We start from the raw sequence: 72,089 nt of genomic DNA, 5'->3' as shown, positions 1-72,089 counted from the left end.
CTCTCACTGTTGTGGCCTCTCCCGTTGTGGAGCACAGGCTCTGGACGCGCAGGCTCAACGGCCATGGCTCACGGGCCCAGCTGCTCCATGGCACGTGGGATCTTCCCGGACCGGGGCACGAATCCGTGTCCCCTGCATTGGCAGGCGGACTCTCAACCGCTGCGCCACCAGGGAAGCCCTTATTCTCTATTATTTTATATTGTTCTTGTACTTGACCCATTTGTATTGCTGCAAGCATGTTAATATGTGATCTCTGCTTTAGATAAATACCAAATACATATCATTTGTCAGTTTAGAGTTGGCATAGCCAATTGGGAAGATCTATTTTACGAGGAGGGTTACTTACGTGGTCAACCCAATCTGGATTCCAGAAAAGCGTTTCTAAATGCCTTTTGGGTGGTGATCCAGTTCAGCTAGCTCTCCTGAACACCTGAAAAGGGTTCTTTTAATTTCGGACTTTATAAGGACAACTGTGTATAGGAGTAGAGGATATGAAACACAATACATGGAGTAGAATGGCCACAAGGTTCACCTGAATATTCACCTATGTGTAATTCCTAGCGTTGCTTCATGCCTGGTGTTGCACTAAGCACATCACATCCATCATCTCATTAATTCCTCATAACAGCCCTGTGATAACATTGTGATAACTGATAATATTAATATTAGGTAGGACCCAATATTAGCCAGCATTTTATAGGTGAGGAAACTGAGGAACTGAGAGCACTAGTGGTCACCCACATTACAAGCTGCCGAGTAGCAGAACCAGGGATTCCAAGCCAGCAGCCTGACTCAAGAGCCCACTTCTTCAATCACCACCTCCCCTGCCTTCCTATCTGCTGGGGAGGAGAGATCAGTAGCAGCTCCAAGGCACTTCAGGCAATCTCCTCAGGTGTGGAATTTGTGAGGAGAAAAATGAGGATCAAATGAGTACCTATTTGAGGATCCTATGTTGGAGCGAAAAATAACAGCGCACAGACTCTTCTGGTAAATCAGATTGTGCGTAAGCCCTGCGGACTCTGGCGAAAATAGGTAGCGACATGGGCTGAGTTTCCAGCTGCTTTCAGTCGGACTTGGGAAGACTGAAGCCGTAGATGCAGGGTCCTTGCAGGACACTAATACCGTATTATCTGGTGCTGATGGTGTTTTGTGGAGTGACAGTTTGACCACCTCTGCCGTGAAGTTTGCGGGCAATGCTGGTGCTGGCAGCAGCCCTGTCATCAAGGATTAGAGACCAGCTGTACTGCAGTGGAGGGTTCACACTCCCCCTGTGCTATAAAGCACTTTGTACCCCGTGCTGCTCACGCTAATGGATGGCTTGTTAGAAACGTAACCACTATGGCCCCCATGTCCTGCCATGAGTGTGGAAGGCCTCAAACTCTGTTGCTAGGTCAGGAACTAGTGTCCTATTGTGATTAAAAACATCCTCTCAGGGCTTGGGTGGACCGGCATTTGAATCCTAGCTTTGTCATTTAAGAGCTGTGTGATTTGGGGCTTGTTAATTAACCTCTCTGAATGTCAGTTTCACTCTTCAGAAAATAAGGACTAATGTAAATACCTACTCTGTAGTATTATTTTGATGATAATTAAATAAGATGATAAAAAAAATCACTCAATATAATATCTGGGTTTATAGTAAATGCTTAATTGGTGGTAATTTTATTTTAAATATGATTAGGAGTAAATGGAAAACATTTGTGGGTCCCTTTACTAGCACCATCAGAGGAACCATTAAACCACATTTCTTTGATTCCAAGTCACCCTTGATTGTAACATCATCAGATTCATAACTTTTGGGGAGAAAAAGAAGGACTAACACATTGAACCACTTGCAAGGCACATCTTGATTTCAGGTGCGAAACTATGAAAAAAATTCTATCTTAGAATCACATAAATGTGATTTATTAAGTCTGAGATGTACCTGACCAAAAAGACTTTGCTTTATTATTCTCCCAGAATAATATCCAAAGGAACTGAGCCCAACTGAAAACTTTGTCCTTGTCGTTTCTCTCACAAAGCAATGTCCATTCTGTTTCACACACTATGCTGTAGCAGAAAGAACACCAGGCTCTTCCTATTTATGGACACTTTCTTTTGATGAGCCTCAGTTGTTCCATCCATAAAATGGGTTACGACTCACATCACAGGGCTGTTGTGAGAATTAAATAAGACAACATAGATAAGTCACCCAGCCTAATTCCTTACCCAGAAAAGGAGTCTATATATTCTTGTCTGCTCCTTCCTGCTTTCACACAGCTATGTGCTAACATGGATTAGAACTAAGTGAGTTCTGCATGAAGGAAGTGGCATGAGATGACATGGAACATTTCTGAATTAAAAAAAACAAAATTAGATCACTGAGAATTCTCAGCCTGTGTATTTAGCCAGCAGTCATTGTGTAATAAACACCATTGTGATAAGCTGGCAACAAAGCCCCTAAATTAATTTTACTCCCTGCTGGGAGGTAGCCTAGAGAATATGTTTCTAGCTGGGATCAGCAGAAGAGGAGCTCCTCTGATGAACTGGTGTGCGTAGAGGCTCTGAGAGGCCAAAGCTAGCATGAGAAATGGCACTCTTGCTCTTCCAAAGAGCTGGGCTTTTCATTCGTTTGTTCAACTATTATTTTTTAAAGCGTCACCTTTGCATGAGGTACTGTGCTAGGCTGGGGACAGATTGATGGATAACAGAGCATGTGGCCCTTGCCCTGTGGAGCTTAGAGTCAAAACGGGGAGACGGGCAACGGATAGGAAGACAAATCAACATAGAATTATAAGCTGGGATAGTGTTATGAAGGGAAGGAGCAGGCTGCAGGGAATAATAGGAGAGTGTGTGGGACGATCAAGGAAAGCCTCTCAGTGGGCTGACATCTAAGCTGGAAGAAATGCAATGTGAAGCACAAAGAGAAGAGTGTTCCTGGCTGAGGGAACAGCATATGGGAAGTCTGTGAGTTGAGAAAGAGCTTGGCATGCTTTAGACCTGAAAAAAGTCCATTGGGCAGGAACACAGTGACCAAGGGGCCAATCTGTTCTCAAACAACTGATTTGCTTATTACTCCAGTAATATGTTGAGCTGAACCTAAAAGGATAATCATAATCTGAACAAAATACTTCAACTTCCAGGGAGAACATGCAGGAAATGGGACATGCAAGGAAGATGCAAGGGGGATTGGTCACCTTTTCTTCTCATGGCACGGCATATCAGTTAACATGTCCTAAACGTGTCACCTACACTGTGATTCAAGCACACTTTGCTCTCCAGAAGTGAGGTCCCCAGAGTGGAGCAGAGGTGCACAGGGTTCAGTTTCTCCTGCTGATACTTACTTCATCCCAGCTGCATAGAGTCAATTGGCTGTTGGAACTGGATCAGACCATCCTGGAAGCAATGAGTTAAGAGACGGCAGAGAATAAGTTTTTCTCCCACTAGAGAGTATTTGAAAGTGGTTTCTTTCTCTTTTCCTCTTAGTGCAGTGCATTTCTTAATAGGTGCTGTGTTCTGAATGTTTGTGTCCCTCCAAATTCATATATGAAATCTTAATGCCTCATGTGATGGTATTAGGAAGTGGGGCCTTTAGGAGCTGCTTAGGTCATGAAGGTGGAGCCTTCATAAATGGGATTAGGGCTCTCGTAAAAGAGACCCCCGGAGAGCTTGCTGGCCCCTTCCACCCTGAGAGGACACAGTGAGAAGGTGCTGGCTATGAGCCAGGAAAAGGGCCCTCACTACAATGTCACTATGCTGTCACCTTGATCTTGGACTTTGCAGCCTCCAGAACTGTGAGAAATAAATTTCTGCTTTTCGTAAGCTACCCAGTGTGTGGTATTTTTTTTATAGCATCCTGAATGGACTAAGGCAATAAATATTGGATTAAAAAGAGGTCTATTAAAAAAATAAGTTTGGGAAGTCTTGGAGCATGGGTGGTAAACAATATTGAAAATTACCTTATTTCAAGACTTCCCAGAGCCTTTCATTGTCTTAGATTTCCCCCAATAGTGTATTGAATGTTTATATTTCTGTTGGGGTAAAAATCAAGTAAAAGGAAAGTTTAAAAAATGACATTTAAAATTCCTTTAAAATAAGATATTGAGAAAAGACCCAATTTATTCTAATATATGTCAGATTTGAGATCAATAGCAGTTAGACAATTAGACAATTAGAAGTGCAAAGTAGATATATGTCACAATATAAGGATTAATGGAATGGAATTTAAGCTGGGACATTAAAGACAATAGTATTTATACAAGTTTTGAATTAATTCCTTTTGGAAATAAGCTACATAAACCATGATCAGCAAGATCTATCCCAGAGAGTATGTGGGTGCCAAGGAGCCTCTCATCTACCTAGAATCATGGATACATTTGTGAGAATGGGTCATTTGGAGGAGAGTCTACAAACAAATGCCCTCCGTGAAAATAGTCTGAGCTGGACAGGAAGGGAGACGGAATTATTAAGATAGAGGGTGGAGTTGAGCCTCGCCATATGGTCAGTGCCACAGCCCGGCAAGCCTGTCAGGGTTGGAATGCAGGCCTAAAGGGAGTCCTGAAAGAGCCACATACATTCCGCCACGAGGAAATGAGGACAGAGGGCTGTGGGCAAGAATCTGCTCAGTGACTGACACTTGCACTGATCGGAGCCAACACTGGATGTTGAATCATGTCTACACAAAGTTGATTAGGATGGATGGGAGCCTTCTAATGCCCTAAAAACATTCAGTGAGGGCAAATCATACTCATCCAAAGTGCCATATACAGGATTGGCTTCTGTTTTGCAATACACGTGACTAAATTTACTCAACTGATTAGAGGCATATGAATGGATCTACCAAGAAAGTCCTCTTTCTCTAATCACTCCCTGTCCCTAAAGATCTCCCTATAGCTACCATTTCCCCATTAAAAAATAATATCAATTATACTAAAACTTCAAGCTTTCTGGACTAGATGTAAGACAATATTAACTTCAAATGACTTTGCCTATGCACACCCTGTGCCTTGTTGCTATGAATACATTAGAATTGCTAACAGAATTGGTGAAGAAACATTGTTTGCCATCTGCTTCCATCCCATCAGCAGGGGTTGAGCGTGGGGTTATTACAAGAGACTTGGTAGTTGATCATCCCTCCATTCTCTATCATGCTGATGGAAATGAAGCCAGATATCTGGAAAACATAACTGCATTTTCCAAATGAAGCCTCTTTCTTGGAGTAATGGACGCATATTGGTTTCTATGCCATCCATTCAGACTAACAAAAGAAGCAGGAAAAATATTCCAGCTCTTTCAAGGTTTGCTTTGCCCCCTATTCCCCACTGGCCCACCCACTGTGCTAGACACGCCCTTTCATGACAATCACAAACCCCCAGATTCTCAAGCTAACCTAATGGGCTTAGCCTCATTGGTGCATTAGTTCTTCTCTCTGACACATACTCACACATAATCACACACATACATTATAATCTTTCAATGTTCTGATGGAAGGATTACTTGAAATATTTGCACAAAAGAATAATTATCACAGTTATGGTTATGTTATAGTATATACAAATGACCTTAATGTCACATAAAAATATGTATCCCTAGGAAGACTCTTGTTTCAAGTCCTAATAGCAAAATTGATATTATGAAACAAGGTACTTTATGACATAATAATGGGTTAATTTACTCACAACACCCTATAACAGTTGCTAAAATTAAATCGTCCTTTCACTAGTGACAATGGTTTAAAACATCTTGCCTAAATATATTTTGTTATATTAGAATGTGTGATGTCTGGCATAGTTTTCTAGAGTCTTGAATTGCTCTCTTTCAAATATAGGTAGCTATGAAAATTCTTTTTGTAATAAAATCTAGCTCTTCTCCTTGCACTTAGAATTTTGACATATGTGGTCTTTAGGGGTGGAGCATGTTACTATATTCCAGTTTTCTTCTGTGACGTCGAAAATGTCTTCTTAGAAGGAGACCCAAGGAAGGGAATAGTTTGTTTTGGTATGAAGTAAAGAAAACAAAATGGCCTTGGCTGACGCTGTAAACTCTCTGGTTTTAGAATATAATCTGGGACATTAAATTGTGTTCTGGTGTTTGGATGGGTTGCCAGATCCCACTTGGATGGGGAAAATGTGTCTCCTCTGTATTACTTGTCTATACATTTTCCTTCAGGCCAAGAAGCTGTCTCTCACTTTCTTTTTTTATAAAGTCCTTCTGGATCTTTGTTGCTTTGGCTTTAGTAGGCTTTACCGAATTTGCCCAACACTAATGCTACTATTCAATTCTATACTTGTGTCTGAATAGAAATATTAAAAACTTGGCAGCATAAAACAGGTTCAGGCAAGTGTATCACTTAATCAGTACATAGCCACATGTAAGAATCTGGGATTCCCATTTGAGTCAACACAATTTCCTGACTCTAAAAGAAAAAAAAAACACCCCAACTTATTCTGAGACTGGGACCTGATCTCGTATCACTGAACCCATAATTTTTCTACATGATGGTGGGGCTAGTAATTGCAGACTACAATTATACAGCTGATATACAACTGATATAAAGCACCAGCTGTATATCCAGTCCTTGGTGATGTGAGGAGTTCCTAAAGGCGTTCAAAACTTGGTCTCTGTTTGGGGATTCACAGTAAAGTTAGGAGGCAAGACTCGCTTACATTAAACAACAAAGGGATGGCCATTGAGGTGCGGTGCCAAGCATCTGATGCAGTGACCTTAGTTCTCCAAGTGTGAAATGTGGGCCCGCAGCAGCAGCATCACCTGGGAGTTTGCTACGAATGCAATCTGCATTTTAACAAGTTCTCCATGTTAAAGTTTAAGAAATTCTCGGGTAAACAGTGAGCACCAGGAAAAGCTAGCTCTGAGTGAGGTTGGTGTAGACTGGAGTTGTGGGGAAAGACTTTATGGAGAACAAGAGAGGTTCTTGGACAGGGTTTAGGATCTAGGTAATAGGGACCAGTATTAAGTTGTCACCTGCACAAAAGCCACTCCCTGGGAGGGTTCTTGTTTAAAATGCCAGGTCCTGAAATTCTCTCCCCACCCCTTCCTGAATAAGAGTCTTGAGGGTGGGCCCTAGGGAAATGTAATTTTAACAAGCCCCACAGGAAGCTTTCTAAACTAAGTTCTGGAAATATAGAAACAAGTGAAAGGGAGTGCGTTCAAGGCACGTTGAGGCCGCGCCAGTTTTGTTGTCTGTGTTTCTTCCAAAGACTCTTGCCTGCTTCATGTCTCACCAGTTTCCCTTCTAGTTTATCCTCCTTACTGTTGCTGGAGTGAACTATGTAAAAACAAGTCAGAACACGGTCTTGCCTATTGCAAAGCTCTGCTCTTGCCTAAAGCTTGATTCTTGCTTAGTGCGGCAAGGCAGCCCGGCCAGTGCCTCTCCTTCCCCTTCAGCTCCCAGCTCTTCACCACTGTGTCCAGGCAAACCGCCCTTCTCACCCACCCAGAACGCTGCGCACTTTCATGCCTGAGCAATTCCCTTGTGATGCCCTTCTATTCCTTCTCTGTCTGGGAAACTCCTTGTTTCTCACCCTCTATAGTCCTTCTGGCAGAAATAACAATAAGTTGTCTTTTTGCTGAGCTGTTTGCTGTCCACGTTCTAAAGCTGGCAACTGGATTCAGTTGAAGAAAGTGGTGCTTCTCTTTGGGGGAAGGGGACAATTGAATAGGCTTTCAATTATGCAAAGGCCTGGCATATTTTGAAGGGAGACTTGGGGCCATGAACTTAGCTCTTGTTTATAATAAAGCATGAGTGTCTTCTTAGAGACGCGAGATTGTTGTCATGTTACCTTTTTGTCTGTGCATTTGCTTGTTTTCTCTATGCAGCAGGGAAAGCCAATAAAATGGGCCTGGGTGAGGAGATAGGAGAGGGGGAACATTCTGACCTCCCAGTAACATTGTGGCAGAGCCAGAGATGGAAACAGAAGGGCAGCTGGGATGCCCTGGGAGGGCATGGGCCGGTGTCCCTTGATAATCTGATAGCCACTTTTCACTCGGTCATTTCCAAGTTGTTATCCTCAGGTCTTAGGTGAAGTTGGTCTGCTGTTACTGGCCCCCTTGGTCTTAAGTGAGCACCATGTGGAGATAAAAAGGACCCATATTTTATCTCATTGTAGTTTTTTTTTTTTTCTTTGCGGTATGCGGGCCTCTCACCGTGGTGGCCTCTCCTGCTGTGGAGCACAGGCTCCGGACGCGCAGGCTCAGCAGCCATGGCTCACGGGCCCAGCTACTCCGCGGCATGTGGGATCTTCCCGGACAGGGGCACGAACCCATGTCCTCTGCATCGGCAGGCAGACTCTCAACCACTGCGCCACCAGGGAAGCCCAGGACCCGTATTTTAAAGCTACAGCAATGTGGAGAGAGAGAGAAGTCAGCAGACTTAATTGAGGAAAAACTCTGAGCCTTAGTCTGGAGACAGAAAACTCATGGAGTCACAGAGCAGGTACACATTTGTCATGAGTCTTCAAAATCATTCATTCACTCATTTGTTCGTTCGTTCAGTAAGCATTTGCTGAGCTCCTACTGTGTCCATGGAGAAAAGGACACAATTCTTCCGGTAGTTGTCAAACTTGGGACTTGATGCTTAGCAAATCTTTTACTCATCTCTGAGTGGCTTGAATTTTTAATCCCCTATAATAGTTAAAAAGTATCATTATTCTCATGAAACTGCCTATTCCCTTGATCCTTGCTTTGTCCTTCGCTGAAATATGAAGAAAAAGTTCTTCTGATTTCCGCCCTTCTGTTCCAGGGTTTTTCTATGTTTTTTCCCATCTTTATTTCTTCCTTCTTAAGGCAAAAGTGGCTTCGGCCTTTGGAGTTAATATAGCTACAATCAACAAGAGAGGAAAAAAAGCTCAACCAAGAGAGGGTTAAAGCGTGAGTGAGCATTTCTCATCTGAGGGAACCTCTCTGGCCCCTCCATACATGAGGTGACCACAGCTGGCACGCCCACTTTGCCAGAGTCCAGCTCTCAGCTCTTTGGAGACTTTGCTCGCATCCTCTGTGGCCTCTGCATTTTCAATATCTCCCACTCCATTGGTTCCTCCTCAAATTTGTACCTCCCCCTAATCAGCAGATTTCTATTCTGCTTCCCCAAATGCTATCAAACTTTCGCTTTGTTACTGCTACCACAGTTCTTTTTTTTTTTTTTTAAAGATGTTGGGGGTAGGAGTTTATTAACTAATTTATTTATTTTTGCTGTGTTGGGTCTTCGTTTCTGTGCGAGGGCTTTCTCCAGTTGCGGCGAGCGGGGGCCACTCTTCATCGCGGTGCGCGGGCCTCTCACTATCGCCGCCTCTCTTGCTGCGGAGCACAGGCTCCAGACGCGCAGGCTCAGTTAGTTGTGGCTCACGGGCCCAGTTGCTCCGCGGCATGTGGGATCCTCCCAGGCCAGGGCTCGAACCCGTGTCCCCTGCATTAGCAGGCAGATACCACTGCGCCACCAGGGAAGCCCCGCTACCACAGTTCTTGAAAACCCGAACACATTGCCTATTTCCTCATGGTCTCTACAATCCCCATCCTCCTGCAACCAAGCTTCTATCCCTATCAGTCCCAGAATCTTCTCTGTCTAAGGTCACTAATGACCCTCTCACTTCCAAATCCAAAATCCTTTTAAAATACCCATTCTACTTAATACTTAAAGCTTGATCTCAAAACTTTCATAAATGTAGGTCACTGGGTCAAAACCTTCTTGAATTTTTCTCCTCTTAGTGTACTTCCTGCCTCTCTGTTATTTTTCTCAGTGTCTTTCAGCCCCTCCCTCTGCCCACCTTTCCCACTGCTGTGCCTCAAGATGCAGCCTTGGCCCTCTGCTTTTATCTCTCTTTAGCTCTCTGTTGAATACTTTCTCTGAGCAAGTTTATTCCTCCTCTAGGCTTGGTTTACCACCCATATGCATTTGGTTCTCAAAAGTCCAGCTTTCCAGCTCTTGATACATCTAGGTCATATTTCTAGCTGCAATGAAAATAGTTGTAAATAGCAATAATAAAAATAACTGCAACTTAAAGCTGTTGGGATAAACTGAGATAATGACTGTAGAAAGCTGAGCACAGTGCTGGCATATTGTGAGCCCTCTATAATTGTGAGCTGTTTTATCCTTCACAAAAGCAAGAGGATAACAAAAGTCATCATCACCCATGGTGGCTACCAAAGAAAGGCACAATACATACGGCAATAGCAGGTAAATTAAAACTCTAAGTCAGCTATGGGCTTCAAAGCAAACTGTCATGGTCCACTGAAATGGTCTTTTAGTGATGTGAAAATTAATTCTATTTCCTGGATATATCTAGATTTCTTTCTCTGGGCACCAACAGAATGGTACTTCTCAGCCTGATGGTGTTGGTGGGGCTCTGTGACCAGCTGTGGCCAATGAGTTGTGAGCAGATGTGATGTGTGTCATTTCCAGAGCTAACTTTTAATTGCTGGTGCAAGGCTCTCCAGAGCACTCTTTTCTCTCTGCCAGAAATGTTCCAGATGATGGCTACTCTATCAGCCAGGCTTTTTGGCTCTTATGGACAAAATGGCATGTAGGTTCACGGCCTTTCCTTTATGAGGTGAATTCTGACTGATTACTAGATTTGGTATACATGAAGTAACATGAGTGCCTCCCCAGGGCTTGGAGGGGCAATTCATTGCTGCACTGTGTGGCCTGGCTGCTAGGGACCCTGCAGAGCATCCTCTGTGCAAGTGTACATCCAGCTGGTCAGACTGCCCCAAGTTCAGCAAGCATCCCTTGTTATCGGTGTGACTGAGTTGGCTGTTGCTTTCAGTTTTTATTCTAGCTTTATTCTAGGTGTTAATGATCACTTATTATTAACTTGGTTTCTTCATATCGTTTTAACTGGCTGTGGCTTATTTAACCATATAGGTGTAAGATGCATATTTATTTCAGCAGTATTTTTGGCTTCTAACTTTCTAAAAACTTGACTTTAAGGCATAGTGGTGTTATTATTCAAATGTAAATAACCTGTGTATTTTTCTTAAAGAAGATTTATTCATTCTCCATCAGAAATTTGCTTGCATCATAACACTTTATGGGTGATATGCTCCTGTGATTTCATGATGATTTTGAAAGACAAGTATTCCTATTTTTCAGAAATGTCTACAGAGACAGAGGCAGGATGAACATTTTATGTGTAAGATGTTATTTTTCTCTATGGGATAAAAAATGAGCAATGATGCTGTTAGCAATGTTTCTTAACTTTAAAATTTGGATCCTCTGTAATTGTTCTTTATTACTAAGTTCTGGAACTGTGGGAGGGGTTGGAGGTATGTGTCACAGGATGACTGGCCCTGAGATGGGGGCTGGAATAAAAACATTTGAAAGTCACTGACAGATGCCTCCTTAGTAGCCTGGTGAAGTGCTCAGTGTCTGGTGTAATCTTGTTTAAAACATCTTCAGGTTTTAAGGATATGAATGGGGGGCAAAAGGAGAAGGATTAGATTTATTTTACGTGGCCCCAGAGAAAGTTTTCACACTTAAGTGATAACCACAGCCAGTGGGCAGGTAGTGTACGTGATTGGATCGTGGGCTGGAAGACAAGAGGGGGTCCTGGGGATTGTGTTCAGTGTGAGATCCATTGCAAAGCATTAAAAACCAATAGAACAAACAAATGAACCAAAACACAGCAAAGCAAGCCTGCAGGCTGAATTCAGTTCATGGATGGAGAGTTAGCACTCTGATCCAGAAGTTCCAGACATAAGTCCATAAAGAGAGAGAACGTTGTAGAAATGCTGGCTTTGGTTCAACATTAGACTCAGTTTCTAGTAGTAACTGCATGAAGTTGAAAAGTGGATACATGTAATCTTATTGGAAATAGAGACCAAGATCTACTAATCCTTAATCCTAAGTCTCTAGAAACTACATATTTTATTTTTCCTTGAAAGGATAAATTTTGATAAATTAACTTAGCTTTTTTAAAAATAATTTCTGCTGTCCTTGCTCATTCTCCCTTTTGGTAGCTCGGCCTGCAGCATTTGATGCTTCTGGGGAGGCAGGACATACTTTCATATACTTATTTGGAATTTTCAGAGAACTAATGCTTGACTTTTGTTTTTATCTACTTTTGATTTCTCTTGGGTTATTAGTAGCGATACTGCAATTCCATCAGGAAGTTATTGAGGATGAAATACATCTGGGATAGGAGACTTCAGTTTAAAGCAGCTGTAGATTATATTTACCATAAACACCTTAACACTTGCAGTTTGAAGGGAAAAAATAAGCAAAGTTGGAGATGAATAATTCTGCCTTTTCTTTGTCATCCTCTCAACATTATATCACATATTCCAAGCAATGGGTCTGTCCATTACTTTATATTTTTTGCTCCCATAAAAGTTTAACGATATATTTGTTGTCTTCGGCATGTTCCTCAAGCCTCAGCTAGTTCCGGACCAAACAAACACTAATGGTTCTGATTTGTGCTGCCCCTTCATAATTTGATGACTTACACATTTTAATCAAGGTCTTTTAGAATCCAACTTTGTTGGAGAAATCCCTTTGGGGCCACACCTACTTCTTTGATTGCCTTGTCTCTCCTGTGTCCCTCTTTGACCGTATTATAGTCTACCATTCAAAGCATCGAAGTTCATGGTGACATATCCATCATTCACCCCTCCCAAACACTTTGAAATTTGCTCACCTAAAATCAAGTATACGTTTATGATTATGCATTTAGTTCTTCTTTTATAATTCAGACTTACTGTTAACACAGCACTTTCTTTCACTGTTATCACTTCCATACCACCGACAAGTTCTCTGGAATGAGCTCCATGCTCAGCAGGAAGCAGTGTGGTATGGTGGAAATAGCATGGCTCTGCCTCTCATGAGCTGTATGACCTTAAGCAAGCTGGTTAACCTTTCTAAGCCTCAGTGCTCTTTCTGATCTGTACAATGAGGAAGGTGTCTGCTTTTGGGGGTTATTGTGGCAATTAAATGAGAAATGCTTTTAGCAGAGTGCCTGTTATGATATAGGAGTTCTGTAAAAGGCAGCCAATAACTTCTCTTAAGACATAAAACTTTCAGAAGAGTGAATCAAGAATTTATCAGATGCTTTACTTTTAGCAGAAGGAGGATAAAATTCTACCATCTGATGATGAAGAGAACGATGATGATGATGACTCTGGGTACCATTGACTGGAACACTCACTACATGCCATTATTTACCTCTACTAGCAGCCCTAAAACGTAAGTACTGTTATCATTCTCATCTTACAGTGAAGGAAACTGAGGTCTAAAGACGTTAAGCAACATGTTTAAAGTGGCAGAGTCCAGATCCAGACCAATATGTTCCTGACTTTGAAATGCGTGCTCTAGATGCTTGATAACTCCTACCAATAAATTGTCTATACTAGGTTGCCCATGGCTCTTGGCAAGCCCGTCCACATGCTCCATCTGGAAGGCCTGTGTTACACCCACGGTGACCCTGCTTCCATGTTTCCTTCCATTAGCCCGACCCACTTTTCTCTGCAGTGTCTTCATTCTCTGCTCTTAGCACCTGCACACAACTGGATGCCTCTGAATTCTCAACATGTGCCATTTCTCTAAAACTTTATATTTTCCTGTGTGGTTATCATTCTGTTGTGTTATATTGTGTTGTGTTGTGTTATATTTTCCTATGTGGTTATCATTCTGTTGTGCTGTGTCTCCACTTTCCCACTTTGCACTTATCTCAATGACATCTCAGTCCAATAGCACAACTTTCCAGTCCCCTCCAGGGATTAATGCAGCTTCAGTTTAGTAATTAAGTTTTAGTCATGCTGATTTCTAATCTTCAGGCTTTGATTTGATCCAAAGCTCTCTTCTCTTAGGACAGAGAAGAGTTTCCAGCTTGAATCCAGAGAAGAGTGGGGGTTGTTTTCTCTTTGCTCTTCCTTTGCTCTTTCTGTGCTGTGGCCTTTGGGGTGGGGCTAGGAAGGAAGAAGAGGGGAGCAGCCTACCATTTTTTCTGACTGCCTTTGGGGTTCCTCTTTCCTATCTATGGGTCATCATCAAAGCTTAGGTCATAGTAATAGATTGTGATGGTTAATTTTATGTAACAACTTAGCTAGACGATGGTTAGCAGTCGTTTGATCAAGCAATAGTCTAGATGTTTCTGTAAAGGTATTTTTAAGATGCGATTAACATTTACAATCAGTTGACTTTAAGGAAAACAGATTGCTCTCCATAATGTGGGTGGAGCTCATCCAATCAGTTAAAGGTCTTAAGAGAAAAGATTGAGGTTCCCCAGAGAAGAAATTCTACTTTCAACCTGCATCATAGGAATTCTACCCGAGTTTCCAGCCATCAGGACTGCAACATCAACTCTTACTTGAATCTCTCTCTCTCTCTCTCTCTCTGTCTCTCTCTCTCTGTCTCTCTCTCTCTGTGTGTCTCAAGACTCCACTGGGATGTTTCAAGAAAATATTAGAGCTTCTATTTGTAGATTTTTTTAAATCCAAAGAAATAAAAAAATTTCCACTCATGAATGTTTAATATGCAGATTGACACCAGCACCTTTCCTGGATCCACATATCAGAGGGTCACATTATATACGAGGCCTGAGTTTCATGGGCAAGAAGGGGCATTCCACAAAGCAAAGGACTTGCTGGTGGTGTCTTCCCACTGTCATCGGTTTTTAGGGTATTCAGGCACCTTGCAATTGCCTAAAAATACACTTATGTTTAAATGTGTTTATGGAAAATATTATCTAGGTTTAGCTAAATCAACTCTGATACAATGAATAGTTTCAGATGCTCTTTACAAAGAATCCACGTACGGGTTGAAGTGAATGCTAATAATGCCAGCACACACAGCAAACAGTTTTCATGCCCCCAGTGTAAGTGCTTCTTCATCTCTATTTCAGTGTAAAGACTGAAAATCGGACACATTCCAATCAGATATGACAAAATGGTCACCAAAAGTTTTTCTAATTCTCAAAGAGACTATTAGAAATATGGATTTATAGTCACATCTTAGCTTTAGTTTGCATTATTATGTAGTTGCTTTCTATATATTCTAAGATAAATAGTTGAAACATAAATATGTCCTGATCCAATTCTGTTGCTTACTTCCTTTATTCTCTGATATTACCTAAATATATGGAAGGAGGGAAGGATTCCAAGATAATTTCAGAGTTTTAATCTGGGTGAATGGATAAGGTGTGATGTGGAAAGTTGAGAACTAAAGGGTGGATGATGTGTTTTGAACAAGTTAAATCTGAGGCAAAAACATTTAATAAAAACCTGAATAGTTTATACACACACACACATACACACACACACACACACACAATAGTACACATAGAGAAAGATACGTAAAGAAAGAGTTCCATTTTGAAGAACCTGAAAAAATTTGTAAATTCAAATTTTTATAAATGGCAGTTTATTAACACAGTATGCCAAAGCAGTGTATTATGCTTTTTTAAAAATACAGATATTAACTGAGTACATTTATAGATAATAACACATTTTGAGGAGAAATAGTCAGTTTTAAAGTGGTGGTGCATAAAAAGCTACAGATTCCATGCTGTTTTAATTGTCTATTTTGCAAATAAAACATATCATTCTTTTCAAAATGTTATGTGTTGCTGTTTATGAATTTCACAAATCTGATATGTCTCAAGTGCTTCCTCACTATAGGTATGTAGACTGATTAGAGCATAAGGTGATAACACCGCTGTCAGCTCAGCATGGGTAGAAACCAGAGGACACTCAAGCAAATCAGTGTATCTCAGGTAAACTCCTGCAAAATCTGAGCCCCCTATCAAGCAACCCTCCAAGGCTAAAATTAAGCCTTTTTTTTTCCTTTGGCCTCTCCACGCTCCCACCTCTCCTTTGCCAAGACTCCTCTCCTTACCATGCATACATCTACTGACAAAGTGCTGAACACCATGCAAACAAAAATGAGTTTATTCCATCTGGGTTGAGGGCTTTTGGGCCCATGAGAGTTAACTAGTCTGAGTTCATCTTACTCATCTGCTTGGCCAAAATTCTGCAAATGTCATATAGAAGCAGTGAGAGACCAGTGTCCCATGTAGCTTATGTATATACCCTGAATGAATTAATTGGGCAGATCTACTTCTTAAAAAAGAAAAAAAAGAAAAAAGAAAACATCCTAAGTCACACAGTACCATGAGGCAAAATATCTGATTACAAAGTCTAAAACTGCTTTGTGTATGTAATTTTTGAAAAGAAAAAAAAAATTACAAGCCAGCAGCAATGAAGTGTTTAGTGCAAGATTTCAGTTTTCAACCTTGCAGCTATTACATTTCAATCTCAGCAGCAGGAAGATTCTGCTGATCTTAAACTAACGAATGTCAAGAAGGAAATGGCTTTCTTTCTTCTTTTAGCAGGTGGTTATTGTTTTAAAAGTGAAGAGCCTTAAACCTGGCTGAAATCCAGGGCATGTCACATAATCCTGATCTGGAGATATGCAGTGAGAATCCCCAGCCCCCAAATATTTGATTAGAGCATATGTAAATCGTCTTGTGTTCTTGGCATCGGCTGAATCAGGAATGACAACATGGATTATGATGTTCTTGTACAATCAAAGGTTTTTATTACTATTCTTTTTCCCCAAAGGAAGTAAAACTTGTTTAGTCGGGTGATCTGATGCTTCTTGGTGTGGTAGATAATTTCTGCTGATATTCAATAAGGAAATAAACAACGAATGTAACAGTTCATGACATTCTTTAAATATAACTTAGGTTTCTTGAAAATTAAATAGATTAGCTAACACTGAAATATGTAGTCGCTCAAAGAACTATGGGCAATTTTCTTTATTGACCCCAATTTCTGAGGGCTCCGGTAACTGACCCTGAACCCCAATCAGAAAATTAGATTTCAGAGCCTCGAATATGTATCAAAATCATTAAGAGACGGTGTAGTGGCCGAAATATGAAAAGAGACACATTTTCTTATATAATTAGTGGACAAGGAGTTTCAACATTTTATCTACTATGTGTATAGAGCAGCATGGGGTGAAGTTAAAATTGCTGTAATCTTAAACGCTTAAATGTGAGCGTTTGCAGAAAACAGCTCCGTCCTTTCACTGATGTCCCTGGTTTGATCCCATGGATCGGCTACACAGAGTGCATGCCTTCACCCCAATCCAAATATAGTTAAAGTAATTCGAAGCAATGATTTTCTTATCATAGTGATAATGACACACAGGAGACTGAATTCACCAAGAAGATGACTTTGCTGTGCTTTAACACAATGAAAAAATGGAATTATATGTATTTAATATAACGTGCCACCTACAGAGAATTATTGTTTGTCTAGAGAGCATTTCATGTGGGCATTTCATGTATATCTCATGCATGATTGGGAGAACAACCAGAAACATGTCTATGCACCAAAGTTGCCAGTTTAAAAAAAATGCATGTGAAACCTTTTCGAATTAGCTCCAGAGTAGTTATTATTGGATTAAAAGTGTTTCTTACTCATAAGAATAAGGAGGGAGAAGGGATAGAAATGGAGTGCCAACAGGAACCAGTCTTGCCTGGAGGTAGAGATGGATGCAATGCCTCTGAACAGACAATAGAAAACTAATGAGGTAAAAAGTCTGACATGATTGTGATCTGATTTTCACAGATTAAACTAATGTCAATGAGGAGAAAAGAAGAGTGAATGAGCCTAAATGGCTTCGAGACACCTGCAAATAATTGTATTTCCAGGGATAGATTGTTCGTGCATTGTTTTACATAACATTTTACAATAGAAGGACTGGAATGGGGATTTGGGTAATGGTATTCTTTCCTCTGCACTCCTGCCCACTCCAAATATGCACCCTCCATAATCCCCCACAGCAACGGTGTCCCAGGAAGAAGCTGCCCACTGAGCCCTCTGCCGGTATTTTAAATTATATAATTCGATTGATAAGAAAATCACTGAAGCTGGAAGCTGCACCACAATCTTTAGGAAGAAAAGATTTCTAGTATTAATATTTTACGGCACATCTATACAATATACGGGCTTCAATTCTTGGCAGAATTCTAGGGACTATTTTTGATTCATTCATTTTATTCTCTCTTCTTTGAGCCCTTGATTAGTTTTTTCTGGGTACATAATTTACTCAGAATTCAATTCAAGTGAGCTCCTTTTGTAAGCATCTGAAATTTTTGACTCACAGCCCCATAGGAGGGGACATATTCACATTTCCATAGACAACACTTATAAAGCAAAGTTATAAAGAATTCTCTAAGGGCTAGATGAGGATGGAGGGGAGGTAAAATCAATATAACTATGCTTAAGACTTGAAGTCTTCTACTCCCATCTGGGAAACAATAAAAATGAAACGGTGATCACTGTAAGACAATCACACTATTTGGTAATTAATCACCGATGTGGTAGATATGTAGCGAAAACTTTATTTCAAAGTTTAACCATATTCAACTAAGTGTCTAATTAGGTTAATATGACTTCATCTGAGTAGAAAACAGTTTGAATTGTCATGAAAATATAATATGATTTTAAAGGAAGAATCATAATCCAAGCAGGGTAACAAACTCATGTTGGCTTTTCCATGATTCTTTCATTTTTTAGTGTCAGATTTATTTGACCTATAATTTGCATATATGAAAATTCCCTCTTTTGAATGTGAGCTTTGACAAACATACAATCATGTAAACACTGCCACACCAAAACATAGCACAGTTCTGTTATCACAGAAATTTCCTCCTGTCCCTTTGTGGTCAATTCCCTCCCTTTGACCCCCAGCTTTGGCAATTGCTGATCTGTTTCCCATCCTATAGTTTACATAGTTTCGTCTTTTCTAAAGTGTCATGCAAACACAATCATACAACATATAGCTTTTTGAGTTTAGCTTCTTTCTTTCATTTAGCATAAATGTATCAATATTTGAGATTCATCTATGTCATTGTGTGAATCAGTAGTTCATTTCTTTTTGTCAGTGAATAGTATTCCGTATGGCTGCACTTTTAAAATAGGAATACATCTGGTGACTAATCCTTCCACTTGGTTTATGATGGAGTTAAGGGCAGAGAGAGACTTATCTGGTGCCAGTGGGGACCTCCTGGCAAATTCTCTAGAGAAAACCCACTGGAAAATACTGTTTAGCCTAGGAGAACCTAAACCAACGAAGCATGATGGTTATGCATATGGACTGTGCTCATACAATTTTGGGGACAATTTTGATGATAGAAGAGTGTCTGGAACTGAGGTAGATACCAAACTAAAGTTCCCATGGTACCAGGGATTGATCTGTTAAAAATAAATATCTGCAAATAACTCAACATGTATGGTTTTCTGAAAAAACAACCCTTTATAGAAATTAATTGGAGAAAGTTAAAAGATGACATTTAAGATATTATTTTTCAAAAGACCAGTGCATATATTTGTCTGGCACTTTCTAATATTTAAAGCACTTTTCACATGTGCTATCTCATTTAATTCTCACAGCAACCCCAGGAGGCCAGCAGGGCAGATGTTGTAATTCATAATTTACATATGAAGAAGACAAGTCCAAGGACATTGTGGCATGCTTAAGGTCAAATAGTGGGTAATCGTCAGCACTGGCTCCAAAGCCTGAGATTCCTAGCTCCCAACCTAGTGGAAACTGACAGGACCAATTCTGAATAATAAATTTAAGCAGAGGTAAATGCCATCAGAGTTCAGTATTTAGTGTTGTAGTAGCTAAACTCATAGGAAAATTCAGCCACCAGTCTCTTGTTAATTCATAAAAGATTGAAATAAAAAAAAAATTCAATCTCACCATGTTATTAGGTTAAGCACTTCTAAAACAAACAAGCAAACAATGATGTACTGTAAGTTAGACCATTTTGGAATTTGTACAATTTAAATGGTTGAGTTATTTTATGTTAGGGAAGTGACTGCACAATATTCATTAGCTAATTTTCTTGACGTTTTGGGGTTTTTTTAAAACACATTGGGCCAAATTACACTTTCAGAGATGCCTGCAGAATTTTAATTAATGTAATAGATCTAATTTCAGTTCTTTATATGGTGCCCTCCTTTTGATTCAGGGAGATGTTGAGCATTATAATTCCCCCTTTTGTAAGGGAAGAAAATCAGTTTTTGGAGTCGGAGTTACATACCCACAGAGGACAATGTATCATAGAAGAGTTCATCACTGGCACCTATTTTATGATAGTGAAGTTTCTGCCCTAATAATTTGGCAAAAGATAGTAAAATAGATAACATCCTTTTTTGTCCCATTGAATGGCTATCTTCCCCCTTCCCCTACCCCAGTCCCCTCACCTGTTTTCTTTTTGTTCTGTGGAAGTGTAAGAATCATGGAAAGGACAAAGATCTCAGTGTATTAAATGAACGTGTTAAAATATCCACTAGAAAATATTGTAATAAAAACAAAAATTTTATTGTTTATATCTATATGGTAGCGACTTCCACAAAGCTTTGCAAAGAATTTAGCATAAACTGTCACCTTTCTCCTGGGAGGTAAATAGTAATATCTATAAGCCAATGAGTTTATTTAAATTTAATTTTTCATATGCATATGATTTTGACTCAGAGGAGCTTGATGATGAAAGTAACACCATAAAAAATAACCTATCCTGTGTTGTTTTGATGTCTGAGTGTTTCAGGATTTGAATATAAATGCATAGCATCTCATGAACTGCATACTAGGGTTAGAAACTCCCAGTAAAATGGAGTCACCTTTAGCAGCTTAGAGCTAAGATGGATCTATAGTTTTAAAAAATATATATTAGCAGGAGCTAGGGAGCACTGAATGCTTAACACAAGCAGCTGTTAATTATAAAACTGCAGTCATTTGTATTTTACTAAAAATGTTGATATGGCTCTCAAAGAATTTTTAGGAAGACATTAAAACCCCTTTCATCTCTACATCTGATTTCTACGTTGCTATCTTCCTTCCCCTAAAGAATATCTATTCTCCCTTCAGAGCCCTATCAAGGCTCATAAAACCAATAAAATATCTTTTGGAAGAAGCCAAAATGTATTTGAAGGAATTAGGGTTGATCTGGGAGATGCAGTGCTGGTGTTATAGCAAATTACTTCTGTTAAATATGAGTAGGACGAGTGTTCTGTATATTGTTCTGCAGTAAAATCTACGGTCATGGGTGTGTGTGTATATGAATGTAGTACATGTACAGAGAAAGCTGCTTGCAGGTATCAGTAGGTGTTTAATCACGGTCATGCTGCAAGGAAGTAAAAGATTGACCAAAGATAATAGATTTCTCTGTAGAAGCTATAGACACCAGCACAAGATATATTTCTCATGTTCAAGCCTGTCGTTTATTTTGTTTACACAACAAAGTTATTATGCTAATTACATGGTAATACGCTGCCCCTGAGGACTTTCTATGTTGATAGCATCTACTTGAGGATGCAGATTTGGAGCCAATATGCGATTATTACTATTTCAGAATCATATGATCAGAATGACAGTTTCGCCTTCTAGGGGAGTCCCCACTAGGCTCTTTGTTGCTGATTGTGGGGTGTAACGGTGAACAGGAGGAAAAGTCCAGGAGAGCGTGGGAAATTTTTTTCACTCTGTTTTGAAAGAATGTGGGTCTGGACAACGTTTTGGGTTAGAGTCAAGTGTGTGCATGTACGTGTGTGTGTGTGCGCGTGTACACGTGGGAGACCTCACACAGGAGAGATCTCACACTAATATGTGTGCAACCTCACTAGGGGGAGCTCTTGGCTGGCTGTTCAGAGGCTTGACCATTGTCTGCAGGAGACAATTTTTCTTTGTTTGAAAATTTACAAATCATCAATGAAAATGCCACAGATATGGCAGAAACTTTAGGGCTAAGTCACTGGCTCCCAGTTCTGCCTTCAGGTGGGGATGGAGGTGGTGATGTGTTTGGCCCCTCTGCCCAGCAATTATTTTTGTGTTCCTGTCATTTAAGAGATCTCAGAACTACTGTAAATATTTCTTTTCACCCAGAGATAGAGCTTCTCTGCAGCCTATTCTTTTTGAAAGGCTCTCCACTGAAGCTTGGTGATAACAATGAAAAAGTATACATTTACAAAAGCCTTTTCTTTTCAATCTATACTCAGATCAATTAATTAAATGAGGATAGAAACATGATTGCCATGAATGACATTGTAATGCTCGTTTAAAAATTGGGAACTTTGTGATTACAAATGCACCTGATTAAAAGAGTCATTAGGGGAAAAATGATCAGTTGAAGATACAGAACAGTTATTTGAAAATCTTTATAATGTAATCACTTTGGGAAGGAAAAGAGAATATGCCAGCGCTAAGATAATGGTGACACTGCCTCAGACAATTTGGGGACGATTTTATTGTTCTTATTCTCCAAATGTTCTCTTCTTACCCCTCACCAGTTTTTTTTTTTCTTTTTAAATTGGAGGAAAAAAAATAAAGCAAAGTGCTTCTTTCCCTACCATGTTCCTTCCCTTTTTTCTCCACTGTAATGACATTTGGCAGGCTCGGCTGTGTAATGCTTGACTGGTTTTATTGTTGTCTGTTCCCAGTGGGGAATAGTTGACACTGCTCTCTGTTTCCAATTGATATCCATTTTCAACAATATTGCTTTCTATTAGATTCCTGCACAGTTTGTGCCAAGCAAACTGAATATTTACTGGGTTGACCGCAAAGCCTTCAAATCAACAAACACTAGAATAAGCAAAATATGCATTTTTAAGATCAAATGTTTTCAAATGCTACTTTCAAAATTATTATTTTTAAATGCGCTGTGAACTGCAGATTAAAGGATATTATCTTGCCACTCTGTCAGCCTATTTTTATTTATTTATTTTCACACGTTAAATAATGGGATTAAACATTGAAAGAATAGTTGTATACACTACCTAGGCAAGGTTAAAAGCAATTCAATTTTTCCATATTTAGCAATTCCTCCTTCTAAGCAATAAAGCATGTTTGCTCTTTGCTTTTAAATGTAGGCATTGTTAATAGTATCATAGTGAGCAGAGCAATGGAGACTGATAAACTAGAGGATAGACAACCATTTCGAGTCTTCCTTGGTGGCCAGGGGCTCTATGTTAGAATTGAGGGGTAGAAGATTGAATTTTAGACATAAAGAAAGCCAAATAGCCAGTAAATTACATGAAATTTCCCAACACCTTTCCTTCAATTTGCTACCAAATTTTTCAGAATCTTAATTGTACACCCTACCTACCACATAGTGCATCTAGCATATAGAAAAGAAAGCTGTTTGGTTTTTGGAGATAATCAAGAAAAGGATTAAAAAATGGAAAAGAAATGGTTTATGATGAACACCTCAGAAACTACTGCAATATAGTCAAACCTATTTAGTTACTTTTGAAAATGCTGTAATTCTTTTATAGTAAATTTGAAACAAACCATAATGGATAGAATTTGTTTTTGCATGAAATTTATTGGTTAGGTTGATGTAACTATTGGTAATTCAAGCAAAGAAGCCTGCACAGTGAGGTGGAGTTGACTTATATTAAGGGTAGTCTTAAGAAATATTTCAGCCAAAATATACATTTTCAAATGATGTTTAGACCACCAAACTCCCATATTACAGAAGATAAAACCATTTTACAGACTCTAACAAGACACAGGAAAAGGACTATGAGCTAGATTTTCCATTTAAAAAGTTTTCTTCTACTCTAATTTCTTTCTTTTTTCCTTTCTTCCTTTTACACAGATTTATTGAGTATCAACATCAGCAGCCTTATTTCTTTCCAGGCAGAGACTTATTTCCCTGTTACCATTTCTTGGGACCACACTACCTGCCAAGCGCTTTCCATACATATCCTTTACCCCTCACAACAACCTCATGCTCTGAAACCTTTATTTTACTACATCTCAAACTATGTGTGCATTGCAATTGAAACACACCAGAGCCTTTAATGATCGTTTGCCATTTTAAGCATCTTAGAAAATGTGGTCAAGTAGAGATTGTGCAGGCCTGGCAAACAGCAGCCTGGGTCTGATATGCTGGGTGGTTCTGGGAAAATCCCTTACTCAGCTTCATTTTTCACCATCTGTGTCTCACTTTTTCTATTTGTAAACCAGGCATAATTAAAACTGCCCACTGGTCCTTTCACAGGCATGTTGGGAGGATTAGCAAGCTGCTGCAAACTTTCCTTAGCTCTTTGAAAGAGAGGTGCTACAAGAAATTCAAGGCAGGCACCTTTCATGCAAGACACTGGCTGCATTTATACTTAAACCTCCACTTTTTGAAATTAGATATGGCACTCTTTGGCTAGAACACAGGGCACAATTAATCAGCAGGTCTCAATCAAAAATACAGTTTTCATGGATTCCAGGAATGTCTGGAAGCTCCTGGCCAGTACAGAACTAGCAGGATAGGCAGATGATGCTGGGTGTTCTGGATGGGTGTTCAACAAACTCAGGGTCCAATCCAATACCATCACTAACCAATTGTGTCAACCTTGGCAAAAGACTTTCTTTCTTTCAGCTTCCTCACTTGCAAAAATAACGCACTTTCTGACAGCCTTACAGGAATAAAAGTAAGAAACATATAAAAGTATTTAGAATGATACAAAGCGTTATTTGTGCTAAATGTGTGCTATTGGTGGTTTCTGAAAATGGGATGAGATTGTCCCAAACTTTCCCCTTCGACTAATTGAAATTGCATTAAAATGTTGCAATGCAGATTATTTAAAGAGTAAAAAATGCCATTCTCCCCATCATTCCTTATTCAGCTTTTCTGTCATTAAATTTTGATTGTCTTTCTGGTTGAATATAGAGGCAGCTACAGGACAGCTATTTCTTTCAGTGCTTTGTTCCTGAAAAGTGCCCTCAGATTGAAGATGCATTTCACTCTTGTGGAAAATGTACATGACTTTTGATCCCAGAATGTTTTCCATCATGAACCTTGTACAGGAATCTGCAGATAAAATCTACAGTGTGCTAGCTGCACAAATGATTTTCTTAGTGTCCCTGGCACCATCTTAATATCCTCACACCTATGACCATATTTCCCAGTGGTATCAGAATTCAATTATGCTTTACTTGATTCTTTCCCTTTCCAAATGCAAATGATTGTTTATCAAAACAATGAGCATATACATGACAGGAGAGATCAATTTAATTGAGATCTGTTACTTTGGTGAATATTTCATTTCAATTGGATTGTAAGATGAAACTTCCATTTTCTCTTCATGAGTTGCAAGCCACCCCTGAGAAGGAGACTTGAAGCAAAGTCACCTGGGAAGGTTGATGGCCCAAGGTGTTGGAATCACCTTGGTGGATACTGTAGGTGCATGGATGTTGTTAATTGTACAGAGAGAAGAAAGGTATTAGGCAAAGAAAAAAAGAGTGGAAGAAATCACAGTGTGTTCCCTTAATTCCACTTGGGTAGAATCAGGTTAAAGGAATTCCTATATCCTAGAAGGGGAGAAAAGAGAAAAAAATTTGTGTTTTTTATTTGTTTGTTTGTTTGTTTTAAGGCAAAGGGGTAATTACATGCCGTTTCTCTCCCTTCCTTCTCATATACCATGAGCCTCTATTATTCCAGTTTATTAAAGTGTAGGTATTAATCCAAGGCATTGGGCTTACTTCCATGTCATGCCTGGGTGGGGTTTAGAATCCCCACACACCCCTTGAAAGTATTCAGAACCTGGGATGGAACCATGGCTGGAGGAGACTACTAGGTATTGGGAGCTCTGTAGCCCAGAGAGGAGGGAGCATAGGGGGAGGAGTTGCAAGAGATGAGGCGATAGGTGTGGAGATGGTATTTTGGAGGCCCCAAATGAAGAGCTGAACTGTGGTAGTGGCAGAGGTTAGATGGAGGTCAGGTTGAGGAAACTGACACAGGAGGAAGGAGCCTGAAGCTGGCTGGAACCAGTCACTCAGTTGTCATGCTAACTTAGTAACCTAACTGACAGGAGCTCAGGTAGTAGTGTCCAAAAAGAGTTAAAAGAATGGGGTGATCTTCAGGGAAGTTGGAAGTAACAACTGGAATAGTATGTATAAAAGCACTTTGTCCAAATAATCAAATAATGTGCAAACATAAAGGCCTCTTAGGACTAAACATAAAGTTGGCACAACTACAGAAGCAGGAAGGTAGTCTGAAAAAGTCTTCTTAGGTGTGCAGTCCCAGCGCCCTTCCCTGCCCTGCATCTGTGGGTGTCTGCCCTGCCCAGCCTATCCCAGCATTTCCTCAGCACTGCTGACCCGGCACAGAGCCTCCGTTTAGGGGATAGAGGGACTGAGCAACTAACTCATACAAAAAACTGCTTATGGGTAGAGCTTTCAGGATCTAAGCTCAGAAATGTAGCCTCAGGAAGACATCCAGCAGAGCACTCTACCCATGAAGTGACTTGAGGAGAAAGAGGCCAACTTTAAAACGTCTTCACAAAGGAATAAAATATTATCAGACCAAAAGGAACTTCTCTAGGCAGGAAACACAAGAGAAGTAAAAGACCTACAATAACAAACAATTAAGAAAATGGTAATAGGAACATACATATAAATAACTACCTTAAATGTAAATGGATTAAATGCTCCAAGCAAAAGACACAGACTGGCTGAAAGGATACCAAAACAAGACCTGTATATATACTGTCTGCAAGAGAACCACTTTAGACCTAGGGACACATACAGACTGAAAGTGAGGGAATGGAGAACGATACATTTTCTTTTTCTTTTTCAAAAGAAAGCTGGAGTAACAATTCTCATATCAGAAAAAATAGACTTTAAAATAGAGACTATTACAAGAGACAAAGGACACTACATAACTATCAAGGGATCAATCCAAGAAGAAGACATAACAATTGTCAATATTTATGCACCCAACATAGGAGCACCTAAATACATAAGGCAAATGTTAAGCCATAAAAGGGGAGATCGACAGTAACACAACCATAGTAGGGGACTTTAAAATCCCACTTTCACCAATGGACAGATCATCCAAAATGAAAATAAATAAGGAAACACAAGCTTTAAATGATACATTAAACAAGATGTACTTAACTGATATTTATAGGACATTCCATCCAAAAACAACAGAATACACTTTCTTCTCAAGTGCTCATGGAACATTTTCAAGGATAAAGCATATCTTGGGTCACAAATCAAGCCTTGGTAAATTTAAGAAAACTGAAATCATATCAAGTATTTTTTCAGACCACAACATTATGAGACTAGATATCAATTACAGGAAACAACCTGTAAAAAATACAAACACATGGAGGATAAACAATACACTACTAAATAACCAAGAGATCACTGAAGAAATCAAAGAGGAAATCAAAAAATACCTAGAAAGAAATGATAATGAAAACACGATGACTCAAAACCTATGGGATGCAGCAAAAACAGTTCTAAGAAGGAAGTTTACAGCAATACAATCCTACCTCAAGAAACAATAAACTTCTCAAATAAACAACCTAACCTTACACCTAAAGCAATTAGAGAAAGAGGAACAAAAAAACTCCCAAAATTAGCAGAAGGAAAGAAATCATAAAGAACAGTTCAGAAATAAATGAAAAAGAAATGGAGACAATAGCAAACATCAATTAGCTAAAAGCTGGTTCTTTGAGAAGATAAACAAAATTGATAAACCATTAGCCAGACTCATCAAGAAAAAAAGGGATAAGACTCAAATCAATACAATTAGAAATGAAAAAGGAGAAGTAACAACTGACACTGCAGAAATACAAAGGATCATGAGAGATTAGTGCAAGCAACTCTATGCCAATAAAATGGACAACCTGGAAGAAATGGACACATTCTGAGAAATGCACTACCTTCTGAGACTGAACCAGGAAGAGATAGAAAATATCAACAGACAAATCACAAGCACTGAAATTGAAACTGTGATTAAAAATCTTCCAACAAACAAAAGCCCAGGACCAGATGGCTTCACAGGTGAATTCTATCAAACATTTAGAGAAGAGCTAACACCTATCTTTCTCAAACTCTTCCAAAATATAGCAGAGAGAGGAACACTCCAAAACTCATTCTACAAGGCCACCATCACCCTGATACCAAAACCAGAGAAAGATGTCACAAAGAAAGAAAACTACAGGCCAATATCACTGATGAACATAGATGCAAAAATCCTTAACAAAATACTAGCCAACAGAATCCAACAGCACACTAAAAGGATCATACACCATGATCAAGTTGGGTTTACCCCAGGAATGCCAGGGTTCTTCAATACATGCAAATCAATCAATGTGATAAACTATATAGACAAGTTAAAGGAGAAAAAACATATAATCATCTCAATAGGAGCAGAAAAAGCTTTTGACAAATTCAACACCCATTTACGATAAACCCCCCAGAAAGTAGGCATAGAGAGAACTTACCTCAACATAATAAGGGCCATATATGACAAACCCACAGCCAACATCGTTCTCAATGGTGTAAAACTGAAACCATTTCCACTAAGATCAGGAAAAAGACAAGGATGTCCACACTCACAACTATTATTCAACATAGTTTTGGAAGTTTTAGCTACAGCAATCAGAGAAGAAAAAGAGATAAAAGGAATCCAAATTGGAAAAGAAGATGTAAAGCTGTCACTGTTTGCAGATGACATGGTACTATACATAGAGAATCCTAAATATGCTACCAGAAAACTACTAGAGCTAATCAATGAATTTGGTAAAGGAACAGGATACAAAATTAATGCACAGAAATCTCTTGCATTCCTATACACCAGTGATGAAAAATCTGAAAATGAAATTAAATAAACACTCCCATTTACCACTGCAACAGAAAGAATAAAATATCTGGGAATAAACCTATCTAAGGAGACAAAAGACCTGTATGCAGAGAACTATGAGACACTGATGAAAGAAATTAAAGATGATACAAACAGATGGAGAGAAATACCATGTTCTTGGATTGGAAGACTAAATATTGTGAAAATGATTATACTACCCAAAGTAATCTACAGATTAAATTCAATCCCTATCAAACTACCAGTGGCACTTTTCACAAAACTAGAACAAAAAATTTCACAATTTGTATGGAAACACAAAAGACCCCTATTAGCCAAAACAATCTTGAGAAGGAAAAACAGACCTGGAGGAATCAGGCTCCCTGACTTCAGACTATACTACCAAGCTACAGTAATCAAGACAGTATGGTACTGACACAAAAACAGAAATATAGATCAATGGAACAGGGTAGAAAGCCCAGAGGTAAACTCATGCACATATGGTCACCTTATCTTTGATAAAGGAGGTAAGAATATACAAAGAAGAAAAGACAGCCTCTTCAATAATTGGTACTGGGAAAACTAGACAGCTACATGTAAAGGAATGAAATTAGAACACTCCCTAACACTATACACAAAAATAAACTCAAAATGGATTAAAGACCTAAATGTAAGGGCAGACATTATAAAACTCTTAGAGGAAAACATAGGCAGAACACTCTATGACATAAATCACCACAAGATCCTTTGTGACCCACCTCCCAGAGAAATGGAAATAAAAACAAAATGAAGAAATGGGACCTAATGAAACTTAAAAGCTTCTGCACAGCAAAGGAAACCATAAACAAGACAAAAAGAGAACTCTTAGAATGGGAGAAAATACTTGCAAATGAAACAACTGACAAAGGATTGTTATCCAAAATTTACAAGCAGCCCATGCAGCTCAATGTCAAAAACATAAACAACCCAATCCAAAAACAGGCAGAACACCTAAATAGACTTTTTTCCAAAGAAGATATACAGATTGCCAACAAACACATGAAAGAATGCTCAGTATCACTAATCATTAGAGAAATGCAAATCAAAATTACAATGAGGTGTCACTTCACACCAGTCAGAATGGTCATTATCAAAAAATCTACAAACAACAAATGTTGCAGAGGGTGTGGAGAAAAGGGAACCCTCTTGCACTGTTGGTGGGAATGTAAATTGATACAGCCACTATGGAGAACAGTATGGAGGTTCCATAAAATACTAAAAATAGAACTACCATACGACCCAGCAATCCCACTACTGGGAATATACCTTTAGAAAACCATAATTCCGAAAGAGTCATGTACCAAAATGTTCACTGCAGCTCTATTTACAATAGCCAGGACATGGAAGCAACCTAAGTGTTCATCGACAGATGAATGGATTAAGAAGTTGTGGCACATATATACAATGGAATATTACTCAGGCATGAAAAGAAACGAAACTGAGTTATTTGTAGTGAGGTGGATGGACATAGAGTCCGTCATACAGAGTGAAGTAAGTCAGAAAGAGAAAAACAAATACCGTGTGCTAGCACATATATATGGAATCTAAAAAAAAAAAAAAAAAACGGTTCTGAAGAACCTAGTGGCAGGACAGGAAGAAAGATGCAGATGTAGAGAAAGAATGGACTTGAGGACATGGGAAGGGGGAAGTGTAAGCTGGGAAGAAGTGAGTGAGTAGCATGTATACACTACTAAGTGTAAAATAGATAGCTAGTGAGAAGCAGCCACAGAGTACAGGGAAATCAGCTCGGTGCTTTGTGACCACCTAGAGGGCTTGGATAGGGAGGGTGAGAGACAGACACAAGAGGGAGGAGATATGGGTATATATGTGTATGTATAGCTGATTCACTTTGTTATAAAGCAGAAACTAACACACCATTGTAAAGCAATTATACTCCGATAAAGATGTTAAAAATATATATATTATCAGCCCAGAGACAGATTCTGTAAAGACCCGGTTTATTTTCTGCGTTTGGCTGGATTTCATAAAATGAAGAAAATCAAACCAGAGGCCTGTTTGTAGAGTGGAGGCGTGACTGTATTTTTATTTTTCTTAACTAAATAAATCCATCATTTGACAAAGAGGAGAGTGTAGTGGATTAGACAGAGAATGTATGATTGAAGACTTGAAGGCAGGGTCAGCTCCAGATACATTGATCACAGTCTCATTAGGCCTGGAACAGAAACAAAAATGAATTTGAAATGTGGGGAGGGGGAGGGGGCGAAGAGTAGGGAGACCAAAGCAAAATTTTGGTACCTTTTCCAACAGTGTGATTCATAACACACAGATGAACTCAGACACTGTGGTACAATTCACAGGTTAAAATTCCTGACAGATACTGAGCCAGGGAAAACTCTATCAACCCAAAATCTCTCTCTCCTTGTCTTTCTTAGTGAAGGGTCCTGAAATAATTTTCACAGCATAGAAAAATGGTTCTACTCCTGATAAGTATTTTTAATATTGTAAGACTGAAAAATATATTCCATGTGAAGGCAGATAAAATAAGAATGCTGCCAGAGACAGACAAAATGAGCATGGGACTATTATTACTATAGGTGGAGCATTCCTCTGATTTAGATATTAAGAAGCATATATTAACAATAAAAAGATCTATAAAAGAGTCAATTGCATCATTAAATTTAAAGTGAAGCTGATCACAGAATTTAATATTAGGAGAAAGTGGAATACTTGGTGGAAAATTAAAGTAACTCTTATTAAAACTTAAATTTTGTCTTCAAGGCCCTCCATCAGCTGCTCCACTGTCCCATCCCTTGTCAAACTTCATCCCTCATTATTTTCCATCTGAAAAACTTAGTTATGTTCTTCAAACTCATCTTCCTTTTCCTGCCTACTGCCTCCTTTCTTTGCTCTTGCTTTTTCCTTTGCCTGTCTTCTCACTCTCTTTTGTTCTATTGCCATTGCATCCTTTATGAGCTGGTGGAGAGCTTCCTTAGGTCTTCCTGAGTGATCTGTTCTGGGGTTCAAGGGAGCCCAATAATAAGCACTTCTCTTCCCTTGTTGAGTTCTGAACCAGTTGAGAAATATACAGAAATAAGACAGATGAAGCCTAAAACATGGTCTTTATTCTAATAGGGCTGGAGAATGTGGCAAGTGGATCTCACAATCCAGAATCAGAAGGACATGCCCACCCCACCACAGGCAGAGCCAGCCCACTGCAGAGACCTGCTCCGTCAAGCTTAGAGCAAGCTTATAGTGTGCTCTCAGCCGGCAGGCTCACTCCCAAGAGCAGGAGGAAGGGACAGGGCTATCCGGAGCCACTTCCTTATCCCAAGCTCATCAACAGATGAATATGAGTAGGTGGGGAAAGAGGCCAGGAGGGTTTCACTGGTGGAGTTTCCCCTACATGGAAAGAAACATCAGCAGTGGGGAAAGTGTTATTCCCTAATAGCAACCCCATTTAGAAAAATTTCTTCAGGGGCTTTTTCTGTCTGTGATGTCACATTTTTATATACTGGGTTGGCCAACAGATTTTATGGAAAAGCCTGAATGAACTTTTTGGCCAATCCAATATTTTGATTCTGTTGGGGTTATGAGTATTAGGAGATAAGGAATTTATTACAGACATTAAGCTTTACACAGTAGTGGAGCAATTGAAGTCTCAAAGGGAGAGTTGGGTGATCAGAGAATCACTAACCATTCATCCTGGAGCACTGGGGTGGGTGGACAGTCTGAGAAGGAAAGCTGAGTAGCCGACCACTTCCAGCTGCCAAAGTGAGACATGAAGGGACAGAGAATGGAGACTTTCTGGAAGCGGTTGCCCCTGAGTAGCTACTGCCCCTGCGCTTCTGTCACCAAGCATCTTGTGGTGGGCCTGGGGCTGCTATAGGCAGCAGTGCCACAGTCAGGGAGAACAGGACCCGAGGCAGACGAGAGCTGGGACAAGCTGGGGCCTCCCAGCACCTCCCATCAGTCTGTAACCTCATCTAACTGTGAACAGCTTAGAGAGTAATGGATACCACTTCTCTTTCAGCTCCTCCTTTGGCCAGTTCTAGACTGGAATCATGGAGAGGGGAGGGGATTCCAGGAAAAATAGGTCTCAGCTTAAACAAGTTGGTGATAGAACAACCCAGCACAGTCAACACCTTGACAGCATGGCATCCATATTCTCCTCTTCTAACCACATTTAACGTCAAAGTAAAGATAAGAGATAAGTCCTGCTTCTACTTAACACAATACAGTTAAAAATACTGTAACCCATCTCCCTAAAAATCATTTCATGGTCTCAAATGTCAATTTACTCATCTTTGAGGGATGTTCATTTCTTTTACAGCTCAATCATATTCACCCTCTAATATCTTGTAGCTTAAATATTGATATATAATGCTAACCATTATGAATACATCTCATGTTAGATACTATGGGAATTGGAAAGGAAAAGATCTTTGAGTCCCAGACAAAATTAATAATTTAATTTTTCCCTCATCTGTGTCCTGATTGACTTTTATGTCTAACTTTCTTGCAGAATTTCTCAAATTCACATTAAGCTTAACTGAATGGCAGAAGAAGTGATTGTTCAATTTACATTAATTTGCTCTTAGTTTGTATATCCTCATATGCACACCCTGAGACAAGGATTTGTGGGCCGATAGTTCATTTGAGAAGTGCAGGAATTACTGATAAGGAGTAGGGAAGTAAGACAAGGGAAGGAAAACAGCCAATAAAGTTTATATCATAGAGCCAAATAATGCTGTGGGCAACTAAAGTTTAGGGTATTAGAATGAGGCAGCTGAGCTACACTAACTCCCATTGGCAGTGCCTAAATAAGGGCTGCACCCAGAGGTGTTAATTCCCCTGAACTTCTAGCCAACTTTAGATGTAGAGCAGTTTTCCCCTTGTGGAGAAAAACTCTCAGGCACAGAAACACAGTCACCAGCAGTTGGAAGTTAGTTGGAAAGCACTGTATGAGGCCCTTGTCAAATGCTCAGAAAGCCCAAGTCTAGGATCCTATTGTCTTTGTGGCATGGTACGCAATAAGCAGGGAATGATGGCTATGGTCCTTCCTTTACTATCAATCTGTTCCTTAATCTTTAGCTACACTAACACTGCCTGAAGGCCAACAGTGCATCAATCACTGAAAAAGTTCTACTTTATCTCATCTTCACAGCCCTAAGATGCAGCTACTGTTAGTCATTTTACAAAAGAAACCGAAGCTTAAAGAATTTAATTCATAGAATTTAAAGGAGACAATTTGGGTTATAGAGTTAAGGAGATCCAGAAAAAACATTTAAATCCGGGTAATTTTCAAAGAAAATTCAAATACTTGATAAAAAGATGTTGGAAAAATTAATCTGGTTTTTCCAGCTTTAGCATATCATATATTTAATTTTAGAGTCAAAATGTTGATTGAAATGGACATATTTTATCATTTATGTGCCTAATTTTAATAGGAAACTTTACATTTAATCCAAATTTGTTAAATCTAAATAAGAGCTTTAGTTACTTGTGAATTACTATAAGAATGATTAGCATTACTTATTACTTTCAAAAATCAACGATAAAAGCATCATAGTGCCAAACTAGTAAGCAAAATTACTAAATTTTATCACTAGACACATGTTCTAAATGCCTAAATATATGTTATTATTAGGGATATGGGGATATATGTATACGTATAGCTGATTCACTTTGTTACATAGCAGAAACTAACACAACATTGTAAAGCAATTATATTCCAATAAAGATGTTAAAAAATAATGATAGAGGAGAGCAGGAAGATGGCGGAAGAGTAAGACGCGGAGATCACCTTCCTCCCCACAGATACACCAGAAATACATCTACACGTGGAACAACTCCTACAGAACACCTACTGAAGGCTGGCAGAAGACCTCAGACCTCCCAAAAGGCAAGAAACTCCCCACGTACCTGGGTAGGGCAAAAGAAAAAAAGAATAAACAGAGACAAAAGGATAGGGACGGCACCTGCACCAGTGGGAGGGAGCTGTGAAGGAGGAAAAGTTTCCACACACCAGAAAGCCCCTTCGCGGGCGGAGACTGCGGGAGGCGGAGGGGGGAGCTTCGAAGCCGCGGAGGAGTGCACAGCAGCGGGTGCGGAGGGCAAAGCGGGGAGATTCCCGCACAGAGGATCGGTGCCGACCGGCACTCACCAGCCCGAGAGGCTTGTCTGCTCACCCGCCGGGGCGGGCGGGGCTGCGAGCTGAGGCTCTGAGGCTCGGGTTTCGGTTTCGGACGGAGTGCAGGGAGAGGACTGGGGTTGGCGGCTTGAACATAGCCTTAAGGGGTTAGTGCACCACAGCTAGCCGGGAGGGAGTCTGGGGAAAAGTCTGCACCTGCCGAAGAGGCAAGAGACTTTTTCTTCCCTCTTTGTTTCCTGGTGCGTGAGGAGAGGGGTTTAAGAACGCTGCTTAAAGGAACTCCAGAGACGGGCGCGAGCCGTGGCTGAAAGCGCGGACCCCAGAGACGGGCGCGAGCCGCGGCTGAAAGCGCGGACCCCAGAGACGGGCGCGAGCCGCGGCTGAAAGCGCGGAATCCAGAGACGGGCGCGAGCCGCGGCTGAAAGCGCGGACCCCAGAGACGGGCGCGAGCCGCGGCTGAGGGCGCGGACACCAGAGACGGGCGCGAGCCGCGGCTGAGGGCGCGGACTCCAGAGACGGGCGCGAGCCGCGGCTGGAGGCGCGGACCCCAGAGGCGGGTGGGAGACGTTGGGGCTGCTGCTGCCGCCACCAAGGGGCCTGTGTGCGAGCGCAGGTTGCTCTCCACGCCCCTCTTCCGCGGAGCCTGTGCAGCCCGCCACTGCCGGGTTCCCGGGATCCGGGGACGACTTCCCCGGGAGAGCGCACGGCGGGCCTCGGGCTGGTGCAGGGTCACGCCGGACTTTGCCGCCGCAGGCCCGCCCCGCATTCCGTGCCCCTCCCTCCCCGCCGGCCTCAGTACGCCAGAACCCCCGAATCAGCGGCTCCTTTAACCCCGTCCTGTCTGAGCAAAAAACAGACGCCCTCCAGCGACCTACACGCAGAGGCAGGGCCAAATCCAAAGCTGAGCCCCTGTGAGCTGTGAGAACAAAGAAGAGAAAGGGAAATCTCTCCCAGCAGCCTCAGAAGCAGCGGATTAAAGCTCCACAATCAACTTGATGTACCCTGCATCTGTGGAATACATGAATAGACAACGAGTCATCCCAAATTGAGGAGGTGGGCTTCGAGAGCAAGATCTATGATTTTTTTCCCTTTTCCTCTTTTTGTGAATGTGTATGTGTATGCTTCTGTGTGAGATCTTGTCTGTATAGTCTTGCTTCCACCATTTGTCCTAGGATTCTATCCGTCCATGGTTTTTTCTTAAAATTTTTTTCTTAATAATCAATTTTAATTTTAAGAACATTATTATACTTTACCTTCGTCCTTTCTTTCTTTTTCTTTCTTTCTTTCCTTCCTTCCTTCCCTCCTTTAGACAACGAATCATCCCAAATTGAGGAGGTGGTCTCTGACAGCAAGATTTATGATTTTTCCCCCTTTACCTCTTTTAGTGAGGGTGTATGTGTACGCTTCTGTGTAAGATTTTGTCTGTATAGCTTTGCTTCCAACATTTGTCCGAAGGTTCTATCCGTCCCTTTTTTTTTTCTAAATAAGAATTTTTTAATTCAATTAATTTTAATTTTTTAATTCAATTCATTTTTTTATTATACTTTATTTTATTTTTACTGTATCTTCTTTCTTTCTGTTTTTCCTTCTTTCCCTCCTTCCTTCCTTCCTCCCTCCCTCCTTTCTTTCCTTCTTGCCTTCTTTCCTTCTTTGCTTCTTTCTTTCTTTCTTCCTTCCTTCCTTCCTTCCTTCCCTCCTTCCTTCCCTCCTTTCCTTCTTTCTTTCCCCATACTTCTACTAATTCCCTCTACTTTTTCTCCCTTTTAATCTGAACCGTGTGGATGAAAGGCTCTTGGTGCTCCAGCCAGGATTCAGGGCTCTGCCTCTGAGGTAGGAGAGCCAACTTCAGGACACTGGTCCACAAGAGACCTCCCAGCTCCACATAATATCAAATGGCGAAAATCTCCCAGAGACCTCCATCTTAACACCAGCACCCAGCTTCACTCAACGACCAGCAAGCCACAGTGCTGGACAACCTGTGCCAAACAACTAGCAAAACAGGAACACAACCCCACCCATTAGCAGAAAGGCTGCCTAAAATCATAATAAGGCCACAGACACCCCAAAACACACCACCAGACGTGAACCTGCCCACTAGAGAGACAAGATCCAGCCTCATCCACCACAACACAGGCACTAGTCCCCTCCACCAGGAAGCCTACACAACCCACTGAACCAACCTTAGCCACTGGAGACAGACATCAAAAACAGGAGGAACTACGAACCTGCAGCCTGCAAAAAGGAGACCCCAAACACAGTAAGATAAGCAAAATGAGAAAACAGAAAAACACACAGCAGATAAAGGAGCAAGATAAAAATGCACCAGACCTAACAAATGAAGAGGAAATAGGCAGCCTACCTGAAAAAGAATTCAGAATAATGATAGTAAGGTTGATCCGAAATCTTGGAGATAGAATGGACAATAGAATGGACAAAATGCAAGAATCAGTTAACAAGGACCTAGAAGAACTAAAGATGAAACAAGCAACGATGAACAACACAATAAATGAAATTAAAAATACTCTAGATGGGATCAATAGCAGAATAACTGAGGCAGAAGAATGGATAAGTGACCTGGAAGATAAAATAGTGGAAATAACTACTGCAGAGCAGAATAAAGAAAAAAGAATGAAAAGAACTGAGGACAGTCTCAGAGACCTCTGGGACAACATTAAACGCACCAACATTCGAATTATAGGGGTTCCAGAAGAAGAAGAGAAAAAGAAAGGGACTGAGAAAATATTTGAAGAGATTATAGTTGAAAACTTCCCTAATATGGGAAAGGAAATAGTTAATCAAGTCCAGGAAGCACAGAGAGTCCCATACAGGATAAATACAATGAGAAATACGCCAAGACACATATTAATCAAACTGTCAAAAATTAAATACAAAGAAAGCATATTAAAAGCAGCAAGGGAAAAACAACAAATAACACATAAGGGAATCCCCATAAGGTTAACAGCTGATCTCTCAGCAGAAACCCTACAAGCCAGAAGGGAGTGGCAGGACATACTGAAAGTGATGAAGGAGAAAAACCTGCAGCCAAGACTACTCTACCCAGCAAGGATCTCATTCAGATTTGATGGAGAAATTAAAACCTTTACAGACAAGCAAAAACTGAGAGAGTTCAGCACCACCAAACCAGCTTTACAACAAATGCTAAAGGACATTCTCTAGGCAAGAAACACAAGAGAAGGAAAAGACATATAATAACGAACCCAAAACAATTTAGAAAATGGGAATAGGAACATACATATCGATAATTACCTTAAATGTAAATGGACTAAATGCTCCCACCAAAAGACACAGATTAGCTGAATGGATACAAAAACAAGACCCTTATATATGCTGTCTACAAGAGACCCACTTCAGACCTAGAGACACATACAGACTGAAAGTAAGGGGATGGAAAAAGATATTCCATGCAAATGGAAGCCAAAAGAAAGCTGGAGTAGCAATTCTCATATCAGACAAAATAGACTTTAAAAGAAGGACTATTAAAAGAGACAAAGAAGGACACTACATAATGATCAAGGGATCGATCCAAGAAGAAGATATAACAATTGTAAATATTTATGCACCCAACATAGGAGCACCTCAATACATAAGGCAAATACTAACAGCCATAAAAGGGGAAATCGACATAAAAGGGGAATCAACACATTCATAGTAGGGGACTTAAACACCCCACTTTCACCCATGGACAGATCATCCAAAATGAAAATAAATAAGGAAACACAAGCTTTAAATGATACATTAAACAAGATGGACTTAATTGATATTTATAGGACACTCCATCCAAAAACAACAGAATACACATTTTTCTCAAGTGCTCATGGAACATTCTCCAGGATAGATCATATCTTGGGTCACAAATCAAGCCTTGGTAAATTTAAGAAAATTGAAATTGTTTCAAGTATCTTTTCTGACCACAACGCCATGAGACTAGATATCAATTACAGGAAAAGATCTGTAAAAAATACAAACACATGGAGGCTAAACAATACACTACTTAATAATGAAGATATCACTGAAGAAATCAAAGAGGAAATCAAAAAATACCTAGAAACAAATGACAATGGAGACACAACGACCCAAAACCTGTGGGATGCAGCAAAAGCAGTTCTAAGGGGGAAGTTTATAGCAATACAAGCCCACCTTAAGAAGCAGGAAACATCTAGAATAAACAACCTAACCTTGCACCTCAAGCAATTAGAGAAAGAAGAACAAAAAAACCCCAAAGCTAGCAGAAGGAAAGAAATCATAAAAATCAGATCAGAAATAAATGAAAAAGAAATGAAGGAAACAATAGCAAAGATCAATAAAACTAAAAGCTGGTTCTTTGAGAAGATAAACAAAAGAGATAAACCACTAGCCAGACTCATCAAGAAAAAAAGGGAGAAGACTCAAATCAATAGAATTAGAAATGAAAAAGGAGAGGTAACAACTGACACTGCAGAAATAAAAGAGATCATGAGAGATTACTACAAGCAACTCTATGCCAATAAAATGGACAATCTGGAAGAAATGGACAAATTCTTAGAAATGCACAACCTGCCAAGACTGAATCAGGAAGAAATAGAAAATATGAACAGACCAATCACAAGCACTGAAATTGAAACTGTGATTAAAAATCTTCCAACAAAGAAAAGCCCAGGACCAGATGGCTTCACAGGCGAATTCTATCAAACATTTAGAGAAGAGCTAACACCTATCCTTCTCAAACTCTTCCAAAATATAGCAGAGGGAGGAACACTCCCAAACTCCTTCTACGAGGCCACCATCACCTTGATACCAAAACCAGACAAGGATGTCACAAAGAAAGAAAACTACAGACCAATATCACTGATGAACATAGATGCAAAAATCCTCAACAAAATACTAGCAAACAGAATCCAACAGCACATTAAAAGGATCATATACCATGATCAAGTTGGGTTTACCCCAGGAATGCAATGATTCTTCAATATACGCAAATCTATCAATGTGATAAACCATATTAACAAATTGAAGGAGAAAAACCATATGATCATCTCAATAGATGCAGAGAAAGCTTTTGAGAAAATTCAACACCCATTTATGATAAAAACCCTGCAGAAAGTAGGCATAGAGGGAACGTTCCTCAACATAATAAAGGCCATATACGACAAGCCCACAGCAAACATCATCCTCAATGGTGAAAAACTGAAAGCATTTCCACTAAGATCAGGAACAAGACAAGGGTGCCCACTCTCACCACTCTTATTCAACATAGTTTTGGAAGTTTTAGCCACAGCAATCAGAGAAGAGAAGGAAATAAAAGGAATCCAAATCGGAAAAGAAGAAGTAAAGCTGTCACTGTTTGCAGATGATCCTATACATAGAGAATCCTAAAGATGCTACCAGAAAACTACTAGAGCTAATCAATGAATTTGGTAAAGTGGCAGGATACAAAATTAATGCACAGAAATCTCTGGCATTCCTATATACTAATGATGAAAAATCTGAAAGTGAAATCAAGAAAACACTCCCATTTACCATTGCAACAAAAAGAATAAAATATCTAGGAATAAACCTACCTAAGGAGACAAAAGACCTGTATGCAGAAAATTAGAAGACATTGATGAAAGAAATTAAAGATGATACAAATAGATGGAGAGATATACCATGTTCTTGGATTGGAAGAATCAACATTGTGAAAATGACTCTACTACCGAAAGCAATCTATAGATTCAATGCAATCCCTATCAAACTACCACTGGCATTTTTCACAGAACTAGAACAAAAAATTTCGCAATTTGTATGGAAACACAAAAGACCCCGAATAGCCAAAGCAATCTTGAGAACAAAAAAAGGAACTGGAGGAATCAGGCTCCCTGACTTCAGACTATACTACAAAGCTACAGTTATCAAGACGGTATGGTACTGGCACAAAAACAGAAATATAGATCAATGGAACAGGATAGAAAGCCCAGAGATAAACCCATGCACATATGGACACCTTATCTTTGATAAAGGTGGCAGAAATGTACAGTGGAGAAAGGACAGCCTCTTCAATAAGTGGTGCTGGGAAAACTGGACAGGTACATGTAAAAGTATGAGATTAGATCACTCCCTAACACCATACACAAAAATAAGCTCAAAATGGATTAAAGACCTAAATATAAGGCCAGAAACTATCAAACTCTTAGAGGAAAACATAGGCAGAACACTCTATGACATAAATCACAGCAAGATCCTTTCTGACCCACCTCCTAGAGTAATGGAAATAAAAACAAAAATAAACAAATGGGACCTAATGAAACTTCAAAGCTTTTGCACAGCAAAGGAAACCATAAACAAGACCAGAAGACAACCCTCAGAATGGGAGAAAATATTTGCAAATGAAGCAACCGACAAAGGATTAATCTCCAAAATTTACAAGCAGCTCATGCAGCTCAATAACAAAAAAAAAACAAACAACCCAATCCAAAAATGGGCAGAAGACCTAAATAGACATTTCTCCAAAGAAGATATACAGACTGCCAACAAACACATGAAAGAATGCTCAACATCATTAATCATTAGAGAAATGCAAATCAAAACTACAATGAGATATCATCTCATACCAGTCAGAATGGCCATCATCAAAAAATCTAGAAACAATAAATGCTGGAGAGGGTGTGGAGAAAAGGGAACACTCTTGCACTGCTGGTGGGAATGTGAATTGGTTCAGCCACTATGGAGAACAGTATGGAGGTTCCTTAAAAAACTACAAATAGAACTACCATATGACCCAACAATCCCACTACTGGGCATATACCCTGAGAAAAGCGAAATTCAAAAAGAGTCATGTACCAAAATGTTCATTGCAGCTCTATTTACAATAGCCCGGAGATGGAAACAACCTAAGTGCCCATCATCGGATGAATGGATAAAGAAGATGTGGCACATATATACAATGGAATATTACTCAGCCATAAAAAGAAACGAAATTGAGCTATTTGTAATGAGGTGGATAGACCTAGAGTCTGTCATACAGAGTGAAGTAAGTCAGAAAGAAAAAGACAAATACCGTATGCTAACACATATATATGGAATTTAAGGAAAAAGAAAATGTCATGAGGAACCTAGGGGTAAGGCAGGAATAAAGACGCAGACCTCCTAGAGAACGGACTTGAGGTTATGGGGAGGGGGAAGGGTGAGCTGTGATGGGGCGAGAGAGAGTCATGGACATATACACACTAACAAATGTAGTAAGGTAGATAGCTAGTGGGAAGCAGCCGCGTGGCACAGGGATATTGGCTCGGTGCTTTGTGACAGCCTGGAGGGGTGGGATAGGGAGGGTGGGAGGGAGGGAGATGCAAGAGGGAAGAGATATGGGAACATATGTATATGTATAACTGATTCACTTTGTTATAAAGCAGAAACTAACACACCATTGTAAAGCAATTATACCCCAATAAAGATGTTAAAAAAAATAATGATAATAAAATTAAAAAAAATAACAGAATGAAGATGGGAAAAATAATTAATGAATTTTTAACTCTAAAAAATTATAACTGGATTTGTACTTAATATTTTTAAAGAAAATATTAAACATAAATAACATATATGCCTTTGTGTATGAAAACTGTCCAAAATTTTGAAATAGGTTTCTTTTTTTTTTTACTTTTAATAAAAATCTTGGCCACTGTAAAAAAAAAAAGGAAAAGAAATAAAAATATACACTCTGTATATTCATATCAAAATAAGGAAGAAATACTAATAAGTACTACAGTCCTCTTTTCTGCAACTGTTCACATGGCACAGCCGGTACTCATAACTTCCTTCTTACAGAAACAATGTCATATTTCCTTTGCTCTGAGCGAGTACCTCAACTCACCATGGTTTTCTCCTGATGATGGGAGGGGGATATAAACCTTCATTCCTGAAGGGTCTGTGCTATTAGCAGTCTCATCTATACTGGGTTATTGTAGTTTTCCATTTACTTTTATCTCAGAGCATGGAAATATTAAAAGGTCTCTGCCCCATTGTATAGTAGTGTGGTATAAAAAGGAAAATATTTGGTCTTTGTTCCCAGTTCCTGGCATAGATCTCCTAAAACCTTTGAGATTTCCTGAGTGATAGGGTGATAGGAGCATCTTTTGTTCTAATGAAGGGACTCTTGGTGAGAAGAAGTTTCAGCATGGGGGCCGCTGATCAGAGGAACCATATGATTAGAGGGTTGGAAATTTCAGCCCCACCCACAAGCCTCTGGGGAAAGGAGAGGGGCCAGAGATTGAGTTTATCACCAATAGCTAACAATTCAATCAGTCATGTCTATGTAAATGAAGCCTTCATTAAAACCCCAGAACAGTGGGGTTTGGAGAGGTTCTGAGTTGGCAAACACATATGTGTGCTGGGAGGGTGGTGCACCTGAACTCCATGGGAGCAGAGGTTCCTATATTCAGGACTCTTCTGGGCATTGCCCTATGTGCCTTTCCATCTAGCTGTTCATTTTTATCCTTCGTGGTAAACTAATAGTAAGCATTTACCTGAGTTCTGTAAGTTGTTCTAGTAAATTATCGAACCTGAGGAAGGGGGTTGTGGGAATGCCTGACTTTGTAGCCAAGTTGGACAAAAGTGTAGGTAACCTAGGGACCCAATACTTGGAATTGGCATTTGAAGTGAGGGAAGTCTTGTGGGACTGAGCCCTTAAAGTTGTGGGGTCTGAGGCTCACTCAGGTAGTATCAGAATTGAATTGAATTGTAGGATACCCAACTGGTGTCAGGATTGGTGGGAAGAAAAAAACCTCTCAAGTAGTAAACCAATTTTTCCTTTATAGAATCAATCACCCAGCCAGTAAAGTAACTGCTTTCTTTGGCTATTGGTTTATTGACATGCAGAGCCCAAAACTGTGAGGATAGGAAGCAAAAATTTTATTAGTAGATGGTTAGGGGTAATATGAGAGGAGTCACTTCCGTTTCCATCCCTTGATTCTCAAACTCCTGAATCTTATGTATGGGAGAAAAAGTACAATATAACAGTCACTAATCTGGAGCATTTGCTGCATCCTGGAGCACACCATGCCTGCAAAAGGATTGGTGCTCAGCTGGCACTGAGTCTTCAAAGGCCTTTCCACCATTCTATCAAGCCAGTTGCTTCAGGAGGATGAGGACCATGGTAAGCCCAGTGAATTCCATGAGCATAAACCCATGACCCACTTTTGGCTGAAAAATAAGTTCCCTGATGAAGAACAATACTGTGTAGAATACTGTAATATCCATAAGACATTCTGTAAGTCCATGGATGGGGTTTCAGCAACAGCATTGTGGAAAGGGATGGCAAATCCATATCCAGAGAAAGTGTCCAGTCCATGAGAACAAAGTTCTACCTTTCATGGAAGACTACATGGAAGTGGTCCAGTGTAATTCACCTGCCATTAGACGGCTGGCGGGTTCCCCAGGAAATGATGTTATATCAGGGGCTCCGTGTTCATCTCTGCTGTTGACAGGTTGCATTTTCAGCCCAATGAGCATGCTATTGGGACCAGTACAAATTGTTGACCCACAGACCTATGAGAAATAAATGTTTTAAGCTGCTAATTTTTGAGGTGGTTTGTTGTGCAGCAGAAGCTAATTGAAACAGAAATTGGTACCTAGAAGTGGAATGCTGCCACCTAAAATGTGTGGCACTGGCTTTGGATCAAAACAATTGACAAAACTATTGCATGTGGTAACTCAGAAGTTAGAAAACACACCTAATAAACTCGTGGATCTGGTTAAGGAAATTTTCAAGCAGAATGTTGATGTTATATAGGAAGAAAGAGATGAACTAAAGAAAAAACTATTTGGTTTGCAAACAGAAAGTAGAGGACATAGAGAGCACGCAGGACTTTCTAGATTAGAAAATAAAATTGTTTTTCATTCCCAACCTCTCCAGTTTACAAAATAGCCTTGCAAAATCTAATCAAGGGGTGGCTTTAAGGACTTTGTGAAGACCTCAGAAAGATTTATGATGGTTTCTACAAGATCCTCTCAACTGGACAAAAAAATTTCTAAAGATCTTAAGGGCATTAACCCATAGCATTTTCTTCCCAAAGAAGAAAGGAGACAGCATCAGAAAGAATTACGTGTGTATCCTTTGTATAATTAAATGACTATAGTCTGATACATAAGAAACTCACACAATTTTAAAGGGGGTTGTATAAGCTTATAAAAGGGACCAATACAGTTCAAAGTGAAAAGATGACTTTGGGACCTCAAATTTCTTTGCGTAGGAAGCAGAATGAGTCAAGATATTTATCTTAAATAAGGGCTATTTCTTATGGTAATATGTACATGACTAGATTCTTGAATTGCTACGGATCAATGACTCCTATGTGCTTCCCATTTCTCCTTTTCTTGAATGGAAATTTTTATTATAATTATCTCGTTGCCATCTCACCATCATTATGTTAGGTATATGGGAGAAGGGAGCAAATAAACTTGCCCGTTAAACCACAGATTTCTGGATTAAGAGGAGCCACGTGCAACAAACTAAACCCAAGGAATATCATCCACTGCTGGACCAGATGCAGTTCCTGAGATATTGGACTGAGTCCAATTTTTGGCAGTCTTGGAAAAAGGTGAATTCCTTTGACATGTGGGAGGTATACAAATAAATATAGCCAGTAGTTGACTGTGGTCAATTAAATATGGTTACAAATTCTTTACAGCTTGTCCCATAAGGAGATGAACTTGGTTTCTCCACCTCTTGAATAATGGCTGGCTCATGACTTGATTTGACCAGCAGGGTGTGGCAGAAGGATGTTGTGCAGGCTGTGAATCTGAGCCTCCAGAGGCCTTACAGCCTCTGAACTTGCTCTCTTGAAACTTGTCCACTCTATGAACAAGCCTGACCTCTTTTTCCTGTGGAGAGAAAGGTCTAGGTGTCCTAGACTTGCCAGCTGTCCCAGTTGAGGCCCCAGATATAGGAGTGAACTCATCAGATACTGTGTCTGGCAGAGCTAGGATGTCTCAACCCAAATCACCAATCCCCAGAATCATGAAAGAATAAATTATTATTGTAAGCCATAGAGTTTGGGGGTGGTTTGTTACCCAAGAAAATCCAGTTGAAACACACCTACACTTGCAGCTTCATATATGTCTTTTGCCTTTCTAAAGAGACTGTAAAAACTTTGAAGGTGGTGACTGTATTGTGTAATTTTTGTAACTTCTATAACACCAAGCATGGGGCTGAGTACAGATTGATGCTGTATGAATGATTTTTTATGTGCTTGAAGCTCTTCTTCCTCTGTTTGGAAATATAGCATTCAGAAGTAAAAAATATATATATATATCAGAAGAAAAAGTTTAGGCTAGATTAGGCATATCATAGGGTCTACTGCTACCCTCACCCATTTTTCTCTCAACAAGGGGAAGATGTTTGGTTTTTAACCACTGCTCTTCAAGATCAGAGGGAACCAGATTTTTCATCTATTTTACTGCTACACTCTCAATGAGTAGTGAAGAAGGACCTGTTACTTAAAGAGGTAACAATTAAAAAAATAATAGATAAATAGATAAAGAAAAGTTTCTGGAAGCAGGGAGTATTGGCACCAACTCTGAACCTTTCAGCCAGTGCCCATGTCCATTACTGGCTTAATAACCAAAATGGATGAGTTGAAAGGCGGCCATTGAGAGTTCGAACAATTGCCTGGCATCATCTTGCTCCCTTCCTGACCTGCTCTGCTCCTATTTCCTCCCAGATCCTGACCTCTGGTTTCATTTCCCCTTTGCAACGTATTCTTACCTTTGAACTTGGTATTGCTATTAAGTTTTCCTGGTTGGACCTTTAGCAATCTGTATAAATGTTGACTTAGACTCACACAAATCTTTCCACTCAGTGTTGCCTTAGATAGGATACCCTGACCTAATTTTAGCTCCTCATGAACTGATCACCTGCTCTGGATTTCCTCCAGTGAAGAAGAATTGACTGCCATGAGTTTTCGTAGACACAACGATGGGCAGTGGTGGTGTTGTGAAGAGGAAATAAGATAGAACAGGGAGTGAGGAGGAAGGCTCTGTTCACACCTGAGGGCTCTGACAAGGCAGTGCCTTATCTACTTAAGAACCCAGAAAAATCACCTCATGGGAAGTTTCTTGAAGCTGGAATAGTATGTAACCAGAAAAGGGCCCTTTCTTTTAAGTACACTTTTTAAATTTCCTTCTCAAGGGCTGTTCAAACTCTGAGGGAAGGATGTTGCCTCCGGGTTGGTCTTGTTTATTCTGTGAGGACATCCTCAAGAGATGCTGCAGAAGTAAGCTATAGCTGGGTGGGAACCTAAGGATGACTCCATGTCCACTGCTGTAGTTCATGCTGTCGGGTCTTAGAAGCAGTTGGCTCAAGTTAAGGCTGGCTAAACAGACAAAGGGAAAGAAGTAAAATATTCTTACATTTACAAACGAGGGATGTAGTAATTCCCTCCTGAAATTATTATGAAACATACCCAATTTGTTTTCTCTTGCTGGAGTTTAGAGAGATGGTTCCCAGGCCGTGCACACCTTAGAGCAGCGGGTGTCTGCAGAGCTGTGCTGAGGGTACCTGTCCCTTCGGCCACCAGGCAGTGCTGCTTCCTTCTGCTTTAAATGTTGGTGATGCATAAAAAGACCCTGTCAAAGGATTCTGCTGGATTCAGCACAAGGCTTAGATGCAAGCTCACATCCTTTTCATTTTTTAACCCTAATAACTTTAAAGGCCATGTTAAGACTTTGAATTTTATAATAAAATTGCAATTTGACTTGCTACTTTTATGGTTATTTGAAGAGTCACATGTGAATCTCTAAAACGATAGTTAGAAAAAATGTGGAGGGCATAGTCAGCAAATGACAATACCGCCTTTCTGTGTGTGAGGGCTCGCTAATACCTCAACGTTCACCCAAAGGGAGAAGGGTGTGTGTCCCTCAGTCCTCTCACCTCCCAGTACGTGTTTGCTTGATTACTGCAGGTGCGCAAGAGCCTTTTCCATGTGAAGCCACATGTCTCTGCATAGGAGCTTGGGCTTGGGAGTACATTTACCAAATGCATGACAACTCCTGTAAAACTCCCTGAGAACATTGTAGAACACCTGCATACTAATGGTTTTCATTGTTGGAATTATTTTATTGCACAATCAAAAACCTACAATCATATCATAGAAGCATGCTACGTAGCTCCAAGTACAGAAATTGGCTGTGAACTTCACTGCTGACACTTTATGTCTTGTAATTAAACTTTTACTTTTATTTCACCTATTTTATCCCATACACAGGGAGAGAAAATAAAACATATGGAGGGAACTGCAGGATGTTGTGGTTTACTCCATGTGTTGGTATTTTTAGCTGTTCCCAATGAACCTAAAGGCCTGAAATATGTACTTGAAATGTATTAAAAAATAAATTCATTAGTTAAGGAATATTGAAGAGCTGGCTGTATATTTAGGGTGGAATCTTCTCTATTTCCTTGTCTTGCAGAAAGTAACAGACCACAATTGCCTGTATTTTCTTTCTTTTCAAAACCACTTCTGCTCCAAAGACCATGAACCTGAACTGAAGAAACAACTCTTTCCTGCTGGTGTGAGATAATTCAGTCTCCGTGATGTCTTAATCCTGGGCCCCCCTTAATTGACTTCTAACTGGGCTAAACTGTGGCTGCTAGCAGTTGCAATGTGGATTGCAATTTACAAGGCACTGGAATTGTTTCTTGTCCTCAAATTAGTCCTGAGCTATACTTGAGAGAGATTAAAAAAATAGGCTTTACCTTGCTGGCTGTCTTGAGACCTCAAGTGAGACTTTTTTAACCATCTCTGAATGGATGGTTGCCGTTTAACAGTTTAGTTAGGGACAGAAAGGAAAAAAATATTAGGGCTGCCAATACCCTGTCAATTTTGTCTTAATAAAGCTGCCTCTTGTGGCCTATCTTGTCCAGGGAATTGGAGAACTCCTAATGCTTTTAGACCTCCATGAGGGGTGGTAATTATTTTGAAGCCCTGTTCTGTGAGTGAATCCAAGGCAGAGCAAAGATCATCTCCTTTTCTTTTCTCACGAATGTCTATAGGATAGATTTATTAAGTACGAGGTGTTCTAGATTTAGGCAGCAGGGAAGAATAAAATGAAAGGAAGTTATTTCTTTTATGGCCCCTTATGGCCATTTAACATTTATTTCTATCTATCCTACCTAATTTCTTCCTTTTCATCTTGGGACCCCAACTTAGAAAGCCATGATATATATACACACATTCACAGTGTGTATAGGCACTCTATTAACTCTTGGGATAAATAAGATATGGTTAGAGTCCTCAAAGAATTCATGGCCCAAAAGGGAGATACATACATAAATGATCATGATGATGCCATTTAGGAAGATATATGTGAAGAGTGTTTATGAGAGCATAGAAGAGAGACACCTATCACAGGCTGAGGGAGTGAAGGGTGGATTTCTGGAGGAGATGGCAACTGGATCAACTCTTAAAGAATGAGTCAGCCAGGGAAAGAATGTAAAGAGGGGATTTTAGGCAGATGGAATTGAGAAAAATGCATGGGGATGTAAAACATGTAGTGAGTGAAAGAACCACAGCAGTTCTATGTCAAGGGATACATTCAGGGAAGGGTGGGAGGTAATCAGGCCCAGAGGTACATAAGGGCCAGTTATGAGGGTCCCTACATGGCATACCAATGAGCCTGTACTTCATCAAGTAGAGGCAGAGAATGGAACTGGTCAGATTTCTGCTTTATGTAAGTTGTTCTGGCAGCTGGGTGCAGAACGAATTCAAACACAGGAAAACTAAGGCTGCAGGTCAGATAGGAGGCTAATGTGATCATCTAAGACAAAGCCCTGAACTAGGGTGGTGAAAGCAAGATAGCAACTGGTTAGGGTTGAGAAATAGCTTAAATCAGCAGGTCTTAGACTAAGTGCATACAAGGTGATTTAGAGGTCCATTAAGTCTATAGAATTGCCACAGAAGATACTCTGGTTTGAAGAGACTGGATCCCCCATTCAAGACCTGAAGCTCCTCCATCATGCAAGGCTGACTGTAAACATTTAATGGTGTGACAAGGCTGGTGGGACTGGCCTTAACAAACCAGGGGTTATGGGTGGATGTTCAGCTATAAAACCAACTCTTATAAGAATTCCATGAAGTGTGGTCTTTCTCATTCTCAGGAATTTTGGAACATTTGTGGGATAACTTTTATGGAGAACTGAGGATAAATGGGGCTGGGAAGATTGAGGCCAGTTTTTGGCTATGAAGCCTAGGATTTCTATTTCCAAATATTTCCTGATTGAGAGCATGTCTTTTGTCATGGGAATGTCATTTGTTTCCCAGAATGATTCCTCAAAGCTTTTGGGAGAAAGCTGGTGTCCTGGGCTTTGCACCCAAGCTCCTTTGATGGTCTGCCTTAGCTTTTTCATTCTTGTCTCCCACCACCCTGCACATGCTTCCTTTCTTCACAACTTACCATATGGTATTTTGTGGACCTTGGTAAATGTTGTTCCTACTTCTGAAATTTTCTCCCGGAGTTTGTTTGTTTTTTTTAATCTAAATACATTTTACTCACCTTCAAAAAGCATCTTGTCCTTTGGAAACGTTTCCCAAGTCCCCATTCTGATTTATTTCTGTTTCTGTGCTAAGCCTGTTCACACCATGATCTTGCACTTATCACACTGCTGTGTTTTTCTCTCGTTTTTCTGTCAGTCCAATTAGATAGTAAGGCCTTTAAGGGGGGAAAAAAACCCACTGCATTTGTGTTTACATATATGTGTATTTATTTCCAGTGATTAGCACAGTGCTTAGCAAATAGAATGGAATATTACTCAGCCACAAAAAAGAATGAAATCTTGCCATTTACAACAACATGGATAGACATAGAGGGTATTACTCCAAGTGAAAAAAGTCACATAAAGAAAGACAAATGCCGTATGATTTCACATATAAATGGAATCTAAAAATAATGAACAACAAAACAAAACAAAACAAAAGCAGAATCATAAATACAGAGAACAAGCTGGTGGTAACCAGAGGGGAGAGGGTAGGAGGAATGAGTGAAATAGGTCCAGTGGATTAAGAAGCACAAACTTCCAGTTTTAAAATATATGAAGATGTAATGTACAGCATAGGGAACATAGTAAATAATATTGTAACAACTTTGTATGGTGACAGGTGGTTACTAGTTTTATCATGTGATCAATTTGGAATGTATATAAATGTCAAATCACTATACTGTACACCTGAAGCTAATATAATATTGTTTCAACTATACTTCAATAAAAATAATAAAAATTTTAAAATGATGTGCCGATGCTTTCAAAAATGATTTACCAAAGTATATTATTATTGTAATAAATGCCATGTTTATCCACTTATTTATTTATCTAATACTTATCTGGCAAAATTGTGAACAATGTACAAATAGAACAAGTAGGGCAGGTTTGGGAGGCTTACCTGATTGAAGTCCAGATCTTCTTTGGAAGACTAGAAGTTCAGCTATAATACTGAGGGTTTTACTGACCTATGTATATTGTAGAGAAGCTAATTGTGAATGGGGTGTTGGAAAGCACTTGTCCTGTTTGGAAGGAGATATGAGCTCCAATTAGCTGATTGACTTGAGTAAAATGCCTCTCTCAGCTTCAGTGGTCTGATCTGTAAAGCCAGGGTAATGGTACACACCTCCTAGGTTGTTGTGTAAGTCTGTGAGACAATGGGATCTAATGTGGGTGTGCATATACCTGGCACCAGGGTCCGCTTTATGAGTATGTGACATGTGCATTTGCACAGGGTCTTATCCTTTGTTTAATGCTTTGCTGTCGCCATCTTGAAATTCTTTCCAATCATTGTACAAGGGGCCTTGCATTTTCATTTTGCTCTGGGCCTCTTAAATTATGTAGCCAGTTCTGCCTGACGCATAATAGGCACATAAGAGTGCTCTCAGAAGAGCCCTAGATTCGCAGCCTGAGATTAGAAGGGAAGCTGAGAGGCCACCTCTAATAAGTGCTGGGCTTTGATGATGTCTTCATTTTGTTCTTCTTCTGAAGGTGAGCTGTTGCTCCTTCTTCTATTCCCACATGGCTTCCTATGGAGTATATAGATTTTCAATTCTGCCATCCACTTTCTCTCATTTATTTAAAAATTCCATACTGAGATCATTCTTTTATCTAACTACTATTTTTAACCCCCACCTGCCCCCTCTCCCTACCAAGATAAACACATTGGCCACCAGCACCAGCTGTACATAAAATAAAATCATAGATTCCTTTTTGATTCCATCAAGGTTCAAGTTGCAGGGTTTTTTTTGTGTGTGTGTGGTGCTAAAACACTTTCAAAAATGTAAATTAAAAACTAATTCACTGACATAGTTTGATTTTGGTACCTGCCATATAACTTTAAGGTTTTAATATCTTTGCTGATCATAAATTGACTCTGAGTTTTGCTCTCATGAAAATTATTTGAGTCAGAACGCTACACTGGGTTGAAACATTCTGTCACAATAATCCCTATGGATTAGAGCATATTAAAGTACAATCATGGGAAATAGAATGCTTCTTTTAAACCACTGAGCCAACAAATGAGGTCATTTGATGCTTAGAAACTATGAAAATCCACGAAGGGGCTAGTTCACATGTAACATTAAGCTGGTTTGGGCTGGCCCATCCCTTAGTTGGTGGCGGGAATATTAGGGTTTATTTTTCATCAATCTCCCTTTGTTTTTTTAATCCTTCCGAGTTACAAGTTATAAGATAAAAAACTGAAAGATTGTTGACTCTCTACTTGGCTAAAACTAACTCAACTTTTGTATAGATTTTATTTCCTTAAAAATTTGCTGCCTAAATGACTTTAAAATGGCAACATGTTAAACATTCTAAATGGGGAAGACTTCAGGTGTCATTTCTAAATGACAATTCAGATATATTTTCCTTGCATCCCCCCAAAGGCTTTGAGATAGAAAATTGAATGAAAAGAAAAATGGGAAAACAAAACAAATTGGAATCATGCCTGGCTTGTTTACTTTAGGAAATCTCTTAACATTCATTTTAATCAGTTGAAAAGAGATGGTTCATCAGATCATAGAATTTTAGAGTCAAAAGGAGCCTCAGAGCTTATCTCATATGACTTTCTCATTTTATGGATGAGGAAACTGGGACCCAGCGAGGGAAAGATGCCTTCCTAGCATTCCACGGCTAATTAGCAGCTGGGCAGAGAACCCAAGTCTCCAAATGCCCAGTCTGGTGTGTTTTCCAGTCTGGAAAACACACCAGACTTTACCAATTTAAAGTCTTTATATATTTCCAAATTCAAAAGGCTTATAAAAGTAACTGAGTGAATATAGAAAGAATATCTTCATCAATTTAATGAAAGCTTTCAAGTACACTTCTGAATATTGACTGGCACTGGATACAAAGCTATTTTGCACATAGTAGACACTCAATAAATATTTGTTGATTGATAGAACTGCTCAGAAGTTAATTTATTTAAAAAAAAACCTAAAACATATGTCTAAAATCACAAAAGGAAAAATGCTTATGTCCATTATCAAAGAAAGTAATTCCCCAAAGAAAATAAAATCCTAACTGCAATTTCAGATGTCCTTTCCAAAAATAAAAAGAAACCTAAATGGTGCGATATTGACAGATTTTGCCCGGGGTGCTTACCATATAATTTATTGTCCAAACTGGGTTATTTTTGAAAGTGAAAATAGACATTATAAATATTTTTGTTGAGGCTACAAGTGTAAACTGAGACTTTCCAGGGCAGTTAGGACACAAGGATCACCTTACATAGGAAATGATAAAAAGCTTATATTAATTAAGTATTTACAATGTGCTAAGCAAGGCCTTAGGGACTTCCATGCTTTAGTGTCTCTTTTACTGGTCCAGCAGGGAAAGTCTTCAGGGTTTTATCATGAGGTTCAAATATTATATTAAAAGGCAGAGGTGTGGGATCTCATCATTTTCATCTCCTACAATGAAAGGTCCAGTAGCCTTGTTTGTCTAGGTTGATAGCAATAAAGATGTTCTACGTGTCTCTTCCCCACTCTCCATTCCCCCCTCCTACTGCAATTTCTTCCACCAAGTCCCTCTTTCCAAGACTTCTCTGAGTGACAAAATTCAGATAGGTTTATTCGGTATTGAATATTTCTCTGCAAACGGCTTCCTGGTGAGGAATGTTTCTTGGTCCTGACAAGAGATGTTGCTGCTGAATTTGCTTTTCTCACTTTTAGTTGGGTTTATAATGGGTTTGTTGAAAGCAGGGAATGGTTTAGAAAAATACCCTTGGTGCTGTGAAATAGGAGCCTTTCCAAAGCTTGTTCAAAATCTGATTATATTAGCAATTTCTCAAATCCATTGTATTAGCTTTGTAATTTGTTTCCATGACCCACGGAATATATTGACTCAGACAGTGACTTTTTTTTTAAAGGAAGAGAGAGAGACTTGTTTCTCTTTGGAAAATATAATCTTGGAAGAACTTGGAAACAATAGATTTCTAGATTGGCCTGAAGGGTAAGATCCAAATCGACCCAATTTGCTTGTCATTGTCTGCAGTGTAGGGAGCTGGGATGTTTGCCTTGAGACCTCTTTTGGGTTTTAGACAGTCCTTTAAAGTAATAGACACAGGCTGTGCTCTTAGAAGTTCTTTCTTTCTAAATGAAGGGGAGACATTTGAAAATAGCTTATGTGTTTATTGAACCCAGAACCTGTGCCTAGACCTTAATACCCAATGCATCTCTCATTATTTTCTCACCTCACCTTCAAAATGTCTTATAAAATGTAAACCATGATTTTCCCCAGTTTGCAGGTAAGAAAGCCGGGGCTGAGAGAGGAGCCCTCACCTGGAACAGGCAAAACTGTGATTTGCAGGCAGTTTTGTCTGGTTCCAAGGACTGTTCACTTGGCACTTAACTAACCACTCTGCTAGGCAATCTTTCAAGATGCTATTGGATTTATCTCAATATTGAAAGGATTTTCTCCATGGAAAGCCAACCTGACCATCAGTTTCTGGGGAAAGTGACCTGGTTTTATCAAACTCACCACTACCTCTAAGTGTAAACAGAAACATAAGTATACTATTAGCTAGAAATAATAAAATGCTCAATAAATCCCGTATTATGAAGGCTTAGCCAGGAAACTCTCAAACAGTCATGTTTACAGCACACCTGGTGAGTATTTTTACGGTACAGTATAAAATCTGCCCTTTTAAACATAGCATAGAATTGGTGGCACAGAGCATTTATGCCCTTTAAGCTATAAGCCAGAGTTTGTAGAGGTCAAAGGAAACAGCTTCAGTTTCTCGTCTGAACAATAGAAAGCTGAATGGGGACTAAGTATTGTTATGGAATTGTTTTGGCCCAGGGAAAAAATACTGATAAAGAGAACTTGAGTCAGATAAATTCCATCTTCTCTTTGATTTCTACTGTAGAGTCGAGGGCAAACTTCTAAAGAAGAAAACTTTTGTTGAATAAGGTGTTAGCATAGTGATAACCACGTTAGGTTGGCATTTCATCACACCGATATGGCTGGGCCAGGTGGAGGTGACTCTGTAGCCTTTCTCTCTCTCTGAGTTTGAGTTTCCCCTGGAGACTTGTAAAATTTTGTGGGCCTTTCTTGAGTCTGGAATCTTCCACACTCACGCCAAGCCACCTCACATTTCATCCTCTGCCCTCTCCTCTTGGCCCGCCTGCCACTCTTTCACAAAGTTTTCAGTCATAATCAGTGACCTCTGGAGCACACGGGTACCCATCACTCCCTAAATCCCTCCCTTTTCCCTCTCTGGAATCCTGGTGATCTCTCTCCAATGGCAAAATTTTCCTGAAACCCTTTCTCACAGGTTGGGTCATGAGAAACAAACTGAGATGGAGCCTGGGAGATACTCTCGGGGCCATCCCCTGTGAGGCATAAAGCAGCAGGATGGAAGAGACGGAGAAGCTGACTAGGCTGCAGTCACAACAAAGGCTCAGCTGACCCCCTGTGGGACCCTTTTGAGTTGTCCCAAATGGAGGCATGGGGGCTGGGTCTCTGTAAACCAACATCAAATAGCACCAGAGGCTGGCTGCTCTGGGGAGGGCATGGTCTTGGGTAAGGCAGCTCCCCATGACTGAGGGCAGCTCTCTCCTGGGAAGGGTCTCAGCTGGGAGCCTTTGGTTGCCAACAGGCCTAGCAGCTGGAGGAATGAGTGTTTGGTCTTACAAGGGTGGATCTGGGTGGGCATGACTGCATCCACTATGCCTCATTGTAGAATTCCCATCTGAGGAAAACAAGACCTTATAAGAAATGAAGGTTGTAAGTAAAGGTAAGAGGAATCTCATATCTGTTCTTTACCTTTACTGAAATGTAACAATAAAAAGATGCTATCAATGTTTTTTTCCATATCTTAAATCAGTACTAATTAATGCTGTACAACTAATTAGTTTATTATTTCTCTCCTTCAGGATCTTCCTCCTGCTAAGCTTTAATAAGATACTGATACATATGTTTTTCTTTGTTACAAGCAATACAGAAGTAACTTCTATTGTCTGAGCACATGTTGTATTACAGATATTTATTATTTTATTCAATCATCATAAGACCCTGTAAGAAAAATATCATTATCCCTATTATGGATGGAAAAAGCAAGGTCTAAAGAGAACAAATTACTTGTCCAATTCACATACACATGTCAGAACTGGAGTCTGAATCCAGCTGACCCCAGAAACTCTACTCTTAACTCTATCATTTTATCCTAGTATGTAACTTATTTTCCTTTTTGGTCCTCTTTCCAGATATCCAATGCCTCTCTGATTTTTGTTTTCCTTCCTAGTTATGGAAATCCATTTCTGAAATCTGACTGTAGTCCCACACATGGAACTACAGAGAAGACATGGAAGAGATAGTGGGAACTTATACTTAACCTCCTTGGAGTAGCTATGTGGGTAGTCCTCAGAGATCCCCTCCCCCATTCCTAGGCTGGCACACCTGCTGTGTGCCTCACCCCTCCTCCATCCATGATGTGGGACAGTCTCTGTTGGCTTTTCCTCAATGCCCCAATCTCTTGAGTCTTCCCCACTACAACCTCAATCCATACCTCACCATTCTCTTCTCCTCCCAATCCATTCAGTTTCTTCTGATTATTAGTAGGGATGACTACTACTGTTTACAGATTCAAAGTTAAAATTCTCATGACAACAGAAAGGAATAAATGATCCCTACATCCCTACATCCGTCCCTACATCCTAGAATTTCAAGTACAGGGAAGAGGGATTGAGAAGAAACTACTGTATATGTAGTGACTTAAAGAACCATTTTATTGTGTCCTTTTACCATCATGTTTCACATCTTAAACCTGGTTTGGTCAAGACTATATATATATATTTATAATTTGTAAGATTATGACAAAAGGAATCTTATCAAGCTGGCTCTATTCTAACTTAAAAAGAGTCACATGGGCTTTAGAGAAGAAATCAGGATGAGATGCTTGACTGAGGCCTTTTTTTATACTAGAATGGTAGAATTAAAATCTCATTTTTTGAAATAAAGGGAGGATAGATTTTCATCTGTTTGAGATAATTTAATATAACCTACTTGGAGGCAGGGGAGAATGGGGCAAATGATTCTTCTAGTCTTCTCTAGCTCTGTAATTATATTTTCAGAGGGAGAGAATAAAGGTTCCTGCTGCTCCACACATTATTATACATCTTGAAGAGGATTCAGAGTTTAATATTTGTCATTCAGCCACTTTCCTAATTTTATGTCTAATTAGCCAAGAAATTGAAGTTTCAAAAACATTCTTGATTTGCAAAATCCCCACATATATTTAAATTCACAAACATTTTAAAAAATATTCCTTCTGCGTGTGCAGCACCTAGTCAGGGAACAAGGGAAGAAGGATGAAGGAGGTGGGCACAGGCCACTCTCTGGGTGTTCAGAGTCCAGTGAGAAGGGAAGACACATTCACATCCAACTAACAAGCTGCTGAGTTGAAAATATTGTCTTCATTTAATGGAAACACAGAGGTGGGCTCACTAAATTGTGTTGGGGGTGAGAGGAGCATCGGGGAAAGCTTCACGAAGAGCTGATATTGGAACTGGGTCAACAGTGAGCAGAACCTCACTCAGGGCACATGAAGGAAGGAAGAGGGGAGGAAGGAAGGGAGGGAAAGAAGGAGGGAAAGAGGTAAGGGGAGAGGAAAGTTCCCTGAGTCACCTCTTCACTGAGACCCTCCCCTGGCTCATTGCAATTAACCTTCATCCATTGTGTCTACTCTGAGGGATCTGAGGACTCAGGATGAAAAGCCTGAGGCTCTGTCAGGATTCTTCATTTCAACGCCATCCCATCATTGCTCCCATCTGCAATTCAGATTAGAAGGCAGCACACCTCTCTGTACTCCCAGCCTCTCCAAGTGTTTGCGTGTGAGGTCTGTACTGCATATCATAAGCTCATCATGCCCTAGTCAGAATACTACTTCCCAGGAACCCCCACCCCACAGTGGATTTCTACTGAGAATGATTCTCCTTCTTCCAGGACTGCCTTGTCTCCCTGATCTCTAAAAACAATAGTCATGTTTCTCTCAAGACTGCTATTCCCATAGAGATAAATCTCTCCTTCCACATTGTCTTATTTTGAAGGATGTTAAAAATATCTTTTCATAAATAACTAATAGTATGTTTTTCTTTCCCTTCCAGAGGCTTGACTTTCATGGGCACTATAAGGCTGCAAAGGACGAGTGCTTTGTGGGGTTTGCTGCAAACAGCCACATGACCACAACTCCATGCTCAAGGCCAGCACAAGTCTCCATATGAAGGAAGTGAACTTGAACTTCAATACTGTTCACCTTCTCTTGGTTTCCTAACCACACTCACACTCTTGTGGTGCTCAGGCCACCCCTCTTGCATTCAGCTAGTTGTCAACTAATCCCTCTAAACCATGAGTTCTCAACCTGAAGATGTTACCTACACCACTGAGACACATTCTAATGGTATAACTGGCCTACATAGAAATGTTGTAGTGAAGGACCTACTGGCCACATATCAAAGAAGGCAAAGAACTCTTGGGACTCCTTTAAGAGGAACTTTAGCCAAAATTTTCCAAAGGTAGTGGAAGTTGCCTTTTCTACACCAGTAGATCCTTGCAAAGAATATCTGGACTTACTAACTTGTAGGTACGGATGGATGGTGGCTTCTTTGACCCTGGGAACAAACCCTGTTCACCACCTTTCTTGAATCTCTAGATATACAGCTACCTAAGGCACTGTTTCTTATTCACAGACCCAAAAGAGTTTCATCAGCTATGAATTTCCTTACCATTCTGCTTGTCTATTTCAGAGCATCAGTCTCTGTGACACTGAGCATTTCTCCTGCTTCTCTGCATCCTCACACCTAAAGTGAACCCATTTCCCTGTGTTCTGGATTCCACCTTGCACCTCTCAGTAACATTGTTCCATAAAGCTATCTCTCTTTTTTCCAATATTTTCAAAGAATCCCTCTCTTTGGCTCATGTGGGTCCTTCCCATCACCCAATGTACAAATCCTTTTCACCTGAATTCCTGTTTTCATCTTTCTCTTTAATTCTTTGCAAGTTGGCGTCCTTCCTCTCCAGTCTGACATAACTCTTCTTTCTAAAACCACCAACGATCCTCTGATGGTCAACTTCCACGAACACTTTTCAGTCATCTTATTTGGTTTCCTTGCAGTATTTACTACTGCCGACCTCTTTATCCTTCTTAATTTTTTCCCTCATTTGGTTTCTTCACTGAGCTCCTTGGTCTCCTTTCCAGGTGTCTCTTTTTCCACAGCATCCTTAAATATTGATATTTATTTAAATATTGATATCACAGATCTTTCATCAGCCTCTTCTCTTCTTTAGTCCTTCCTGGGCTGTCTCATATACTCCCATAGCTTAAAATCCATCTGTTGACTCTGAGCCCATATGTCCTACTCAGATATCTCTCCTATGTCCCAAACATAAATGCTCAAGTGTCTAATGCACAACTACACCAGGCCAATCCAGACACCTCAAACTTTCTTCATCCCAGGGTATATTCCCTCTTCAACTTCCTTTACTCTCTCTTTCTGATATTCTTTAAGAGGTGCCTGGTACCACTCTGCACCCATGGTCCTCCTGGATTTATTTCCCTCCTTCAGCCCACACAGTTAACTGACAAATCTCATCAGTGTTCTAGCCTAAGATCTCTCTTGTCCATGCCCTCTTCCACTTCCTATTGCTACTGCCTCCATTTAGGCACCCATCATTTCTTAGATGGACAGTTTTTGCTGCTTCCTTTTCCTAATCTTGCTCCTCACCAACCATCTACCACAAACATCATCCACCCACCACAAATCTGATTATATCAATGCTCAGTTAGAATTCTCCAAGGTCCCTCATTGTTTAGAGCAGGGAAAACTATGGCCTATGGGAAAAATCTGGCCCATGATCTGTTTTTATACAAACAAAACTCATGTACAAACTCAACTCTTCCATACATGAAAAAATCCATAAACAATGAAAAAGAATTAAGTACTTGTAGACAGTATAGGGTCTATAAAACATGATATATTTACTATCTGACCCTTAATAGAAAACATTTTGCTGGTTTCTGGCTTAGAGGATTAACCCATCCTTCTTAGCATGACACAAGAAGCCCTCCAACATATGTTCTCTGTCTGCCTGTCCAGACTCATGTTCTTTAACTCCTTCTTTAACAGAAGGCAATATTAAAATTTTTTTTTGTACATAAGGCTGTGGTTAAAAGTGATATATATAGCCGGGATATCTGGGTTGAATACTGACCCTGCCACTAGTTAGCTATATGACCTTTGGCAATTTACTTAACCTCTTTATGTTTTAGTTTCCCCATATATAAAATGGAAGGTCTTAATTCAAACATTTCCTAATTCAGAGGGCTTTGGAACACAATTGCCTTAGAGTCTCATTTTATTTGTCTATAACATAGAGGTCATAAAATTGTCTTTTGGATGATAGTTTGTGGTGGTAGAGTGTACCAAAATGCATTTTTGAGAGCTATGTTAAACATATAAGAATATTCTCTCTTGAATAAATCAATTTTTCTTAACAGACTTACCTGACATGTGGTAGGAAAAAAACTCATGTCAATGGAAAGAGAAAATAAATGAGAAAAGGAAAGTAGAGGTATCTGTGAGTAATTTAAAAATTTATTGAAAAAGAGAAAGGATCCCTCTTTAAGAAACAATTATCCCACAATGTATGTGAGTGTTACATAAACTGAGAAGGATCATATATATGTAAGTGTTATGTATATACTTTAGTGCTCATCCTTATCAGATTCTCTTCATTTTATCGCTGAAAGAATGTTTTCTTGCCCTCTTACAGCTAGGTGGGGTCATGTGACCAGCTTGGCCAATTAACTATGCCATTCATTACTTCCTGGATGAAGCATTGAATTACTGGTGTGAGTCTAGCACTTTCTTCCCCACCTGGATAGAACAAGGAGGGTACTATTCCAGATGGTATATTGACAAGATGGCAGCACCTCTCTTAGGTGGAATTACTGAGTCACTATATGGGGGCCAGTTTCTCCAGAGTGTTGCCTGGAACCACAAAGGATTTTGTGACTGTGAGAAATGAACTTTTGTTGGATTCAATCACAGAGATTTGGGAATTGTTTGCTTTTGTGCATAACCTAGCATATCTTGGATATCCTCTCATGTCCTTAAGCCAGTAGAATTAAGTGAACGCCCTGGGTGGGTAGAGCAGGCTTCCCAATACTAAGCCTCCCTGTCTGGAGTGCTGGAAGGAGCTGGTCTATTGTTCTATGCTGATGAGGAAGTGATGCCCCTTTGTGATCACTCCTGGATGTTTTCCCTCTTTTAATTAGCAGTTTTTGTTATTGTACTTGGGAGGCAAGGCTCCAGGAGCAAAGGCCACGGCTTTAATGATAAATGCCTCCTCAAACATTTCTAACCTGAAAATAAAATAACATAAAACCTTGCAAATGAATGTAGTCGTGAGCTGCAAATGTCAATTCTGCCATTGTATGGATTTAAAATCAAATGTAAACAATGTTTGAGGGAACATTGACCTGAATCCAGTCTTTTTTTCCACACTGGTAATTAGTTTTGCAGCAGCAGGCCCCGGCTGAAAGCTGGGTCAGGGCTCCCTCCCCTAGGAAGCTGAGAACATTCTCACTGCAGCCAACCACAAGACAACGCCTCTGGGAGGTTGTCTGCTGAGGCTGCCACTTCACCCACTTCTGGTAAAGGGCAGGTTTCTTGGCAAATTCTCCCTTACCTTGACTTATGGGGAGTGAGTCTAAATTCTTTCCTCAGTGTGGGCAGTAACTAGGGTAGAGAGACGGAGGCTAAAATTCTAGAAAACAGACCACAGTCAGACTTAACCAATATTGGGAATATCAGAACTAAAAAGATATCTTAGTGGGGAAAAAAAAAAGGTAAATGGCCATAATGTTACATACTTTTTTTTTTTTTTTCATATTCTGGAGCATAGTATTGACTACTGAAGTCAAATTATCTGAGGGTTCCTTATTTTGATTTTTATCCTGCAGTTTCTTCAATAATCAGAACTTTTGGTAACACATTTTCCTGATTAATAAAACAATGGGTAAGGATGGATCTTTTCAAAAATATGGGACTGAATGGTCGGTTTAAATTTCCAACGATGAGCACCCTCATTTTAGGCCCAAGGAACAGATATCCAATTTTGTGTAAAAAGCACAAACTAGTTAATAAATGAGAATTTGAACCTGTGCAGCTTTTAGTCAGAACTCGCTATAAATGCTGACCTGTCCTTGTGACTGGCCATGCCATTTCAAAGTTCATTTGAGAGCCTTTGGTTAGGAAAATATTCTCAGACCAACAAGATTATCCTCTCTGTTTCTAACTCACAGAACCAAAAGAAAATAAGACTCTACCTAATGAGGTGGAAAAATCATTTAAAAATCAGATAAATCCCGAAGACTTCAGTACTAACAATTTATTATAGTATTCACTAACCTTAGGCAGGCTGGATAGAAATGTTCTCTAAAGTGCTAAGTAGAAATAATTTAATGATTTCAGTTTAATTCCCTGTTGCACTGAAGTCCATTCTGGAATGAAAAAATAAAAACCATCAACATACAGTATATTAAAGGTCTGAGTCTCAAAAGCAGCTCTAATCTAATCTTTAGCTGGAAAAACAAAGTATCTGAAAATGCATCCTGAGTATAGTGGAACTTCATCATTCTTGAATCAGTCTGCCTTTATAATAGCCAGTTCTTCTATTATGACAGTGAATTAAAATACCATTCTTTGCCTTAACAACAGAAATGAATAAGAAAAATAAGAAATTTAAATGACTTTCTCGAATCAATTCTTTGGCTTGCTTTTTCATATCTTCTTTCTTTGCTGAGGCCTTAAATCTGATATCCTTCAAATAGGACAGAGAAGAAAATGGCTCTTACCTGCCTGCTCCCTTCTTCTCGCATCTGATCCTTCTGGTCTTTGCTCATCATTTTTTTCAGGTCATTACATCCCTTCTGGATTAATTTCTTTAATATCCCATTGGCTGGGCTGCCAAAACTCATTTCTTCATTATTGTTCTTTGCTTAAGGGTGGCAGTTGCTGAATCCTCCACCACATCCCCTTTGATCTGCCTTGGATTTTATTTTTTTATAACATCTATTTCTTTTTTCTTCCTTTGTTTATCCCAGTGGCAGAAAAAAGAGGATTAATTATATCTATGAAGCCAGCACTTCTCTTTGTGTCAAAGTACTAGGAAACAGAACACATTTATCTCAAGAAAAAGCATGTCTCCATCGGTTGCAATTGGGGGCTCTAAAGTTGGACGTTGGATTCACTGAGGGCAGTGTCTCTGTTTGCAGATTCTCTTGGTGACAAGTGTCTGCGGCCTAAGTCCAACTCCTAAATAAACCTCCTTGTCTCTAACTCGGCGTGCCTCCAAACTCATCCCAGAATAATCTTGCTAAAACACAAAAAAGATCTGTTACTTCTTAGTCCCAGACATTTTGTGGGCTCTCAGTTGCATTCAGGAGAACCCCAACCCGTTTAGAATAGCATAAAAACCACTTTGTTTTTTCCTCTTATTTCATCTCTTCCCATTCTCTCTCCGTCAATTTTCCTATGTTTTAGTCATACTGAAACATATGGGTTCCCAGGCTGGGAGCATCCTCTTTTATCTCTGAGCTTTTGAACCTCTGTTCTCTCTCGGGAATGCCTTTCTCTCCTTTGTCTACTTGGTAAAGTCCACACACTTTTTAAGACTCAGCCCAAATGAGAAATCTTTTCCCATTTGCCCAAGACCTAGAGCGTCCCTGTTCCCAAAGCCCTTTATGTTTGACTCAAGTGTTGTGCTTATCACATTCAATGTCAGTATCTACTAGCCTGGATAATTCACTCTGTTTTGAGCTGCTTGAGGACAAGACTCTGTCTTATTTATCTTTGGGGTCTCCATGCCCTTTTAAAGAGCCAGGAATATCATGGTGGCTAGAAAATATTGGGTGCTCAGATAAATGAATGAATGAATGAATGATAAGTAGAAAATAACTCAATATTTCTCATTAGTTGCATGGCACAAATTATGAATCACTCTAGTTCTATTTTTCTTTTGGGTAGGTGAAAGAGTATTCCCAAATGTAGGTTCTTAATAGTTGTGACTGCTCTTATTCTAACTAATTCAGACTCATACTTTTAATAATATAAATAGATTGTGTACACAGTCTGAATTTATCAGAAAATTGTGGCTTCCTTTTTATAATTTTATGGAACTTCTCATCTTTTTCCTTGATAAGCCACACTTCTGTTGGTTTTCTGTAGAGTAAGTAGGATTTGGACCCTGTTCATTTTAAGAATGTCCTTTTCCCTTCTGAGTCCAAAGAAAAATTGAATTAATAAACTGAATTTATCAAGGTAACATTGGTTTAAAACTTGAGGTCATACTATTTGTACACAATTTTTTGCCTATCTTTTCCTTTATTTCATTTTATTGTTTTATTGTCAACATTGTACCATGTTATGAAATATTCTAGATAAATATAATTATTAACTGCATACTACATCACTTTTTGGTCATAATCTTCCTTTATTTTCTTTTTCCTACAGTCATCATCACCTATTAAAATATCATTTCATTAAGCTTTTGTCTCTATGTGTGTATACTTTTATGTATTTATATATTTGTACTTGTCGTGATATAAAATGTATTTTTTATTATGGATTAGAGTCAAAAAATTTGAAAGACACAGAAAAGTACTTATAAAGTAGTTCTGAAACTACCTATTGCCCTTTAAGATTTTTGTTTCAAAGGCAAATCAGGTTAAGATGAGCATCAAGGATGGCAACTTTGAAAGATTTCACAAGTCTAAGTCTAAGGTATGTGAGTAGAAATTAGGATAGTCCTACTATAGAATAAGCGTATTATACTTGATTTCCTTGTGTGACTTATGGAAACTGTATTGATTATTTTTAAACTCACTGTCCCTACCTGTATTAAGCCTCCTGACTTGTTTTACCTCCCTGAGTCCCTGTCCCTTTGCCATTCACCACAATAGATTGGGGATCCCTCAAATGAGGAGCCCAAGACAATGAACTCAGTTCAACATGGTGTTATTTCTACCTTTGGCCAGCGAGCCTGGACCCTCTGCTCTCATTCCCATTGGGTCCTATACATTGCCACACCTGTGGCATGTCTCAGAATGAGTGGCTTCAAATCAGGATAGTGGTGCCCACTTTAAAAAATTTCATCCTATGCTCCTGCACAGCAGTATGATCACTGATTCAGAAGATAGATATCTTCAGAACCCTTGAATCTTATATTCCTGCATTAACATCTAGCACCTCCCACAGACACATGGCCTAGTAACTCCTCTTGACTAAGTTTTCCACAGTTCATCTCCATGATTCACCATGGTAGCAATTTACGGTAATGAGCCATGAGCTGACACCCAGGGTGGGTGAGAGAGAGGCAATGTTCAATCTACAGCAAGTGGCAGAGTACTTGAGGGATACATTCTCTGCATTCTGAAAGCATCTTAATGATCCTAAGTGCTTTGGATGTTTAGAGGAAGTTCAAAGGCACTGAATCAATTGTACATCATTTAAAAAATACAATACATAAAACTTGGGAGCTGAAGGAAAGGTATCTGTTTTTCTGCAAAGACTGAGGAGGTGGCTGGATAGAAGAGTGTTGAAGTAATGCTTTTGTTTCCTGGAAGCACAGGGTAACTGCCTGTTTCCTTATGTTTTGATGGGTGGGTTTCATGTGTACCTGGGTAAGAAGGAGTATATCCAGCCATGCTTGGGAATCATAGAACATCCCAGAATATTATTTTTTCAAATGTCTTGCATTCAGCAAAACATCAAACATATTTAGCTGAATGCTACTTCATATTTAGTTTTAAAATTGATTCATATATAAGAGGATACAAAATCTACATGATTCCAAAACCTTTTACATTTTTTTACAATAAGGTAGTTGAATAACTTTAGAGCTATGTCTTTTATGACAAATTATTTGTTTAATGATAATGAGAATGAAAAATCTATAATTATTAGAACATGGCCATTATTACCATGTAGATTGAAACACTTAGTTCAGAAGGTCAATTTCTTATTATAAGAACACAAGCCTGTAACAATTTGATGAATTGCATTTTCCTTTCTCTCAGCGTAGCCCTTTAAAATGGCTTCATTACTGAATGGAGTAGAGAATTTTAGTGCCGGGAAACTGCTGCCAGCTTTTTTTAGATCCATACCTATGTGTTTCTCTGTTACCCATGGAAGGCATCTGAGCAACTACAAAGTGGAGGGGACATGGCCTTTGGCTTCAGCCAGCACTGGGTTTCAGTCCTGGCCTTGCTGCGGACTGGTTGAATGGCCCTGGGCAAATCACTTCACCTCTTTAAGACCTACTTTCCTCACTTGTGGAAAAAGCACAATACTGTTCCTGGTGGTGTTCTTGTGAGAACTAAATGTTTAGTACATGCAAAATACCTAATACAGGACCAGTTAGGAGCAGAGACTCAGGGCATAGTGGTGATGGTCTCAGAGCTGCTGCCCTGATTGCTCTCCTCAGTTGATGGTGCAGAGATCAAGGCAGAAGGTGTTCTGCTTTCCTCACCTTGGGCACTGCTGTCTGTTCTCTGACCTGCCGCCATTACCTTGTTTGCTAGTCCAGCAACGTTGCCACTGTGCTCTTTAGATGTCAGACAGGCCTAAAACCTGTTCAAAATCAACTGTGTCCCCGTTGATGACCGCACAACAGAATTGTTCTCTCTGAAGCTCCTAATCCGAATTTCCTCCCTCTGCTTCCTTTGCCTTGCTGTGGCTTCCTCACTGTGCTTCCCACTCTCATCTTGTTGGCAAAGGTCGTTCCCTTCCTGTACTGTAGGGGGTGGTTACCTGAGAGGGAACACAGTCCGTTGTACAAGATACATTCCCCTCTCTCTTTTTATACTGGTTCAGGGCCTACAATTATTATAAGAATACTGAAGGTATGGAGGCCAGAAGTTAAACTATGTCTGTGTAGCGGACAGACTGTAGACTGAATGTAGAGGTGGAAAGCTGGTGGAAGTCTCTGTTGCTTACCAGTGGGTCATCTTTTTATCACAAATCTGGCCTTCCTCCCCTTGTCAAGAGACCAGCCATAAGAGAGAGGTCATTCCTGTGATATGATATGACATGATACAACCAGTCAAGCCCCAACATTCACAGATTCTGTATTTGTGACTTTGCCTCCTCACTAAAATGTATTTGTAATTTCTAATCAATACTCCAGTGCTTTCTCTGGCATTCACAGACAAGTACAGAGTAAGAACAATTCATGTCCTCCTAAGGACAAGTTTCCACCTGAGGCTGAACTAAGTGCCCCTCTGTTCTTGTCTCCTTCTTGTATAGAAGGGACCAAGGGGTGGAGACCAGAGGCGGCCGTGCAGGACAGTGTGAGAGTCCCTGGCTCTGGGTCCACTGGACCAGATTTGAATCCCAACTCCGGCAGTGTCAGTGGAGCGGCTGTGGGCAACCCCTCAACACTTCTGAGCCTCATTTTCTCTTTCGTAAAATAAAATAAAGAATCTACTGATCTGAGTTGTTTTTAGAATTTATGATCTATGTGATACACATATACATATACATTTCCTAGGAGCAATGATTCAGTATTCACTGACTCACTAATTCAGTGTTTGCAGAAATTTATAGAACATAACTACCACGAATAATGAAAATCGATTGTTATATGTATAGTGTGTGTGTGTGTGTGTGTGTCTCCCAGTAGAAGAGTAGACAGGGAATGATACTCTGAATGTCTTCAGGTACATTTCTATCAATAGGCTTCACTGATGCATGACCTGAGACAAGTTACTTTACCTTTGTGCCCCATAGTTCCCTAATAGGTAAAGGTAGGGTCAAGGTGTCTGCCCTCCATAACAAGAGCTTGTTGTGGGGATAAAATGTGTTTAACAGACATGAACTTCCTTAGTACCTTTTAAAACACTCTAATAATGGAAGGCAGTATTATTATCTAGCTCCTGTCTGGGCAGCAGGAGCAATCAGGAGGCCGGATGGTCACTCTACAGGAGCTCTAGTCTATGGGGGACTGTTCTGGTCTAGCATTCATACATTCATTGATTTATTTATTCAATCTTTCAACAGACTTGTATTGATAACTGATTGTATGCCTAGGTCTAAATGAGATGTGCAGGATGTAAATGAATAAGCAAGATCCATTTCTCATGATTCTTACTGCGGAAGGAGACAAACATGCCACATGTATTCTAGGACTGGGTACTCCAGGCTTCCATTCTTCCCCTGACCCAAATTCTTCACATGGCCCTGGGTCTTCACCTGACTGTAGGACTCTCCCATATTTGTACCAGCTGTGTATTTGTATGTGCTTGTGTGTGTGTGAATGGGTATGAGTGTGCTCAGAGGTAGGAATAGGCATGCAAATACCCTGGTACTTTCACCAGGTGCAATCTGACATCTATCAAAATTCCTCTTTCATTAATGCTTATTCCCTGGGAGTCTCATGGAATGTTTTGTCTTCTCTGGGGTCTTAGTCATATTCCTTCATGCTAGAGCTACCAGCATATGGAAATTCACACATATCCACATGGTGATTCTTGAGAGTTGAATGCATCAGCTGAACAAACTGCATGCACTTCAGACGTGCTCTATGTGAGTCATGTTGGGCTCTTTTTGTATCCAAAGCCCAGAGGTCCCAGGATAAGCAAACCTACTAACATGATTCCCTCATGTCATTATTTATCTAGCAACTTCAGTTCTCTGATCTTATGTGAAAGTGATTCTTAGACAACATTTGTGTATATGAGCCAAGAAATTGTTTTAAAAGTTTGTAATATTGCAGCTGTTCTTTCAAATTGTCTCGATGGTGTATGTAAAATAGAGAGAAAATTACAGACTTCCTTGGAAGTTGCTTTGACACAAGATTTGAGTGGACATGGTAGCTGTCTTAAAAGAGCTGCAAGAAAACTTAGTAATCATGAAAGTCAAATCCTTTCCTTCACAGAGAAGGTCTAGAGTGATGAAATGGAGATCCTAATTTGTGGATTGTTTGATTGAAAATATAATATAAAGGATGTTCTGCCAGGAATTTTATGTACTCATCTCACTTTTGGACTCTTTAGATCACTTTTCTTACCCTTATTTACCCTTTGCCATTATTTCTTCAGTTATCTATTTTTTTATCCTCTTGTACTGGATATATGGTATGAAGCATACAAAATCATTTTTAGAACAAGTTAGGATTTGAATATATAGAAAAACATATGGTAGGCAATTGGCAATAAGATATTATTCCTGCCCTAATTTACACAATTTACTAGCCAGAGAGTCATAGAAACACATAAAAACAATACAACACAACAAACACATAAAACAACAAATTACAGTGCAGTTTTCTAAGTGCTATAAAGTTGGTGTGGACACAATACTACAAGGCATGATAAAAGAAACATCACTGATTTGTTCAGTAGCACTTATTCTGTGCTTGTTATGTGCCAGCAATTCTTTTGGGCCCTGAATATACAAACTCTCTTAGCCCCAAGGAGTTCAAATCTCTGGGGAAAACAAATATATAAGCAAATAAGTATACTATAACATGACTCATTTTAAAACTGAGTACGTGTAAAATGCTGTGAAAACACAGATTGCCCAGATGAGGGGCGATTAATTATATCTGGGAAAGGAAATCTCAAGGAGAGACAGTTACAGAGAGGCGATGACATTTCAGCTTGATCTCGTGCATAACAAATGACTTCCTATAAGGTATTTTCCACCTGTTTTGAATTAACTAAAATGATTAGATCTTCGAATTTATAAAGGTCATCTCTACTAGAATAGAAAAAGTGGATCATACTTGTAAAACAAAACTTTAGAAAGCGCCAGCCTGATTTTGGATGGCTACCAAAGTAGCCAAGTGTATAAGTGCTAAAGTTCATAAGAAAGAAGGTTTATGAAACTGAGGTGGGAATAAAATTATCCAGTATTTGATAAAAATAGTGCTAATAAATACTTACATATAATTAATTATATACAATATAATACAATTTAATAATTATAGCTTCCTACTGTATGTACCACATCGCTTCTTAGTTTGTGCTTGATTGATTTAGGTCTAACTTTAGGGTAAAACCACTGATTAAGGAGATAAACAGAAACCTTGCTAACATCTGTGGAGAAATAATGCTATGTGTTCTCTAAATCTACTTCATTTTCCTTCTGGGTCCATTGTTGAACCCTAGTTCCCGTTAACCTGGTTGATATCTGCCACTTCCAGAACTGGTCTATACAACTCTCTCACGCTTGATTTTCTACTCTCTGACTTTCCCTTCTGTGGGGCCCACGTGTTGAAGACAATGGTGTCAGGAGATGGAAAGAGCTTGGGTGCCTTGGGCACACTTAGTAGTGGGCTCCCTAGGAAGGCTGTATAACTAGGAATCTCTGCCCTGGCTTTTGCATGAACAAGGTATTAACTGTATATTGTGCAAGACCACTGAAGTTTGACATTGTTTATTGTAGTGGTTACTCTGTCTTAGTACACCCTCCAATGAAATGATGTAGACACTTTCACTTTTATACTTACCTCCTTTAGCTTCTCCAATCCATCCTCATAATCATATAACACACTGTAGTTAATTCAATAACTGTTTACAGAAATATGAATTAAGGTCTTCAGACCTTGAACAAAGTTGGTATTGCAACTTCACTCTATCAAGTATGCATAATATAGGTCATGAAAATAAGTGATCATTCAGTTCTCTGAGGAGCTACATTATGTTGGCTGTGATTCATGTAATACTTGCATGGGACCCCTCAGATTAGTTTCCCTGTGTCAGACCCAGGCCACAGACACTTAACGTGAGGGGAGCCTGCTCTTCTGTTGTGGTGTAAACATGTTTAGAAAAGGCCACCCTTTTGAATGGCCTTTGAATCAGGTCACTTGGCCTCAGTCCTCAGAGGCCTGGATTTATTTGGCAGGGTTTTAAAATAGCTGTTTCTGGTTATGAGGTCTGAAATTATTTCTATGACATTATAATGTACCTGAATAAACAATTTATCCAATCAAGAGTATTTCATAAGCATTTCCTGTATGTCAACTAGGCACTGCTCTAGTTATTGGGATTAACACGGTGAACAAGACAGATTTGACCCCTGCCCTAAGGAATCTTATAACCTAGAGGGGAAACAGAAATTTAAAATACAGTGATGGGGGTTTTCATGGAGGCAAGGCAGACTATGCCACATTCATTTTCAGCATTTCCTCCTCTTTCTGGACAAAAATATATGGCTATATATTTCTGTATTTTAAAGCCAGTGCATCACCAAAAATAATTTCCTTCCCTATGTGTAAAATGAAATTCAATTATTAAGAATCCTAAATTTTTTTTCTCTTTGGTCATAATGGATGTGGTGTGGATAGAGAACTGGGAGTGAGTGGAGGAGGTATTTTTGTATTAAACAGGCTGATTGACTTTAAGACTCTGATGTATATGTATTTATCTGTGAATAGATGGCCATGTATCTCTATGTAGGCAGCCACACATAGGTGAGAATTTCTTTTTTTATCCCTATCACTAGGTCTTATTAATTTCTTAGTTAATTCCTCAACAAGGTGTCAAATGGTGAATTATTGAAACTGCAAGTATGCCTGGTTTTCTTGCATTCAAATTCCCATGCCTCTAATATATCACTCATGTTGCTCTGAGATTAGTTTCCCCAGGCTCATCTTACTGTTCCTATTTACCTTCTGAAAACACCTTCAGGAGCTCCCACTGCTTCCTGAATTATATCCACCTCCCTAGCAGCATTTCACTGCCCTCCCTGTCTGCCTCACGTAGATTTCTAATCCCATCAATGGCACCTCTCCTGTCCTCCACCACAGGCCCAAGTCCTGAATGCTCTCCAGTCCCACATACCCATCAGTG

Source organism: Leucopleurus acutus, assembly GCF_964270905.1.
Source record: "Leucopleurus acutus genome assembly, chromosome: 17".
Taxonomy (NCBI): Eukaryota; Metazoa; Chordata; class Mammalia; order Artiodactyla; family Delphinidae; genus Leucopleurus; species Leucopleurus acutus.
Note: the sequence above shows the minus strand (reverse complement) of the source record.